Raw genomic sequence first — 72,089 nt, forward strand, 5'->3', positions numbered from 1 at the left:
CTCCCTGAAGTTGTAATGGAGCAGATCGAAGCCACTAACCTTATCTCCTTGAAGTTGCAGTGGAGCAGGTTGAGGTTACAAGTCTTAGCCCCCCCAAAACTGTAGTGGGGTAGACTGAAGATAGCAAATCTTATTTCCCTGAAGTTTCAATAGAATAGGTTAAAGCTACGAGTTACAAGCCCTATACATCTAAAGTCGCAGTGGGTCGGATCAAATCTATCATGGCGAATTTTATCTCCTTGAAGTTGCAATGGAGCAGATAAAGGCCATTAACCTTACCTCCCTGAAGTTGCAGTGGAGCAGGTTGAAGATGCAAGTCTTATCTCCCTAAAGTTACAGTGGAGTAGACTGAATATAGCAAATCTTATCTCTTTGAAATTGTAGTAGAGCAGATCAAAGCCACAAACCTTGTCCCCCTGAAATTGCAGTGGCAGGTTGAAGTTATGATTATTATCTCCCTGAAGTTGCAGTGGAGTGAATCAAAGCCACAATTCCTATACCCCTGAAGACACAATGGGATAGAATGAGGCTACTCGAAGAGCAGAAGCACCAAAGAAGTCAAGATTCGACAAGACTAGGCAAAATTGGCTCTTTTAAAGTCTTTGCTCCATTCTCGTTACACGATAATGAGCAAAGAGGGGCAGCTGTAATAGCCAATTTTGGCCCAAACAACTAAATCCCAAATAAACAAATTTAAAAGTCCAAAAAATAATAGTCCACTTACATATAAACCCAAACTCATACCCAAACTCAGACCTAATTACCAGGCCCAAAATAAACTAAACCCTAGCCTACTATTTTAAAAATTTTCAGCACACAAAAAAAAACCCTAGCCTTCTCTTCAGCCGCCGCTCCTCCCATGCGTGCCACACGCCACCACGCCTCCTCCACGCGTCTGACACCACCTGCAAAATAAAGATCCACACGCAACAGGACAAGAAGCAATAGATAACAACAAAGAAAACGACAAATGGAAGAAAACAAAACGAATATGGACAAAAACGGATCTTGTATTCGGTTATAAAGTTTCAAACATTAGCCTTGTATCTTTTTTATGCACACTAAAATCAAAAAAAGAAATAGAACCGAAGTTTAAAAGGTTTAGTTTTGTTCTTTTTCTCTTTTCTTTTTTGTTCTTCTTTCATTTTCAATTCATCTTGTTTTCTTTATTCATTGATTTTCCTTTTGAAAAATCTATTTTAACAAAAAAACGTAGACTAAAAAATAAAAGAGGCGTATCTGGGTTGCGCTCCTCCGCCGTACATGGCGGTCACTGCCATCGTCGACCCGCGGTTGTGTTGGACCACCGAACGGTCTTATAGGCCAGATGTGGGGGGAGTTTTGAGAGGAGAGGAGAGTGTTTTGGTTTTTTTTTTTCAATGTAAGGTTACAAATAATTTTTTTTAAAAAAAAATTTGGGCTTAAATAGCCCCCTGAAACGACGTAGTTTCAGACCCTCCCCACACGCCTCAAAACTGCGTCGTTTGGGGGAGGGAACCTGAATCTAACCCATACCCGGAGGGATCCGCGTGTTTCCCATTATTGGAATATTTATGCGCGAGGTCCCTCCGCCTTTGTGTGCGCTGCAATTTGGCCCTTTCATTCACTTTATCTATTTTTATAAATTTGACCGCATAGTTTATTTTTAATTTCATTTGAGTCCCTACTGAAATGATGCGCATAAAGGCTGGGATTATTTCCCAGCTAGTCCCTCGTCGTTTCAGCGTGATTCATTTTAGTCCTTGATGGCCTTCTTTTTATTATTTACAATTTCTACCTTAATTTTTAATTCAATTTCAGCCTAGTCCTAATCTATTTAATTAATTAATTTATTTATTATTTCAGTTTTTTAGGAAACTATTTTATTATTTATTGATTTTAAGCTTTTTTCTTATATTATTTATTTTAAAATCGTGTTATTATCATGTATTCTAAGTTTTACATATTTTAAACTATTATTCATTTTAATTTTCATATACATTATTTGTTTTAATTATTATGCATATTATTATTTTTAGATACCTTTTATTTTAAACTAATTTTTATATATTATCTGCTTAAAATTTTTATATGTTATTTAGATATATTATTCTATATGTTAATCATTTTAAATTCCTTTTATTATTATTTATTTTGAACTTTCTATATATTACTTATTTTAAAATTCTTTTATATACTCATCTGAAAACTTTTATATATATATATATATATATATATATATATTTTAAATTGTTTTATATATAATTTATTTTAAATTTCTCATTTACATATTATTTATTTTAAGTCCTTTTATATGTTATTTTAAAAGGTCCTTTTATTTTACTTTGTGTATTATTCATTTTAATTTATTTAACATATTATTTATTTGAAATTTGCTTTATATATTATTTTATTTCAAATTGTTTATATTTTATTTATGTTTAAACTTTTTCACATGTCGTTCATTTTGAACCATTCTTTGGTATTATGTTTTTAAATCTTAATTATTTCATTCGTTATCTATTTTAAACTTTTATCCTATTTACTTTAAATCGTCTTTTTGTATATTATTTTACTTCGTTTTTCTTTGATTATTGATTGGCATTAAAAAATAATATACATTGTGAATATGGCCATTACATACAGTAGAAATTACTTATTGACATCATCATTTTGTGATATTCATTAATATTGTATCTAATTCATGTTTCATTATTCCATGCTCTGTTTTACACGTTTGTTTTATCTAGTTCAAATCATATCGTGTATCAAGCTCCAAGCATTTGTTCAATATTTGTTTTATTCAAAGCAAAATGAACACGCATCTTCAAATGCTATACTTATTTCAAGACAAGGCAATTTTCATGTTTTGGGGATTCAAGAAATCGTACCCTAACTTATAGGGTTTCGATTTTCTTGTTAAATCTAAATAGTCAAATATTCTTTTAGATTTCAAAATATACCAAGTTTCGATAAAATTTTAAAAGCCAACTTATTCCCAAAGATTCGAACGTCGTATCCTAACTTACGGGATGTGGCATTTTGTTATCTCGGGACGAGTGGGCCTTTGATGCTCGTTTCAACGTAATTCAAGCGTTTTAAAATTAACATTCATAAAAAGGGATCGTATTTTAAAATTTCTTTTAAAATCTTTTCAACTTTCGATATTAAGACGTTAATTAATCGATTAGGTACCAATTTTGGGCGTGACGAGGGTGCTTATCCTTCCTCGCACGTAACCGACTCCCGAACTCGTTTTCTCAATTTTCGTAGACCAAAAATCATTTGTTTTAATAAATCAAAATATTTTATTAAAACGACCAAATTTCTAGGTGATCCGATCACACCTAAATAAAAAGGATTGGTGGCGACTCCCGTTTTAATTTTCATTTTCAAACTAAGTTGATTCCTGTTTTCAGAAAAATGGTTTCGACAGTAAGGCTTTGGTAAAAGGGAAAATGTTTTGTGACTTATGGAGAAAAATAATTAAAAGAGAATCGTATTGATAATGTGGTATAAAATAAATAGACAGAAAGTAAAAAACAAATAAAATGACAGAGTAAAAGAGAGCATATTTTATTGATCAATCGGAATATTTACAAAGCTTTTCCATAGTTTCTATTTATAGACATAAGAAGTATAATGAAGTAGAGATCTACTTCTAATGACTATTAGAATTGAAAGTATATCAAAACTTATCTTGATCTTGATGTACATCCACCTAATAAGATATTCATAATAATTTATAATTTTTTAATAATTTTAATTATTGTTGAATTGAATCATCTAATGGGTTTGAACGTAAATTTAGTTTTTATAACATTAATAATATATGCTAACATGTTTCCTCTTTTAAAGCATGCTTCAAATTTGTTTGTGAATCATATATACAAAAGGGAAAAAAAAACTTGAGGGACCTCAATATATCAATTCTTTATCATTTTCCATCATAAGTTTCTTCCAAATTTTTTTTTCAAAATACATTCTTTTTGGAAGGGTTACTTCGACATCCATGGATGTCGAGTTCTATTATTTATATTGAATGGTTATATGCAAATTTATTGTCCTATTATTTAGTAATGATGAAAATAATATTATCATAAACTCAACACCCAAGTTGACAACCCTTCAAAATTCTTCTTTTAAGAGTCATATACTTTGTAGTTATAGTCTTATAGATTGGGAGTTGACATGATGGTATAGTAACTTGACTCTCGTGTAGGGGTGTGTGCATTCGATGGTTCAGTTTTTATATATTAATAACTGGATAAACCAATTAATCTATCAAAATTGAATTAAACCAAATCAGTTGATTTTAATGTCAAAATAAAAATAATCGAATTGAACTGAACCAAAAGAATCGAAAAATTATCATTGTAATTGTCAAATTATAAAATCTATCATCATACAAATATTGACTGAATTATTTTATTATTTGAATTTTTCTAACATTCATACAATTCATATATATACTAAAATATTTATAAGAATTTTATTCATGCATGAAAAAATAATTTTATTGTTTTCATTGTTTCCACGAATTCTTTAATTAATATATTTTTAAATATTTTTTTATTTTTTCTCATTCGTGCTTTAACATCCTCATTATCGTTAGATTCATCGTAATGTACTTCATGTTGGATATGCATTTAATACCTAAAACTTAGATTTTCCTCAAAATCCTCCTTTTCATTTTGTCTAAGGAAGCATTACTCTTAAAGGTCGTGTCTGATTGGAATACGACTCCATCATCATTTAAATACATATATTTTTCAAAAGGATTTGTCTCAAGAATAAATTTGTCATTTTGAGACCACCAAACATTGCATTTCAAATATTACGAAAGAAACTTTATTGATTTCAACAATTCTTTACAACAAAGAATCCAAACAAATTATCAACTTACTATATACAATGACAAACATACACAATAACACGATTCCTTTAGAACATACATAGAACATATTCAACCAAAATAATAAGAATAATAACATCTCCATTGTAATGATTTCAACCATTCTTAATTAATAAAAAGAATATAACAAAATTAACACTATCTTATTACATTAATGGAAACCATATAAAATAACACAACTTTCTTGTACAGTCCATAGAACATATTCAACAATAGAAAAACAATAATAACTTAACATTACCTCCAAAAACACTTACAAATTTACTTTCAACATTTGATAAAAACACAATAACATAGTGTTAGCTATAAAAACTAATCACAACTATTATACCACTAATTTATGAATTATGAAAAAAAAACAATGAATAGATTAATTGAGTTGTAGAACCTTTGCATGTAGGGGAATGTTCGCGAGAGGATTACATAAAAGAGGACTTTGAGAGAGTTGTTTTTTGAATGATTTTTTTTTTAATGTTTCTTTTTCAATGATACCGAAAGACTTATAGAAGAGGGAAAGGAGATTGACGGGCTAAAGTTTGCTTTGAGATGACACCCACGGGTTTTGACTTCTTCATAAAAAAATAAAAAAATAAAAAATAAAAACCTAAATTCAACACACAAAAGAGTAGGGGTGAGCAAAAAAAAGTCAATTAATTGATTAAATCAAAATAAATCGATTTGGGCAATCGACTTTGACAATTTATCCAATCGATTTTTTATTTTGAATTGCCAAACTGAAAATATTGAAGCCAAAACTCATATCCATATAAAACACAAATAAATATTTAATATTCAAATATTGAATATTCATAAAATTCAACTAACTCAACTCCACCTATAAATCCAACTATCTAAATAAATACCCAATTACCAAATATAAAATTGTATTTAAAACAAAACTCTAACTAAATAAGGAAATGGATAAAACGAAAATCCCTCTCAGTGTGTGAATCCTGTAATATATATTAGCTTCAAGCTTTATATATGAGACATTGAAACTGCTTTGCAGTTTATTTGAAATGGTTATAAACGATTTATTTTACCACACCGTAAAAGAAAGCTAATTAACTGAAAATTGAAACTGCAGTGTATTAAAACATTTTTCATCGCAACCATTTTGACATGGCTGCATATTAACCTCAATATATATATATATATATATATATATAGTAATTTTTTCTCTTTTTTTTCTTTTATATTTAGGAATCGTCTAATTTATGTGTTCATAGGCCTCTTATATGTTGTATATTTTGGTTTTGCAATATTCAATTCATTCAATTATATTAGCAATCTTCCAATTATATGATCTACATCATTTATATTTTTTGGTTTAGAGAATTTCAATTCAGACGTTTATATGTTTACTCAATCAAATATTATGTTTTACATTAATTATTTATTTTATTTTATAAATATCAAATCATTTTATATATTAGTAATCAATTAGTTAAATGTTTATTCAATCAAATTATATGTTGTATATCAATTATATATTCAATTTTACAAATGTTAAATAATTTTTTATATTAGCAATCAATAGTTTGTATGCTTAATCAGTTCTTGTTTGTTTACTAATTGAATTGCATTAACCCAAAATAAAAAAAATACTTATACCATTCTCAAATTAAACAACAATTTTTTTACATTAATTGTTTTTAAAAAAATAAATACTAAACCCTCAATGTAGGCCCGAATCATCGACGTCTCCTAGAGTATGCTTCGTACAATGGTGGATATCGGTCGCGTTGTGGATTTCAACGAGATGGGACGTTGAGGGGATCTTTGGCTAGCTTTTTTTTATGAAGATTGGCCTTGGTTTGTAAGGGTTGTTGGGAGAGAAATCCAACAAGTTCGATGTCCATGTTGTATCAAAGCTCAACAATCTAGTTAAAGGAATTGACTGCGTAGTACCCTCATTTAATTTGTTTTAAGGACTGTTGCTGGTCGAGTAATACACAACATTAGGATGCGGATGAGGAATGACTAGAAGAGATATCGAGCTATGAATGAGGGGTCGATACAGGGGTGAAGCCAGTAGGCTCATCAACACTAGCCCCTGCTAGCCTCCTAGTTTCGCCACTGGGTCAATAGGCTCATCGACAATAGACTCAACCTCACGAGCTTGACCTTGTTGTTGATTACGACGACTAAAGCCAATAGGTGGGTCGGGTAAGGTTAGATGTGGGACGAGCTCAACATAAAATGTCGAACGTGCTTACGCTCGAGCTCGCTAATTCTAAATTTGGCAACTACTTGATGTCGGGTGTCCTTAGCATAACTGGATATTGGTCTTTGGGATAAAAGAATGGTAATCTATTAGCCCTAAACCAAATCATGTAAGGCAGATTCGTGTCGATCTGATACTCCTAGACTGGCCCTCAAGTGATGACAAATTCGTGATGCATGTGCCACTTTACGATCCACTATCGACGTTCATTGGCACAGTTTCTTTCCACCCACCCACCCTTAAGTCATCATCTTAAACATTCCTTATATCTTTTAGCTCCCTCGAGATTAGTTTCCAGATGCAAAATTGGGGTAAACTCGATCACTGTGTTGTTAATCGACTATGTGGAAGCATATAATGACTGTGTAGACCCTTCCTAATTTGCACATCTCTTCGACTATGTCCTTTAAAAGCAAGCCAAGGATGTTCTCAGCCAAGTATGATGTCCACTGAAACTAAAAATAATTATTTATGGTTAAAAATGATGATAACAATAAATTTAATAAATATTAAACATATTAACAATTAACCTCCCGAATTGCATATTTATCATTGTCAATTTAGATATAAGTAAGCTTTCGATAATAAATGGTGTGATCTAAAAGGGATTTAAATCTACAACAATATTAGAGATTTATTAGAAACATTACAAAAACTTAAAACTAGAAATACGTTCTAAATGTTATATATAAATACCTTTTTACCTTTTTGTTAGTGGAAAAGATAATGAATGAGAAGGGATCGACGCCATAAACTGCATCCGCATCCAGTCCCATACTTGCAGCAGGGTGCTGCAACCCTTCAATTCTTTTGTTTTTCAACTGGTCGTATTGCTAAGGGTTTGGTACAAGATTGCCAATATCGTGGACCCCTAGCTGTATGTGCAGACAAGAATGAGGTCCTCTAGCAACGACAAATACATTAAGTGCCAGAGACTCCTAGACTAATTTTCCATAATCAGTTAGCTAATGACGTACAATATGTTCGCTCTAACATACTGTTCAAATTGGCCGGTGGATGCTCGACCAATGGTTGAGCAAAAAAATCGACCAAATCGATAAATTGAGATAAACTAGCAATTCAATTTAGACGTTCAGGTTTTTTTTTATAGTTCGGTCTGATTTTAGTCAGATGATATCATTGAACCATATCAATTTAGTTCAGGTTTTTTTTTTATAGTTCGATCTGGTTTTAGTCAGATGATATCATTGAACTATATCAATTTAGTTTGATTTAAGTTTATTCCATTGGACATAAGAAAAGTCCAAAAAAAACGTTTAAAAATTAAAAAAAATCCTATATTTTCTGAACATATAAGCTCGATATGTAAACCCATTTAAAACCTAAAACATAACAAATTGCTTCTAAATTCTGAATAAAGCTTTTATTATGTTTTGCATATTCCATAATTAAATAAAAATAAACCATAAATCTAATTTCAATGTCACACTCTCACAAATTCATTGTTTATTTATTATTGTTGTTAAAACTTCCAAGAGTTCAAGTATCCATCTCTTTTTACTTATCATGTACTATGTTCTTTTTCTATTATTGTTGTTGTTAAAACTTCTAAAATTTTTGTTATCATTCTTAACCTTTCCAAGTTGGGTTTTTTTACTGTCATTACACATTAAGAGTTATAAAATAGAAATAACTTAACATTTGATTATGTTCAATGCATATTGAGAGTGATTAAATCTAGGTTTAATTAGGTTTTTAATAAACATTTATAATTATAGATTTTACAAATTATATTTTAGATAAATATATTAATTGAGATTTTATGTATAATTGAAAAAAAGGTTAAAATTGCCAAATAATATCCATAAAACAATGATAATTTTATCGAGTTAAAGTTGAAAAGTTCAAATCTAAAGATAATTGTGTCTAAATAAAGTCAAAAAGCTCAAAACCTCATAACAATATGGAATCTTGAAATGAACCGAATCAATTTAGTACGATTCGGTAATAATTGGTTTCTTATGTCCACCAATTTGGTTTTTGTTTAAAAAATAGAAAAATTGAATATCCCAATTTGGTTTAAAAATCGAAACATCTTATCTCACCACAGACCAATGTATGCTGCCATGTGAACTCCATTCAATTGCCCTTGAAATCATCCTTATTGACTAGTTAATATCTCATTAGCCTCCTTATTTCTAGCTCAAGGTCAAATTTAGCCACATTGGTGACAACTGCTCCTTCAAATTGGAAAGCCATGATTAGGGCTACATCTTACAACGTGATTATTGTTTCACCATAAGGGAAGTGGAAGATAAGAGTTTCTGGTCTCCACCTTTCCACCAAGGCTATAAGTAATGATGACAACATTAGAATATGAGGTCATCTTTCTTAAAAAAACCCTACCAAACAATCTCTAAGTCAAGTGTACTCTTCATTCGCCATAGAGTAATGTATGTTTGAACAAATCTAAGAATTTCATTCCTCAATCTAGTAAGTAAACAAAAACAAAAACAAATAAATATTTTAAATTAAATATAATAAAAATATAATAAATTAATTAAATACTAACAAAAATAATTACTTGCTTAACTAATAAGTTAATAAAATATTATCATATCAACAATTACTAGAGCTATGTGATTTGCTTCCTTCAATATAGTTATATTAGGGTTTAAAAGATTGATTTTAAGGTGAAAATATATGTTGTGCGGAAGCGTGTGAAAGAGTAAAATTATTGTACTAAAAAATCACACTAAGTTCAATTCCCAGGAAAGGGAGGTAGATCACGAGGATCACTTAAGTACCAAGTATTTCCTAGCCAGAATATCCCTCTATCGTAATTTAATAGCACAATAAATCACTACAATCACATTCACAAAATATGAACAATAAATAGTAAAGAACACTAGAATTTTAACGAGGTTCGGCAAATCTTGCTTGCGTCCTCGGGCACTACCAAATATATTTCACTCTAAAATATAAGTGAAACTTTACAAATAGAGAGAGAGAACAATGCCTTAAGTAGAGAATGGCAAATGTGGGATGATGAGAATGAGCAATGGTTGGCCTATTTATAGTTGAGGTTCAAGGGCCACCTTGCAAAGTCCCTATTCACTTAGGGACCAAAAATTGCTATTATCCCATGCCCAATACTAAATAAATATTTGGTGCCCATAACTTTGACCTTTCTAAGGTATGGGTAGGTATGGGAAAGGTATGGGCAAGGTATGGGCAAGGAATGGGGTATATTCTAATAATCTCTACCTTGAAGATTTGATTAGGATAATCTTATCTTCACACAATTCTTTCTGCCTTTGACAACAATACTTGATAGTGCCTTATTCAACTGTTAAACTTACAGGATATTGATCAAGTTCAAACAATGTTCGAACTTGGTTGCTGTTACTACCTTGGTCATCATATCTGCGGGATTATCTGCAGTCTTGATCTTCTGAAGACAAATTTTCTCTTCTTCAATAATTTCCCGCACAAAATGGAATCGTGCGTCGATATGCTTTGTACGTGCATGATAGACTTGATTCTTTGCTAAATGAATAACACTTTGACTATCACAATACACGTTAATATGCTCCTGAACCAACCCCAAGGTTTTAGCCATACCTTGTAACCAAATAGCCTCCTTTACAGCCTCTGTTACAGCCATGTACTCGGCTTCTGTGGTTGACAATGCAACTGTAGACTGTAATGTAGACTTCCAACTTATTGGTCCTCCAGCAAGTGTAAACACATAACCGGTGGTTGATCTTCGCTTGTCCAAATCACCGGCATAGTCAGAATCAACGTACCCAATAACACCTTTACCAAGTGTATTATCCTGTTTGAACAGTAATCCAACATCTACGGTCTTCTGAATATACCGTAGAATCCATTTCACAGCTTGCCAATGTCTTTTTCCAGGATTATGCATATACCTGCTCACTATACTAACTCCCTGTGAAATGTCGGGTCTTGTACACACCATTGCATACATCAAGTTACCCACTGCATTAGAATACAGAACTTGCAACATGTATTCTCGTTCCATATTCGTCGAAGGAGATAGTTGTGCAGAAAGCTTGAAATGAGAAGCCAACGGGGTACTTACAGGTTTTGTCTGCTCGTTCATGCCAAACTGCTGTAGTACCTTCTTCAAATACTGCTTCTGAGACAAGCTAACTCTATCATGAGCTCTATCTCTCCATATTTCCATGCCGAGAATCTTTTTAGCTTCTCCTAGATCTTTCATCTCAAACTCGAGATTGAGTTGAGTCTTCAATCTTTCAATCTCAACTCTGCTCTTAGATGCTATTAGTATATCATCAACATATAAGAGCAAGTATATGAAAGTTCCATCTTGTAGCTTCTGAAAATACACACAATGATCAAATTTACTTCTTGTGTACCTCTGCCCTTTCATGAACTGATCAAATCGCTTGTACCACTACCTCGGAGATTGCTTCAATCCATAAAGCAACTTTGTCAGTTTGCAAACCCAATTTTCTTTTCCAGCAACCTTGAATCCATCTGGCTGAGTCATATAGATTTCCTGTTCCAAATCACCGTGTAAAAACGCAGCCTTCACATCAAGCTGAACTAGGTCAAGATCATATTGTGCAACTAAGGCTAGCAAAATCTGAATAGACGAACGCTTCACAACTGGAGAAAACACTTCATTGTAGTCTATTCCTTCTTTCTAAGCATAACCCTTTGCTACCAATCTAGCCTTGTATCGAATTTCAATTTTACTAGGAAATCCTTCCTTCTTTGCATATACCCATTTGCATCCAATTGCTTTCTTTTCCTTGGGCAGTGTCACCAACTCTCAGGTCTTATTTTTATGAAGAGACTGCATTTCTTCATTCATTACTTGCTTCCACTTTACACCATCAGGGTTACTTATTGCTTCTGTGTAAGTAGAAGGAACATCATCATCTACAATTGGAAGTGCATAGGCCACTATATCATCAAAGCGAGCAGGCTTACGAATCTCTCTTCTTGGCCTCCTATATGCAATTGAATCTTGTTGCTGTAGAGGTTCTTGGGTAGGAACCTCTTCATCATTTGTCCCTCCAATATTAGCTGGATCATCGTTAACCTTTTCAAGCTCCACCTGCTGCAAAGTACTACTGGTTTTGTCATCCTTTTGTGAATCCTTGTACTTTAACATGGTTGATTCATCAAAAGTCACATCTCTACTGAAAATAATCTTCCTTGTATCAGGACACCAGAGATGGTATCCTTTTACTCCATCAGTTATACCCAAGAATAATGCTTTCTTTGCTCTTGGGTCTAACTTAAATTCTTTTATATGATAATATGCAGTGGAACTAAATACATGTAAAGAATCATAATCAGTAGCAGATTTACCAGTCCACATCTCCATAGGAGTTTTTCTATTTATTGCAGCTGATGGCAAACGGTTAATTAGATGGCACGCATATATAACTGCCTCAGCCCAAAATTCCTTACTGAATCCAGCATTGGACAACATACATCGAACTTTCTCGAGTATAGTTCGATTCATGCGTCCTGCCACCCCATTCAGTTGTGGTGTATCACGAACAGTGAAGTGTTGCACAATGCCCTCATCTTGGCATACTTGTAGAAATGGATCATTTTTGTACTCAGTACCATTATCTGATCGAAGTTGTTTGACCTTTTGACTAGTCTAAGTCTCCACCATCTTCTTCTATTTCAGAAATGCATCCAAAACTTCACTTTTTCTTTTCATTAGATACACCTATACTTTTCTTGAATAATCATCAACAAAAGTAACAAAATAGTGCATACCTCCCAAAGAAGCCACTTTGGTAGGTCCCCACACATCACTGTGAACGTAGTCCAGAATTCCTTTCGCATTGTGCATTGCTGGACCAAATTTTACCCTCTTCTGCTTGCCCAGAACACAATGTTCACAAAATTCCATTTTGTAAGAATTTGCACCTTTCAACAAGCCATGTTTCGCCAATGTCTGCAAAGCTTTTTCACCAGCATGTCCCAATCGCATATGCCATAATCTGGTAGCCTTTGAATCTACATCTTTTGTAGAAACTGTTGATGTTGATCCAATAATTGTACTTCCATTTAAAAAGTACAAGTTATTTCTTCTTGTGCCTTTTATCACCGTCAATTGCCCAGCTACTACCTTTAGTAATCCATCTCTCAAAGTGATTGTGAGCCATTTAGATTCTAGGGCCCCTAATGAGATGAGATTTTTCTTCAGGCTAGGTACGTAGCGAACATTTGTCAAGACTTGGATTGAGCCGTCGTGATTCTTAAATTGGACTGTACCCACTCCCATTGTCTTACAAGCATTATCATTGCCCATAAGAACAATTCCACCTTCTAGCTCTTTAAGACTAGATAACCAGTCCTTATTAGGACACATATGGTAAGTACATCCTGAATCCAAAATCCACTCATCCGTTTGACATGCCATTGCCATGCCAACCAAGCTAAAGTCTGACTCCTCATTATGCTCCGCTACACATGCATTAGAAATAGCCTTGCCCTTTTGTAGCTTAGGACAATTCTTTTTCCAATGCCCTTTTTCACGGCAAAAGGCACATTCATCTTTGGTGGGTCTCCCTTTGGACTTTCACCTTCTACCAGATTTGCTTCTGTGTGAACGACCTCTTACTGTTAAGACTTCTGCAGTTGTATCTCTGTGATCTCTTTTATCTTTCTTTCGAGTCTCAGATCTATACAACGCACTACAGACTGTATCAAATGTGATCGTGTCCTTCCCATGAAGCAATGTGGTGGTAAGATGATCATATTCATCAGGAAGGGAATTCAACAACAATAATGCATGGTCTTCATCTTCAAATTTCTCATCCAAATTTAGCAAGTCTGCTAAAATTTTATTGAATGAGTTCACATGGTCATTCATCAACATACGGGGTGCATACGTGAATCGATAAAGATTCTTTTTCATATAAAGCCTATTCTCAAGACTTTTCGTTAGAAACTTTTCTTCCAGTGTGTCCCATAACTTCTTCGCTGATGTCTCCCTCATGACAGAATACTTCTGCTCTTTGGCCAAACATAGGCGGATTGTACCACACGTCTGTCTATTGATCTTGGCCCACTCCTTGTCATCCATCTTGTCAGGTTTTTCTTCAAGGGCTATATCTAGCTCTTGCTGACATAAGACATCCAGGATCTCACATTGCCACATACCAAAATTATTGGTACCGTCAAATTTCTCTACTTCAAATTTTGCATTTGTCATAGTAGTCCTTGCTGATGACGATGCTGCTACCATTTTTCTCCTTAATCCCACCTACTGTATACGTGAACAGTGTCGTATACGTAAATAGTACTGTATACATGAATAGTGTCGTAAATGGTCGTATTCCCCAAGTACGAATCTGGCTCTGATACCAATTGTTGCGCGGAAGCGTGTGAAAGAGTAAAATTATTGTACAAAAAAATCACACTAAGTTCAATTCCCAGGAAAGAGAGGTGGATCACGAGGATCACTTAAGTACCAAGTCTTTCCTAGCCAGAATATCCCTCTATCGTAATTTAATAGCACAATAAATCACTACAATCAAATTCACAAAATATGAACAATAAATAGTAAAGAACACGAATTTTAACGAGGTTCTAGTAAATCTTGCCTACGCCCCTCGGGCACTACCAAATATATTTCACTCCAAAATAGAAGTGAAACTTTACAAATAGGGAGAGAGAACAATGCCTTAAGTAGAGAATGGCAAATGTGGGATGATGAGAATGAGCAATGGTTGGCCTATTTATAGTTGAGGTTCAAGGGCCACCTTGCAAAGTCCCTATTCACTTAGGGACCAAAAATTACTATTATCCCATGCCAACACTAAATAAATATTTGGTGCCCATAACTTTGACCTTTCCAAGGTATGGGTAGGTATGGGAAAGGTATGGGCAATGTATGGACAAGGAATGGGGTATATTCTAATAATATAAGATTTGGAGAGATTTAAGGCTTAAGATGTTGACAACGGTGGTGAAACAAATAAGGGGAGGGGGTGTTTATAGGCATGGTAAAAAATTATTTTTTGAAAGAAGTTAATGTCTACATTCATTTATGAGGGTTAGGTTTAGGTAAATGGTTAAAATTTAATAATAACTAAACTCAACATCCACATGTGTTAAGCTACTATTAAACTACTTATCAAGGTTACGTTTGAAATTTTACAAATTTTAGAAAACTAGGTTTATTAAGTGGTGAAAATACTAATTAAAGAGGATGTCGACAGCAGTAGTGTCAAAGTCCTTTTACATTTATTCAAGTTGAACTCTCAACAGGAAAAATTAATTTCATATATCTTATATGTTATAAGTAACTTGATACATTTAAGTGTTAAGATTAGATAATCAATGCATAATTTAATACTCTAATTTTATTGGGATTGTTTTATATTTTCACATAACGAACACGTGTAATAGTCCTCTACAAGTATATTTTGAGAAATAAAAAAATTGATATAAAAACCCTTAATGGAGTATTACTTAAGATTGTGTATATATGATGGATTTTAGTAAAAGAATTTGTATTTAAATTTAATTTTGGATTCAATTTTTATTTGAAATTTTAATTGGTGAGTTGATTGTTAAGAGGGAAAGGAAAGGTTTTTAAAATTGTAAGAATAATTTGAGCGGTTTAGGTTTTCACATATTGATTTAATTTTGAAGTATGGACATTGGGGCGTGGTCCTTACTCCTTGCCTAATTTGTGCTAGCTGTAGTCGCCTGACCAAACTTTATCAGTTCTACGTATAGCTTACCTTCATTTTCTTTTATTTTACTGGACTCCGCTAAATATTTACAACATACTCTACTTCTTATCATCTGAGGCGGTTTTTATAAGAGTTTGTGGAAATTTTACTTACGATTTCTTTTTCATGTTTTTTGTATTTATTTCAAATAAATTAATTTAATTAATGGAAAATGATTTATATATATATATTTAAAATATCAATAATTTATTTTAAAAAGTGATTATTTATAAATAACTTCATTTTTATATAAAATTAACTTAAATTGATAATAATATTATTATATTAATAACAAAATTTTAGTTTTAATTTTTAAAAATATTAAAAATATTTGTATCAAATATTATAAATTTTTATATTATTAATTATACATATTTAATTATTATTTTAATATGAAAATATAATAAATTGTTAATATAATTTATTATTTTAATAAATTATGTAATATTAATTAATAATAAATTTTAACATTAATAATAATTTACATATTTGTAATATTTTATTGAAAGCATTTATATTAAATTTTAATAATAAATATATATGTCGAAACTATTTTTATTTTTGAAAAAATAGGGATCGACTTTGAAACGAAATAAGGAGTCGTCACTAGTCCTTTTTGTTTAGGTGTGATCGGATCACCTTATAAAACATTTTGTTTTATTAAAAAAAATTTAATTTTGGCCTACGGTATTCAAGAAAACGGGTTCGGGAGTCAGTTACGTACGAGGAAGGATTAGCACCCTTGTAACGCCCAAAATTGGTACCAGATTGATTAACTAATGTCCTAATGTCGAAAGTTTGAAAAGTTTTAAAATACACTCCCTTTTAAAAAATGTTTGAATAACTCGAGTTGGAATTTAAGATTCACTCGTTCTCAATGAATAAAATATCATATCCAGTACGTTAGGATACGACATTTTAAGCCCCTTAAAAACCGAGATCCTCTCATGATTTCCAAAACATGCAATTAAAAGGATATTTAGTTATTTGGTCAAACGAAAGAACTGAAACCCAGCACGTTATGGCACGATTTCTCGAATTTCTAAACACGAAATATTGCCTTGTTTTTTAAACCCTTACCTCAAGATAACAAAATGTCGCATCCAGTGAGTTAGGACGCAACATCTCGAATTCCCGAGAATAAGCTTTTATTTGAAAATTTTATGTTTGGATTGAAGAAGGGTATTCAGTTATTTAAATTCAACGAGGAAAATTGGAACCCAGTAAGTTAGGGCACAATCTTTCCGAAGATTCCAAATACCGAGTATTGTCTTATTTTGAGAAGATTTCAAATAAAATCGACTTAAAATGCGTTTATTCAATTTGTTTGGGATAAAAATGAAATGACCAATACCGATCACGTATATTGGAATTTGGATCATTATGCGATAAAAAGAAACAAAAGTATAGTATCGAGCATAGAGTAATAATATATGAATATGCTACAAGTACATAATAATGGTATACAAAATGCGAAGATACAAATTGAAATACACACAATGGCAATAATCACTACACACATTATCTTAATATCTACATTAATAAAATGTAATAAGTAATATAAAATAATCTAAAATAAAATTAATTTAAAGTAATATATAAAGCAAATTTAAGTAAATAATTTATAAAACTATTTAAAATAACATATAATGCGTCAAAAGGAGTTTAAAATATATAATGTATGAAAATATTAAAGTAAATAATGTAGAAATTTGAAATGGAAGTTATATAAAAAGTTAAAATAAATAATAACAAAAATTTTAAGATAAACAATATATATAAAAAGATAAAGGAACAAATTGAAGTAAAAATAAAATCATGGATGTAATTTGGGACCACATATATAAACGAATAATAATAATAACAATAAAATGAATCTAAATTTTGAAATGTGTTCGAAAATAGTAAATAGATAGAATAAATAATGAAAAACACTATAAACAATAAACAAAAATTGGGAAAATGAAATACAAGGCAATTGAAAAGAAAATGGTTAAAGAAAACAATGAATACACAAAGAAGCTAAATGAATTCGGACTATATTGGAATTAAAAACAATTAAAGGGGTAAATCTAAACATAAAATAAAAAAGAATCGGGGGCTAAAATTAAAACAAGCGCAAAAATGAGGGACTGATAAGGAAAATATTCCCTACCATTATGCACTGCGTTTTATCGTGGGTCAAAATAAAACACGATAAAAATTTCAGGGCCAAATCAAAAGAAAAGCAAAATGATACAGGGCTCAATTGAATGGCGCAACAAAGAAAGAGGACTATGCACGGAAATTGACCTTTTAAGGTAAAAAGGCACAGATCCTGGCCACAAAACGGGTCAAAGCGTGGATCCCACATTCTTCCAAACGGCGTTGTTTCCTTTATGCATGAAAAATCAAAAAAAAAAAAAAACTTCCCCCAAAGTCATTTGTTCCAAAATCAAAAGGAACAAAAGGGTTTTCTCCCTTTTTCCTCTGCTAGGGCAAAAATGGATTAGCTCCTGCTGCTAAGCCGGCACAATCACTAATAACGACGGCCGGAGGAGCAACAACAAGGTACCTTCGACCCTTTTCGCTTTTTTAAATTTTTTTATTTAAAAAAAACACTTCAAACACTATTTCCATTTTAAAAACTCAAAATAAAATCCATGAAAAGAGAATCTGAATAGAAGCAAAAGAAATCTAAAAAGATAAGCCCAACCTTTGCTTTTTGATTTCTCTGAATTCTTTTCTGTACATTTGTTGATTTTTTGTATTTAGATCTGTATTCTATTTTCCTAAAAAATAAAAAAAGAGCCCCCTTTACATTTGATTCTATTCGGCTTTATAGCCGAAAAATAAAAATAAAAGAGAAAGAAAGAAAAAAAATACAAATTTCCTTGCTGTAATTTGCTGTTTATTGTGCTTTCTGTTGCTCATTAATCTTTGCTGTTATTCACTGTAAATCTATTATTCAATCTTCTAGCAGGTTCGGCCTTGTATGGAGATTGTAGACGTGGCCATGACGAGGCTGTGCGTGGGAAACTACTCGTGAAGGCCCGATTCCATAGCTAGCTGCAGTGCTAGCATGTTTCAGAAACCTCTAGGATTTCTTGTACTCTCGGATTGTTGGGCCCTTTTGGCTTTGGGCTATGATTGGGCCAAATTAGGTTTATTTTAGATGGGTTAAAAGTTTGGGATAAATTTGGATTTGTGTTAGGTTTAATGTTTGGATTTAGTTTGGTTTAGGCCTGGAAATTTGTAAATGGACATTGGACCCATAAATAATTTAGTTTATTATTTATTTCTGTTTGATTTTATTATTACTTTTTTTTTTGTTTTTGTATGGTTGTGGTATGGTATGGGCCCGGGCAGATTGGGCCTCTTACAATATATATATTAAAATTTACCAATATTTAATAATAAATATTTTATAGTATGAAATATGAATATTTTAGTAATATAAATAAGGATATTTGGCAAGCAAGTTTCGAGACAATCTTATTTTAAGCCTTGAGACATAAAAACATCAAAACTAATTAAGTTTTACACTATTCGAAGTCTCGAGACAAGAACCGCTTGTCTTGAGAAATTTGAACATTGAAGCTAAAATAGGAAAATAATGAAGGTTTGTCTTGAGACTTGGTCTCGAGACATAAGAGATCATGCCTTGAGACACAATTTCTAATGTATCGAGGCAATTTAACTTCAAAAGCAAAAACACCTAAATTAAAATGAGGCTTGTCTCAAGGCAAGAAGTCCTTTATCTCAAGAGATATCATTAAAATTTGATAGTTGAGTTTGAATTTAAGTCCTAACTCTAAATTTGAACTTGTATAACCTTGTAACATGATGAATTGAATTCCTAAACACTATGAATGAATATGTGTGTGTATGATTATGATCAAATTGGTTTGAATGATAATTATGATTTAAATTTTATGATTATGTAATGAGATAGCTTGAGTTGCTTCGACAACGTAATATGATATCACACATTCAAATTTGATGACTGGGTGGAATATGGGTGTTATAGTTTTCAATGTTTTTATAAGTATTTTCAATGTTTGTAGTGCATTTAATTTCAAAAAAAAATTGTATACTATTTGCAGGTAATATAGATTTGGGACGAAGATGTCAGTATATGAAACCATGAGATTAAATGCACTCATACTAAAGTTGTAACCTCCCCACCCCGGCCTAGATGTTAGGCCCGAATTCGGGAGATTACATCAGCCAGTAAGGTGGCCTAATAGCGATCAGGGTTTATAAAATAGACTATTTAAAATATTTGTTTATTTTAGAAGAAAACTTAGTCTATTTTTAAATAATCCATGAGTTAAAAAAAAAACAATTAGTTTAACATCTTTCTTGTAAAGAATGATTATTATTGAAAAACTTAGCTAATTTCTAGTTTATTTATTAGACAAAATTTATTTAAAATCTTGCAAAAAAAAGTGATTTTTAACTTAGTTTTAATAAAATCTATATTTCATGCATTAGATTATAATCCATAATTCAACATTTAAAAAAACAATTCAAAAGACATGCTTGCTAATTAAAACCAACTTAAGTCCCATGCCACAATTCAAAATAAAACGATATATTCCCCAAATAATAAAAATATCAAATAGTAATTTTAAAATATTCTTATGGTAGAACATCCAACTCGAGTTGAGCCCTCCGTATGCCGAGTCGACATCCTAACCTGGTGGGTTATTTGTAAAAATGGAAATAAAAAGGGGAGTAAGCTATGAAGCTCAATGTGAGTTCTATCACAAGAAAACCAGTACAAACAATAGACAAAACATATAAAATATCAATTTCAAAGGATAAACACAACTTGAATAGCAACTCAAAATTTCAATATTTCAATATTTCAATATTTGAGATTAACTCATTAACATAATATCTCGGTAATCACAACAATGCAAATGCGTATTAATGCAATGCAATTTCAATTTATCAAAAAAGATTCCTACTTCATCGCTACACACCATAGTAGGAGTTCCCCAAAACTCCTTTACCTTTACACCATGTTGTGGATAAAACCACACATCATTGTGGACAAACCACTCATTGTGGATAAACCACTAGTGATAGAAATGGTGGATGAACTACCAGGTTTTTTGTTAAAAAGTTTTTACAGACAAGCTGCTAGAAGGTTGTGGATGCACAACATGTTTGCATATTGAAGTCACTAATACAATGTGGTTAAACCACTCAAACAATGCAGATAAAAGTTGCTCAAAAGGTGTGGATAAACCACTAAACAGTGCAAATACATTGCTTAACGTCCTTCGTTAACATCATTCTACCCCATACAATGCAATATGACATGCTTAAAATGGATTAATACAGTAGCATTAAATATGTTTTTAACAAAACATTACGGTAGCAATCATTATACTTATAATAGTTTGATTCAGTGGCAATTATTATGCCTATAACATATTGATTCAATAGCAAAAGATAGGCTTATCTTGTATTCGGTTTAACGGTAACATAAGGAAAGTTGTACGTACAATCACAAGTACAAATTCAATAGATATATATATATATCATTGTCAATTCATGCAATTATATATAACATTAATTCAACCAATCAGATCATAGATTCTAACATTATTCATCTTATCAAGGACTTGATTGAAAAATAAAACACTAAAAATAGTTTGGGAACCATTCACAGACTAAACTAAACAAATCATAAAATTCTAGGTAAAACTGTAAAATAGGGGCTCATAGCCGTGTTGTTAGGCCATATGCAATGCCTTAAGTTATGTGGAGGGTTACCCGATCGTGTGCAGGGCTTTGGGCCGTGTGCGATTTGAAATTCCTAGGGTTTCAGGGGGAACGTAGACTTGTGGCTGCCCGTGTGACCCTATTCTGATGCACAGTTGGCTTCGATTTGCTTGTAAAAGAACACACACCTTTCACTGGAATTTTGAGCGACGTCCCTCATGTGCAAATATGATCCAAGATACCTAAAACAGGTCATTCAAATGACATTTATACACGAGTTAACTTTTGTTTTCAAGAATTAATCACGATTAATGGAGGATTTCAAGAAGAACTGTAAAAGATCTAAATCGAATTGAAATATTATAGTGGATTGATACTATTTCAAAATTTACGAGTTTTACTAATTGAAACGGATAAGCTTATCGAATTTTTGACGAATGTACGAAGACTACAGACAATGAGTTTGACAACCAGTAGGAAAATGTTTTAATCGAGATTGCTTTTGATTTGGGTAAGCAAAAAAAATCAGCAACAAAATAGTGTGAAATATGATGAAAAAGAAAAATGGGGAGAAAAAAAAAGATGAAGATATATATAGAGAATAGAGGGAGAAATTCTAATTGGAATGAAAGAAATAAATTAAAATCCTAATGTAATTAGGACAGCGGACTAAATAGCTAGGTTTTCAAACTTTTAAAGGGTTGTAGGTATTTTACCTTTTTTGCCGAAAATAAAAGAGAAATAAGATGATGTTGCCATGACTTAAACTTGGGAATCCAAGAGGGAAAGGAGAATGGTTAACCAATTGGGTTGATACCCATTCTTATTTATTTTTTACTCCATTTAACATTTATTCTAGTGTGGTTTTTATCCTAGGTTGCTGAAATTAAAAAGAAAGTAAAATAAGAGATATGGGGTTTGAACCTATGATCTCTAAGGAGTATACTAGCTACTTAATCATCAAGCTTAAGGCTTATTTCTTGGTTATTTATTTCATCTAACCCCCTATATCTTGGGGCATTACAAAAGTTGATCTAAGATGAAGAGTGATAGTCCAATGCTCAAAGATTCAAAATTTGTAATGTGAACACATTCAATTTTTCAATCATAACTGTTTTGGGTGTACTTTTTATCATCGAAAAGGGAATTTGAAACTCTATCTAAATATTAGAACATCAATATCAAAATACGTTAGGAAGAAATTCAAAAGTAAAGAGAAAGTTACAAGTTTCACAGTGATGGACAATTCTAACATATTTTCGTATTTGGACCATATCTCCTAATATACGTAGAGTCTAGAGTTGAAATTTCTACTAGTAAATGAACAAGAGGAATATCATTTATCAACTATTTTAGCCTTTCTCAATTGGAGATGTTGTCATAGTTCAAAGAACTCGTCAAGTTGTATGTGTACAATGATTCCAAAAAAAAAAAAAAGACAAAGAAGTGGCAATAGCAATTGGTTACTATCAAGACTATTCACTTTCATTTAGCTCTTCTTAAACCTCTATAAATTGCCTTTAGATTTATTATGTTTTAAGTTTTCCATGTTGAGGTGAAAGATTGAAAACTTTTGGAAAATACTAAGGTAAAGTCTATACCCATCTTTTGGGGTAAAATGGATTATCATTCACTTGTTATAATCGTACTTGAAAAGAATGATTCTTGATTTATTATTGATAATAGACAACACAATAAATGTTTGAATAAATTAACCTTGGTTTTTTGAATACATATAAAATAATTAAACCTTTCTATAAGTTTTGAAGTTATAAGTATAATACCATATGTTACATATTAGACGGAACTTAAACTGTTGAACTTTCATATTACATTATCCTTTGCTTATTGATCCATTTTCTAAACTTTTGAACTTGAATTTTTGAACAATCATATTTGACACTCCTTTGATGAACATACCATTGCTCATCGATTCATATGCCAAATTATTGAACTTAAATTGTTGGACTATATGACTAGAACCTCCGTTGTTTATGAATTCTAACTAAGTAATAAAATTGAGTATTAAAATTTAAACTTAGTATAACACTAAAAGTGGATCCTCTATCCTCAGCATCTTTCATTCTAGGTATTTATTTATTTTATTTGATTTATTTCTTCCAATTATTTTTATTTCTAGTTCTTCCTTCAGCCACCTTCATTTTCAATATTTCCACTCATTCCAAAACTAGGTGGTAAATATTTGTTTTAGAATAAAATTTTTAATCTTTTAAATTCTAATCAACTTCACTGTGGAAAAACCTTGGGTTCTCGAGATTTTATTACTTGAACATAATTTGTACTTGTGTTTGCGAACAAAGAAAGTGTCTGTCACTCCGCTAGTTAGGTACGACTTGTATGATTTGCATTGGAATCGATGAGATAAACATATGACAACGGCGAATTAGAGAAATATATCGCATGTACGCATCCATACTTAAGGAGTAAATTAATTTTTTCGAATTATTATTTAATTGATTGTAATTAAATAACTAGATTTTAAAGCAAAAATTAAATTAGTCAAGTCATCATAGTTTTATTAAATAAGATAACTGAACTAGTTGTCATGACTTTAATGGAATTAGAACTGAGTTGAGAAAATAATTTAATTAGAAAAAGTAATTAAATTTATTTTATTTAATTAAATAAATAATATTTTTGGAAATATAAATTTTTATTTGGTTAATTAAATTATATGAGTTGGTTAAAAGTCCAAACACATATAACTGTACCTAATATATGAGACAGACCTAATGTACCATCTTAAATAACTTGGGCGACAACCATAGCTCCTAGGGTAAGGGAGTGTCGTTGCATAAGTGTATTTTTATTAAAATGTTGTTATTTTATATCTTTTTGTTCAAGCAAGACTCTTGTAATTTTCTCTATAAATAGAGACCATGGGCTAGACCAAAATAACGATACTGAATGTGATGCTCTGTCAAAATTTAGTGAAATTTATTCTACAATTAATAAATTCTAACTTTGATAGAGTTTGCTATATCCCATTAAGACTTATTGATTCCCCCGAATATTAATTACATTTTCATTATTTTTATCGGTTCATGAACTAAAGCTCATAATCTAAGTAAGTCAATGTTCGAGAATAGAAAAGAATATTGTGTTGGTAGAAACCCGAGAAATGACTTAGACCACTTATTCCAAAGCACATGAAAGAATTTAGTAAATTATTTATTGTTATAAATAACACTATCTAGAGTGACTAATGGGGTAATTTACCCTTAAAAGAAATATAAAATACAAAAAAAATGATATAAAATTTAGAACCAATAAAATCTATAATCAAACTAGACCTGATCATGGGCCGGGCGGCCCGGCCCAGCCCGAAGGCCCTCCCGAAATTTGAGAGGGTTTGGGCAAAAATATAGGCCCAAAAAATGGGCTTGGGCAAAAAAATAAGGCCCATTTAAAAAATAAGCCGGGTCTCGAGTAAGGCATTTTTTCACCGAGCCTGGCCCGGCCCGGCCTGGCTCGATTACACTAAATTTTTTTTTCTTTTTTTAATATTATTTTTTTGTTGTTTTCTCCTTATTTTGCTGCCATTTTACTATTATGTTGCTCCTATTTTGTTGCTATTGTTTAGATATTGTATAAAATTTATTTTATTGCTAATTTTGTTATTATTTTAAAGACATTTGTTAATTTTGTTATTATTTTAGAGACATTTGATTGTTAAGTTGCATCTATCTTAGTGTTATTTAAATATATATATATATTTTAAAATTCATTTTCAATTTGTTGGAAAATATTTATTTTGATATTTTTAGTATTTTGATGCATTATATATATTTTAAATTATATAAAAATAATATAAAAATTAATATGTGCTGGCGAGTCGGGCTCGAGTTTTAGTATTTTTATCCGGGTCGGGCTTGGGCAAAATTTTAGGCCCATTTTTCAGGTTGAGCCGGGCCCGGGCTAGCAAACGGGCCTAAAATTTTAGTTGAGTCCGGCCCATGCTCACCTCTAAATCAAACTCTATTTAATGAATAAACAAGTAATTTAAAAATTCCTAAAACTAATTAAATAATTAATTTTACAAGAGTTATATAACGGAAACTCTAATTAAATAAATAAGTAAATATTTAATATCTTGAATAAACATGTAAATAAAATAAAACTCTAAAATTTAATTGTAAAGAATAACAATTGATGGCTAAAGAGACCTCCAAAATATGCCATTCACTAAAGTCCTATATCTTGTTGGACTCTTAGTTAATTCTCCCAAATTGATCCAAGGAGTTTTTAGATCATGGGTTCTTCAAAATGGTCAGAAATGAATTCTTGAACAAATGTGTTGGAGCTTTACTTCTATTAATAGGACCACTTGAAAGATTGATGTTTTTTTATGTTCTGCTTCTTAATTCCTTAGAGACATGGAGTTCATATCATTATCTATATGATACATTTTACTTCTTTTTATTTAAATACTCCCATAATTAACTGAATTCATCCTCACGAGCTCATAGCTCAAATCACAATACAAGCTTGTAATTTGTTTCTACGGTTCTTTCAGAACAAGTTCTCATTCACATATAATTGGTATTTAAGTTGTATAAAACCGATCTTGCTAATTCAACCATAAAATCCAATAACAATGCCATTAGAGAAGTTTCATAAAACCAATTTCCAACAGGTGAGTTGGTGGGTTAGAAGGGGATTTGATTTGTCTTCTTTTGCATCAATTATTGCTAATCTGATGCTTCTAATGAGAGGTGCTTCATAGATTCTTCTCATTGTGAATGGTTGCTTATCTTTGGTGTGATTTCGTTAATGGTGGAACTTGATGGTTCTGTTATAGTAATCATTTGAGGTGGTTGGATATGGAGGTCCGGGAGTGAACGGTGGAGAAATATCGTGATGATTTCCTTATTAATTGGGTTATGGTACTTAAGGTTTCTTTTATGTTTTCTCTATTGGCATACTAGTTTTGACGTCTCTTCAAACGGTGTAAGCAAACGACATGACAAATATTTGTTCCAATTGATATCATGATTGTAGCTACAAATTCATGTTGTTCAGAGCTTCGGCTAGGATGACATGGATTATTATTTTTTAAGCAGGTTCTATTGTTTGGTGCAAATTTATACGGTAGTGCGTGTGCTCCATGACGTTTTGTGAGGTTGTGCATTTCTGCCATGCGAATTGTGATACTGAACTTATGCAGTGCCTTTTGGGTTCATTTGGTCCTTGGAGAGTGATCTTCTAGTGTCTTGTCGTGGATTTTGGTGATCCTTTTGTCAAGAGTTTGTTATTGCATTGGATATATATAGAGAGAGAGAAGGTTTGGAGTATTTTTGCACTTGTGGGTATGGAGTAATTAATCAACATGACTATAAGATTCTTAGGGCACAATGAGGCAAGAAATATCAAAGAATAAAAAGAATGAATGAATTAATAAAGAAAGAGAAATTATTCTCATATCATGTAATAATGATATTGCTTCATGCAATGTAATTTCATCGAGACAATTTTAGTTTGAGGTTGATTAGATATCATAAAGATGTGTCTTTATCTTTTCCGTAAAAATAAATAAATAAAGGCAAAATATATTCTTCTTTTATTTTTCTATATAGCATAAACCAACACATGGTTTTGTTGAGCAGAATCTTTGTTCTTCAGTGGCAAATAATTGTGTCGAAGCTCTATAAAAAAAACGAGATCAAAATTGCCAATAGTTGGGGCTAAATTAATATATTTTTTCCTGGATGAGGTGCTGCTTAGCTGTGTTATACCAAACACATTTGGGATGAATTACAGCATTGTAATTTATGCAACCACTTTTATCAAAGATTTCACTAATAACATCATGAGTTTGACGATCTTTTATAGACTTCCAGATTTTTGTATTTGACTTGGTTCATAACTTTGTTTAGGTTTCTTAAATATGGATTATATAAATTTTGAAATTTATTAGTCATTTGTGCCATATATTATGAAAATATTTTTATGTCCTCTTCATGATGATCCAACATCTACTAAGAGACTCACCTAAAATGGCATTTGCTTATACAAAATTTCAACTTCCGCATAAAGTGATTTACTAAAAATAAATGGCTCTAAATGTACCATTCTACTTTAATTCATATGTTATTATTCTTTTAAAATCAAGGACAATTGATTATTATATTAATTTAATGGGTAAATTGTATAGTTAATCGCTCAACTTTCATAAGTTTTTATTTTGGTCACCAAAAGGGGCGAAGTTAGAAAATATTTTTAGGGGATTGAAATTAAATTGTAATTTTTATGATAGTAAAAATGTAATATCATCATTTTAATAGCATATATCTTTATAATTTTTAAATGATTAAATCAAATTTTTATTATTTTTTAGGGGGATAAAGTGTAATTTTGATCTTTACTAATTTAAAATCTTAAAATTTTTAGAGGACCTAATTGGAAAATTTTTTATTTTATGGGGGTCGAGGCCCCTGCCAGCCTCTAGTTATGGCCTTGGTCACCGAGAAAATTTGCATTTAGGCATTGCCATTACAAAATATTTTTATTTTAGTCAACCACCTTTAATTTAATGTTATTATACACTAATTTTAGTCGCCCAGCTTTAATACTTTTTCATTTTGGTCACTCATTTCCTTTTTCATAGTTGGGTGACCAAAAAAGAAATTTACTAATAATTGGATGGCTAGTGGTGTAATTTATCAATCTCAAAATTTAACATGAAATTTTGATTTAACCTAACTGAGGCAAACTATTAATACAATTATTGATATAACATCATTTCATATTTATATATGACATACATAAATAATTATATTTATCCAATATAAAATTAAGATGATATATTAATTTCTTTAAATGTGTAAATTAATTGAATTAAACTTAAAATTTCCTATAAATTAATATGTATAATTGTATCAAATCAAAATTTATATATCAATAATAATAACATGATTATGAAAATTGAAGTAGAAAAACCTAATCAAATGAGCCGAATTATAAATAAGCCAAAGTAATAAAATTTAAAAGCAGAAGTGGATTGTAGTCGAATGAAACCTAAAAATTACGTAAGGAAGCTCACCTTTACGTAGTCAACACGAGAAGAAAATGGACTGCTAAGTTAACTCCGTAAACTTTGCTCCATTTACAAACGAAAGTGATACAGCTTTTTAGATTTCACTCACGAAACAACTTAAACAAAGTTTTTAACAATATTCCTTAGTTGATAAAAAATTATACATTTTTCTTTTGGGTTTTTTACTCACCCTTTTCTGCATAACTATTAACCAACGCCAAAGCATTGCTCGTAAGCTTCTTCACTTCCACCGCCCTCTCGTACACCTCCGTTTTGAATGGCCCCTCCTTCACATCTTCGAACCCGTCTGTACATGTCTCTTCGTCCGTCAAAGCCGCGCTCATCCATGTCTGAACGTTCCCCATTTGGAACCTGAAAGACTCCAAACCCGGGGCTACCAGCCGTCGCATTTGCCTTAACGAACCATGGATTTTATCCACGGCATCGTCCATGTTGGAAAAACAGTCGTGTAAGGCGGCGCTGGCTTGTGGGTCAGCGCCGTAGGCTGTTTCACGGGTGAGGTTAGAGACATAAGATGCTATGTGACGGGCCTTGGAGAGGCTGACACCAATGGCGATGCGAGCTAGAGGAGCTGGGTCTTGCTGGACCGGATTGGCGTAACCAGATAGGGAAGTGTAGCAAAGGACAGGATACAATGTGGCAGAGCAGCTTGTACGGATGTAATCGGTGGGGCTGGTGTCGTAGCCGGTGGAACCAAGGGTTGGGATTGGGTGGAGAAAGAAGAAGAGGAGGGTTAGAAAGTGCATGGAGATGGAGGGGAGGGATTTCATGGCTAAGGTTTTAACGTTGTGCAGTGAAGAGGGGGAATTTTTTGGGAATTCGCGAGGTAGTCGGAAGGCGGTTTGCCTGCTTTAATAAATTCGTACCCTCCTGACTACTATTTTGGTCTTGTTTTATTTCAGATTTACAAGAATGCCAGATCTTGATTTGACCGCTGTTAATATATTATTTTCTCTAAGAGATGGCAATGGTATGTAATGTTTGTGGGACCTGAAAATATGGATTTCATTTCAAGCTATCCAAGCTTTCGGCCATTAAAATGGCTCTGCATCAACAGTTATTTGGCAAGAATGCGATGATTGCCGTATTGGATTCCGAAAATCCCACCACCTTAACTTGTAACTCTAATGGCGACGGAAATGACGGGGTGAAAAAACGAAGACAACAACAACAGTGTGTTTTATAAAAAATTAAAAGAGATGATAGTATTAATTATGATGCGTAGAAATAAGTTTTTTTTAAATAGGAATTATAAGATTAATCGAGGAAATCTGGAAAAATATAACCTGATTTAAAATTATGTCTTTTAAATATATATATTTTTATTTTCATTTTCATTTCAACATCTTCCTTATCAAACACGTCAATGAAAAACAACAATAGTCAAAACAATTTTATTTTATTTTAAGCTAACAAAGGGAAAAATGATTGCATATTACTTTCTAAATTTTATTTTATTTTGCAAATGTTTTAATTTAATTCAAAATTAAAATTAACAATTTCATAAATAAATATTTTCTAATAAACCATTAACAAAAAGTAAATTTCTTTAAAGTTATTCTACACATGGTCGGTTGGTGTTTTCTTTCAGTTTTAAAAATTAATATATAAACTTTTCATGAGAGCACCCACCACATTAGGACTAAAAGAATCTACTGCAATGGTTGGGGCAATATGCCCATTGAGATCTCTTAGTTTGGCTTAACCAAGCAATCATTAATAATCTTGTCTGCCTTTTGACACCTAGAGTATCAAATTTTCTTTCAACAACACATTCCTAACATTCTCTTCTTGCACATTTAATGCATTGTCCAACTCCAACCCAGACTCAAACAACTCGTCGCTTTCCTTCGAGGTCCCTCGATTCACCACTAATCATCTCTATCTGATGGTTGCAATATCATCGGAATCAGAAATAGCCTCTATCACCCTAACCAAATAGCTTCCCCCCCCCCCCAAAATTTGCATTTCAACTCATCTTCTAACTGATGAATCAAAATTAGCATCTTCCCGCAGTTGAAATCCTCAGCCCTCAAAGTATTGCCACATTTGAAAACATGCAGAGGGAGTCAATAAAAAATCCAAGTTGCTCCCTTTGCAGTCAAGTAGTCTTTAGACCATTCAACAATGGTGACAAACCAGTTCATGGTCTTCAACATCCTTCTCTTTTTGTCCTTTGCAAAGATGATTAGGATATACTTACCAAATTTTTTTTAGCATCAATATCAAAGACTCCTTCAATTTTAAAAATTTCCCTAACAACATTTGTCTCATAAAATCCCCTGCTATTTCCACAAAGCATTTTCTAGTTTTTGTAAGGACTCTAGCTCAACAAAAACTTGTATGAATCTCGCCTTTTTTTATTTTTAAATCTTGTTACAGTTCCATAATCTTGGATATCAACCATAGTCGGATTAGAAACATTTTTGTGTGATATGTCAGACCTCTGTATTTCACTCCTGTGAGATCCGATCGTTGCAAATGTTGAGAATGATTAGAAATCAATAGTTAGTAGCCAATGGAATTAGCCTTTTGTTTGTCCAGTTTGTTCCTATATTTTAACTAGGTGTTGTTAATAATATATCCACCATTATGCAGATTTTTAGCTCTTTCGGTTTTCCTTTTTTTAGCCACTTGTACAGCTTATAAAAGGTTGTGTTAAGTTCTTTTTCATGTATCAAAAAATAGTCAACTTCACTTTCTCTTCGCTTCTAGTTTTCAATCCAAGTTTTATTTTTATCTTCTTTTTAGCATATTTTATCTTTGTTTTTATCAATATGTTTTGATATCAAAGCTAAGTTTGTTTTATTAAGTGGGAGAGAGTGAAATAAAAGAGAAATTCAATGTGAGTGGTTCAGGCAAACCTAATGCTGATAGTCAGTGGTACTGTAACTTCATCGCAGCCTTTTATTCCTTTGTTCAAAAGAGAGAACTTCGAATTTTGGAGCATCAAGATATAAGGACTTCGTTTATGTCTCAAGAACTTTGGGAGCTGGTATAAAGTGAGTATAATGACCCCAGATGATCCACAAAGACTTCGAAAGAGCAGAAAGAAATACACACGACCTTTGTTCTTTCTTCAACAAGCAGGTACAAATGATATTTTCTCTCGGATTTTTACAGCAACTACTTCTCAAGACATATGACAGATCCTCAAAAAAGAGTTTCAAGGTTCAACAAAGGTAATTACTGTCAAACTTCAATCCCTTCGTAGAACCTTTAAAATGTTTCAGATGGGCATGTTTAAATCTATTCAAACTTTTATGTAAAGAGTTTCTTCAATTGTTTGTCAAAAATTTGTTTGGTATCATTATAGAAGCTTTTGGTATCCATATTATTCATCATTATGCTTTTCATGACTTATTTTGTTGTTATTAATTATATGAAAAAGAGAATGTTTTAAGAATACCATATAGTAATGGAGAGTACTAAAAATAGAAATTGCATACGACTTTATTGAATTATTTATAGCATGCAATTCTTTGATTTTAAGATTATGCCTCGGTTACAAAAAATTCTTGATAATAATTGGTGTCTTTGTATTTTTTTTTTTTGGCATGATTTCTTAGTGATATCTTCGTACAAGTAGGACTAAATTGTATGATTTTTTTGAACCTTGTATTATGTTATCTTTATAAATGAATTCTAAATATGCTATTTTTTGTCAATTCATCCTTCAATTGTCAAAATTTCGAGAAGCAAGTCAATAGCAAAACTTTGTTTCAAGAACTCCATGTCTAGAGACATGGCCTACCAATAGTCATATAATAACTATTTTTAGTTAAGGCCTACCAATAGTCAAATAATAACTATTTTTAGTTAAGTCTCGAGACATACATTACAGGAACCGTTTTTAGGCTCGAATTTAATACTTTTGATGGCTAAAATCTATCCCTAACGACCATAAACATTCACAAACTCATTCATTGGAATAAATACAATTCAGAGACAAGTCAAGACATAAGAGTTGAGCACATCCAAGCATAAAAGTCAAGAGAAAAGCTTCAAATTTTTTATTCTTTCATTTTCACTCTTACATATTTCTTGGAGCTTATTGTTAAATATTTTATCACTCTCATTTTTATTTCTATGAAAGCTTATTTTTGTAAACACACACTTTGTAAAGGTCTCTTTGTTTACTTTCTTTCATATCATCAATTGTAAATTTGGAAGGTTTTTAATTGAGCCATAAAAGCTATGGGGAAATGTTCTATCTATGCCTTAAGAAAAGATTGTAACAACCCTATTTCCGTGAAATTAGAATAGTGGTTTCGGGGCCACAAATCCGAATCCGAAAGAAAAATTATTTTAATATTATTGCATGGTCTGCATTATGGTAGAGAATTCATATGAAAATTTCGTTAAGAAAATTTTACCGATTTCATGTTTAATTAGGGGGAAAGGACTAAATTGCATAAAATGTGAAAGTTGAATTCTAGTAAATAGAAGGATCAAATAGCTATGGAATTCAAAATTTGAGATCCTTATAAGACAAATAGACCATTAAGAGAAGTTAAAAATGAATAAAGAAAAAGACTAAATTGGAAAATTGAAATAATTAAAAATGATAGTAAACTAATATCATCTTATTTCATCATCTTCCCCAAATTAAAATACATGGAAACCCTAGCTAAGAGAAAAGAGTTCAAGCAAGCTTAATTGGCTCAATTGGGTAAGCATTCTTGTCTGTTTTTAGTAATTTATATATTTCCGAGATCATAATAACCTAATCTAGCTATTTTGGGGATTAATTTGCAAAGTTATCAAAGTATCAAAATTTTTCCATGGATGTATGCTGAAATTTTAAAATTTATGGTAGAAAATGAAAGGTTGTTGATCGATAAATAACTTTGTAAAAGAAATTTTCATGAAATTGTGATTTAGGGACTAAATTGAAAAGATGTAAAATTTATGGAAAATTTCTGATCTTTGGAAAATACATGGGTTGTAAATGTTATATGAAAACTTTGGCTAGGCTTGGATTAAGGATTAAATTGCATGAATTTCATTTTCTAAGCCTAGGGATGAAATCGAAATTAATTAAAAGTATAGGGGCAAAATGGTACTTTTGCCTAAAATGTGAATTGAGTTGAATTAAATATGAATTGTATTAAATTGATTTAAATTTACTCATATAGATTCGGATAGACCTAGTACGAAGTTGGATCGACGAAAACAAAAAGTATCGGATTGGTATATTCTCGTATACAAACAAGTGTCGAGGTAAGTTCATGTAACTAAATTTTACATATTTACATGTTTGAATGAAATGTTGTATATGTGAATGTTGAATTGTGAAATTGATATGTTTATGAAATTAATCATAAGTACGAAAATTCCTAATAAATATGAAATCCCATTTGAATACATGAAAACTGGTTGGATACAGGGCTCCTGTATTTGTTGTGATCTTACATATGTTGTGGGCACACCATTGCTCAAAAGAGCATCCCGATAATTGGTTCACATGAGCTTTCAGTTAAAAGGTTCTAGTGAGCTTTCTGTTATAGCTCTTCGGAACGTCCCGATAGGTTGTGATCCTACATATGTTTTGGACACACCTTAGCTCTTATGAGCTTCCCGATTATGGCTCTTCATGAGCGTCTCGTTAATTTGCTCTTTGTGAGCTTCCCGATATGGCTTGAACTTCCCGATATATGGTTATCCGGAGCTTCCTGTTAATGGCTCTTCGGAGCTACCCGTTATTGGCTCGTATGAGCTTTCCGGCTATAGCTCTTATGAGCTTCCTGTTTTAGCCTGCATAAGCTTCACGTTTATGTGCTTTTATAAGCACTCCTGAATATTAGTTGACGGATTTACCGTATTGTACACTTTATGTGTATTGCCCATGTATCCATTGATATTTTAAATGATTCAACGGGTAAAGTTCTGATATGAGATAATATGAATTTTGAGATGAATTACTATGAGAAATACTTGAACTATAAAGATATAATATGTACATGATTATTGTATACTTTATCTGATAAATACATGTATGTGGAAATTGAATAAGGATGAGCTCATTCTTATCTCTTGAGACTTATGTGAATTACATAACTAACACGTTTGATGAGGATGTAAGTGTATTTAGATATTGATTTAATTGATTTGGATGCACTTGTATGATTATTTTAAAAGCAAATAAATGGTAAGTTTATTTCCCGTTATACGAACTTACAAAGCTTAAAAGCTTACTTTGTTTTATTTCCTCTGTTTTATAGTGCTTGGAAGCTCATAAAGGTTGGAATTGGCCAGAGCATCATCACACTATCCTTCAGTTCGTTTTGGTATAAATAGCAAACTTATTTTAGTATAATAGCATGTATGGGTTAAGTTGACCAATGATGTCATATATATATGGTTGGTTGTAACTAGCCATTGGAATGGCTAGTGATGGCTTGTTTGATGTAAATGTATGAGGGTACAATATGATTAATATAAATATGTGCTTAGTATGATTAGATTGAATTTTGGTAAATTTATATGTTTATACAAAAAGTAAGTTTGAATACATGTAATGATATATTATGCATAAGATTGGTTGTGGCTTGGTTTTAATGTATTGAATTGGTTGGTGAATGTATTCAAGTGTTATTGTAGGTCGAAGGCAAAATTGGGTGAGAAAAGTGACCTTAAAAATGGCCTATTTTTGTTTATACGGGCAGATACACAAGCGTGTGTCTGAGCCGTGTGTGACACACGGCTATGCGCATGGGCGTGTGGTTTAGCCATGTGTCCCCTACATCTTTAAATTGAGAAACAGAATGCTCAGGTATTTTCACAAGGGCAGAGACACGGGCATGTGTCTCAGCCGTGTGTCACGCATGGGCGTGTGACTTAGTCATGTGACCCCTGTACCTAATTAATGTAAAATAAATTGTTCACACGGCCTAGCACAAGGGCGTGTGGCTTGACCGTGTAACCCAAGTCAGTAGCTACCCTAATTTGCACACGGGTTGGGATACGGCAGTGTGCCTTACATTGAATGCCCACACGGTTTGGGACACGGGCGTGTCAATTGGCCGTGTGAGCCACACAGCCTGGCCACACGGACGTGTGTCCTCTGCACCTAAGAAAAATATTTAAATTTCGCAAAAAAAATTCTGAGTTCCCAGTTTAGTCCTGACTTGTTTTAAGTGCATAATTTGGGTCTCGAGAGCCCATATAAAAGACATTATAATTGAATATGATTGGTTTTGGATATAAATAGTAAATGTTACGAATTTACTATATTTGATCTGTAGACTCCGGTAATGCTCTGTAACCCTGTTTCGGCGACAGATATGGGTTAGGGGTGTTACAAAGATAGTGTTGTAAAAGTTATATCTTTTCCTTCAAAGGTATCAATTTAGTATCGAATTGAAAAATCCTTAGTGGTGAAATTATAAGGTGGTGAAGGTAGACAATTGCCATTTCAAATTCATTATGTAAATTTATTCTTTCTTCATATTTTCATTTCGAATAGTTTGTAAGAAATTTTCAAAATATCAATTTAGTCCCCTCTTAAAATTTTTGTATGACAACCCGGATTTTAATGGTGTCAAAAATTATAGTTTTGGGACCCCATTTTCGTAAAATGATTCCGTAAATATTAAATAAGGATCGTACACAGTTAGTCTATAGATGAATTGAAATTCGATTAAGTAATTTAGCAGAAAAAATGGTTAATTAAGGCTCAGGGGTTAAATTGAAAAATCTAATCGTTATAGATTTTTAATTAGAAAAAGGTTTGGAGACCTAGATAGAAATTATCCAATAAAATAAAATGATAAATAGACCAATAATAATTAATAACTAGTGGACAGTAACGATGAAATTCATTTTGTTTTAATTAAAAGATAAAATTTTATAATAAAACATAATTAATTAAATTAAATTTGATTGATAAAATGTTAATTATATATATATATATAAGAAATTAATGGAAGGAAAGATGATAACATCATCTTCCTCCACTGTCTAAATTAGAAGAAAAAGAATAAAGGAAGTCATGGTTAAAGGTTGAAGCTTACATTTGGCTAAGCTAAAACCTAAGGTAATTTAAGTCTTTTTCATATATTTTTTATTGCTTTAAGGTCATGAGAGCTTGATTTAGCTAGCTCATGTACCAAGTTGATAAATTTTTGAAAATTTGATCAGTTTCCATTGTTGAGAATTGGATGAATTAAGTGTGAAATTTATAGAAATTAAGTTTCGTTTATGAAAATGACTAAATTCTAAAGCTTAATTATTGATTTTGTATATTAAGGACCAAATTGAATAAAATGAAAAACTATTATGAAATTTAGGTAGGAATAGAAAGTAAAAGTTCCCTAATGAGTATATGTGAAATTAGACTTTAATCCGAAGCTTTAGATTGAAAGTTATGTTTTTCTCAAGTTTATGGGCTAAATTGAATAAACTAAAAAAATATGTTTGACTTGGTATTTGAATGTGATGTCTATGGAATTTGATATTGTGTCATTGTTGAATTATTATCCGTAGCTAAAGACGACGATGGGTCATTAAGAGGGAAAGGAAAGGTGAGAGCCGACGACGAGTGACACGAGCTATCAATTTATATTTCTATGATTCAAGATCAATTTAATTATTGCATATTCATGACATCTTGCATTATATAATGTTGAGGTGAGTTTTCAATGGTTATTTGAGTTGAATTGTTATGGTTGAGATTGAATATCGAGACAATGGCTATATTAAATAGAATAAAATTTTGTGAATTAGCTTATATATGATAATTGGTATGAAATTGAGTTGAAACATGTTATATTACATGATGAGCTGATGAATTGATGATGAACTGGATATTATAAAGTATGAATTGAATTGTGCAATGAAATTGGAAATTTGGTTACCCTATTAGTTGTTCGGGTATTAATTTAAAACCATTGTTGTCGGAAAACACGAGGTGTTTGATTGTACATATAAATTCATCGTTGACGAGCAATCTGGGGTAACAGAATATTCAGATTGTGAAAACCATCATTGTCGGGCAACCTGGGGTGACAGATTCGTGCATCCATTTTAAATTTTTGTTTGGTTAATAGGGTTATATAAACATGATTTGGCCATATGGTAAATTAAAATCAAATGTGATTGATTAGGTATAACTACACATATATTAAATGTGATATTTGATAGCATGTGAAAAGTCAAGCGAAATGAGTTAAAAATGAGTCTTAGGGGCTGATTGAATATGAATGAGCTATTAGGCTCTAAAATGGATTGAAATGATGAGATGAAATTGAATATATAGATTGATGAATGTATATGTATAAGTATATATTTATAAATGATGATATGAAGTGTTCAAGTATGCATGAAGTGAAATATATGGGAAACATAGTTATATATGGTATGCTATATGATGAAGAATTTGTATTTTAATGTTGAATGGCATGAATGATAAGTTAAGTGCCCATATTAGTGAATTGAAGTACAAACTACTACCTATAGATCTATATATGTATGTCATATGTTAATGGGAACTATTGACACATTTGGTATGTGTATTGATTAAAAATAATACTTGAATTGATTGTTTACATTTGATACTTGTGTTATATTGACTTGAATCATGAAAACACCATTGAGCTTTATTAATCAATGTACGGCTTGTTTTCTTTGTGCGCAAGTATAATTTAATATTGAGGTTACGAGAAGTGATTCCAAAATAAAGCCAGAGACCCTCGGATCAGCTATGTTTGTATGGTCCTGTTTTGTTTAAATATATGACATGTACCTAGGTTGAGTTGGTTTTTTATATAATATGTGGTCTTGTGAACTTTTAGAGTTAGAATTGGTAATTTGGAAGTGATTATATGTTTGGTTTGTGCAATTTAGATTGTCACGATATTTGGTAATGCATAAATTGTAGTATGCTATTAATTTATATGGTAATGTATGTATATATATGCATGTATACTTATGCTAAGTGGACTAATGGTTAGCATAATGAAATTGCTTAGGTGTTTGGATAAAAATGATGAAATGGATGGAATGTATATATGTTTGAAAGGTATTATGACTTATAATTGAATCCATTGGATATGTATGTTTTGCTAAAATTATGAAGGCAAATGTGTATTTGAAATGCTTAAGTGATTCAAAAAGATACCAAATTAGACCATTTAGAAACAAACGATCATGTCGCGAAGATACCAAATGATTAGGTGATTCAAGAAGATACAAAGTCAGTATGTTGCATCGCGACGAGGAATCCCCAAAGTTGTGACGTCAACTTGAGATTTTTAAAAATATTGCAGTTTAATCCTAATTTGACCTCGGGTTAGCAATAGAGCTTTCGTAAGCTCGTATAAGATCCGTGAAGCTTTGTTTATCATATAATATTCATATATTGCTTGTATTTAGATGTGTACTAATATATATTGATTATATTTGATCGTAGTTGCTCCGACAACGAATGTAGCATCTTGTAACTCGGACTCGACAGTTGAGTCGAGTATCGGGTGTTACATTTTGAGCTTAACAAAATAGTTTAAAAGTGGTTATTTAAATATATATATTTTAAACCTTTTGTTAATTTAATTAAATTTTGCTATATTATAAATATTGTTTTATTTAAAACATCTATTTTATTTTTAAAAATATGTGTTTTAAACTTAAAACATTTGGAATAATTATATAAAAACATTTGAATTATAAAATTTAAATTTTATATTATAATATTTAAAAATGGTTGAGTTACTTATGCGTCAATCAATTCATAACATTAAAGTTAATTAGAAAAATATTAAATTAACATAATTATTATAAATAAATTTTAACAAAAATAAATTATTAAAATTACATATTGCTTCATATTTATCATTAAGTATGATTTATATAAAAAATTTAATAATATATTAGTATCTTTTATACACCATATTTAATATTTGATTTACATTGTGTTTGATAAATTAAATAATTAAATGCTGAAAAATTAAGTATTAAATTTATTTTATTAAATTTATATTATAAAAATGTTTGATATATTAGTAAAATTAGCATTAAATATTTTTTTGTGTTTGATAATAGTAAATCTTGAATTTTGAAAATCTATTATTCCATAATTTTATTTTTATGAATATAATATTATTTTTTTATTTTGAATAGTTATGGATAAAATTTAAAGATAATAATTTGAATATTTTAATTTTAAATAAAACGAAGAAATAATTAATTTCAAAATTAACATTTTGAAAATAAAGTTAACTTAATATTTTTAATATTAAGTGATAAGTAAAAGTTAATAGGATTATCAAAGGCAATTAAAAAATAAATGTTAAATTTTGTTATTTTTAATAAAATGAATATTTTCAATGATTTATCAAATATATCCTTAGTTTAAGAATACAATTTATTAATTTTAATAATTTTAATATTGAAATATTATGTAAATTTTATTAAATAAATAATAATACATTTTAATATATTAATACATATAATCAATCCGTGTATTTCTCGGCAAAAACCAAATTATATTATTTTAGATTAAATTGTGTCTTAATGGTAGATACAAATTAACACGGTTTTAGCAATACGCAAAGGTTAAAATCTTGAGATCTTGAATGCTTAAATTTGAGTTCCACCACGTGTATTTATTTAGGTGTGGATTTTCAGTCTGAACTTAGGTCTGAATATATATTTTGGTTATTAATTCATTGGTTTTTTATTATAGTTATATAAATATATTAGTTAATTCTAAGTGTGTATGAAAAAATTTTGGATGAAAATATTAAAGGAAAATATAAAACCGGCGAAGATGCAGTAAATGTAAGACAATTTATTTTTCCTTGACAACAAAAGCTACCATACGAAACAAGGACCGATACTGAGATTCAGAAACATGCATATAGAGGGGAAAGTCAAAGACAGAAAGAAAATCAAATGAATGCAAATTCAACATCTCTTTATTCGAAATAAAGACTGGCAAATTCGGAACAGCCCCAAAACACAAGTAACTGCGAGCCACAGCCAATGTCCAACTCACCTCTTCATCCCTCCTTCGGTAACTGGGGCCATTGTTACACCTGGGTTTTGATTCCCTTTCCATCCTAAACACAATTCATGCCCAGCATAAAACCAAACAATTTGGATTTTATGTAATATATAATGAAATGGGAAGATTGATGAGAATGTATACTAACCGCGTTTCATGTCGAATCCTTGGTATTTGAGCTGTCGGTACTCTTGACACAAGGCACAGTAGTGACAGAAACAGTGGACGAGGAAATCATTGCAAGGGCTTTGTTTCAATCCATATTGGCCCCTCAGTCTCCTACGATGAATGCATCCATAGAATATTGATGGAAGAACTGCTGTTATATGATGTAATAAACAATACAGCAGACAGCTTTCTCCACATGCTGCAAACAAAGCTCCGAATACACACCACAAGCATTTAGTAACTCTCTACTTGTAATCCTTTATCCTATCTCATGCACCCCTATGTACCCAAAACAAAATGAAAAACCAATGAAGGAGACATATATGTATTACATATATACTTACATATACTTCCTTTGTTTATAATCTCAGCGCTCCCGCCGAAAGTAATACAGGGGCAGAAGATTGTCATGCAGCCTGTTAAACACACAAAAACGGAGGATTCATATATTAATATATATCCTATCCTATCATATTAAAAGAAGATTAATTATTAGTGATTTCATTGGAATGGAAGCCCAAAGGATGAAATATTTAAGAACACGTTACGAATAGACTGAAACATCAGAGCAGCAGTCGCAAAATCCAGTGGACCAAGGGGATTCTCCTTCATATTTGGAGTTTTCCATTCTCTTTCTGCGTATCCTTGCAGCAGCACAAGTGAGTGTCCCTGTGGCACGTTGAAAGCTTGTTTGCAATCAGAAGTGTGGAGGTGATATATATATAGAGACCCATGAAGGAGAAGTGCCACATATACTACTTAGTTATTTGGCACAATTCCTGCCGTTGAAAGGAGAGATTAGAGGGAACCCAAGTATAACATGGTCTGAAATCCTTATTATTGATCCATATTATCCTCATGCATAAGGATATTAGATTTGATTAAGCCTTTTTTCGTTCTAGTTTCGGATTATTGTTCCGTTGACATTATAGAACAGAAGTCATATAAAAATTTAAATTAAAATGATAGTTCCATTCACAAGGTTTCCATACAATTTCAACAAGTGGTCTTAATTTGCAGGAAACTTAATTATGCATGATTGAAACTTATTAATGGATTCCACTTCCCTTTCTCAATTATGCATGATTGAAGCTTATCAATTGATTCCACTTCCCTTTCTCAGTTATGCATGCGTAATTCGAATAATTCGGGTAATTCGATTAATTCAGTTAATTCGGTTTAATTTTATACTTATTTTAACCAAAAATTAAAAAACATATAATTTTCGGTTAATTCGGTTAACCGACCGAATTAACCGAAAAATTTTTGGTTCGGTCAATTTTTTTGAAAAAATTTCGGTTCAGTTAACGGTTAAAAATTTTGAAAGGTCGGTTAATTCGGTTAATGTTATTTCAGGTCGGTTAACCGATTGAACACCCTTACTCAGTTGTGTTTATTAGAAAATCTCCACATCTATCTTAGGAGAAAGTAGTTAGATAATGTTCACATGTGTCGAGTTTGGGTAGCACCTATGCCTAGTATTAATACCATAAATAGTAGCATAAACCCGTCCTAGCAAAAAATATGAGTTTTAAATTTTATTCTTACTTGTCTGTATTTGTAAAAGGTTAATCCAAGTTCATTTAAACTCTCCCATATTATTTTTTAATTTTTAAAAATATAATTATTTTTATTTAAATTTTATTAATTATATATCTTTTACTATCATTATATTTTTCGTTTATAAAATTTTAACATAAACAAACTAATATATTTCTTAATATTTTTCATTATAGTATAATATATTTAATTTTTCTTATGATATAAATTACATATTGTAAAATAAATGAAAAAATATATTATATTGTTGAAAATAGTTCAAATCGAGCCAAGCTTGAGATTTGAATATTTAAGCCTGCGTCTGACCCATATTTTAAACAGGCCTAATCTTATTACCCAAGTCCACTTTTAAGCTTAATATTTTTGTCCAAACACTCTCAAATTTTAGGTGGGTAACTCGACCCTCAACAAGTCTAATGTATTTGCATGTATTTATATATTAATACATGCATTTTATTAAGAACCTAAAAATTAGACTATGAAAGTATATACGAAAAATATCTGAAAATATTAATAAACCTGAAATGATATGCCGAAACATATCAATACCAATACACACAATACTGAAACAAAAACGACATGCCAACTCGTATAATACTAATAACCTTAGTAGAAATAGCTCATAAAACCTATTTTCATAGCCATCACAGTTTCATGCTTTTCAATAGACCATGAAATTTTGTTATAATGTTATTGTCCTCTTTTCTTAATACCTAAGTATTGGAGGAATCTTGAACATAGACGTTTCTTTCCACGTTAAAAACTTGGCCCTATATGTAGGGAAATATTGGGTTGAAAGGATGTCCAATAGATTCGAAAGATTTATTGATGTGTTTATCACAACTAAGAGAAATAGTAGATGTCACACCCTTATTAGGTGAACCGAATCGGTTGGGGAGAATTCGCCAACAGAGACCGCCTAAGTTGCGAAACTTAGACCGAATAAGGTTGATAACTTCGTGGTTGAGTGGTATGAAGAACTTCGCCAATTCTACGAAGTGCCAATCTTAGCAATAGGAAGGATATAGTTAGAGCAAGAACCTTATTAGGCGGACTTACCCGCTAATAAGATCGACACATGTGTTTTAGTGTCATTACTTAAGTAAGAATGATAGCTTATAGGATACGTTAAGTTCACCTGGCATATTAATGGAGGCAACGTGTCAATAATTAAGACAATTGTAGAGTCTCATGGGATGTGATTAATTAGTGGAAACATGTGAGAACAAGTAATGATTCGAGATAATCTTGATTGGGATTTGGATGTGGGGGTAGCTATAAACTAGATAACGTGATAGTGGAGAGAAGATTTTTCATTCTTCTTCTCCACCAGGCTTAATTATCATTGAAGAAACCATGAGAGATCTTCCTTACTAACAATTATGTTAACCATAAAATTTTAGAAGAACTTTGATCCTAATTGTCTATTGGTACATTCTTAGACCTTACTTTAAGTTTTGTTAAATAGATAGAGATTAACTTAAGAAAAGGTTAGTAGGATTTCTTTAAATCCTGGGTAGGAAGGAAACTCCTATCCAGAAACCATTTGCATGTCTATAGATTCTTGTTGTATTTTAAGATTTTGGTTATTTTCGATGGTTAAAGAAGTTGTTTTATTGGTTAGCTAAAGAAATGGGAGGAGGTCCAGTGCTAAAGGAAAAGAATTAGTAGAGTAGATAAATCTCTAAGTAAAGTATTCTGGTGAGTTCATTTGTACCTTGCGTCTAGTATCTGTGTTAATTTGTTTACTTATAAACTCTGTACAACCAGGTAAGTGGCTTAGTCATTTGTTTCTGATATTCATGTCTGAGAAGCCTCATTCAAAGAGTCAATGTATGCATGGTTAATTATGGTTAAAAAGGCCGAAAAACTTGATATTTATATAGTAAGAGTACTCCTTCTTTAGTGCATAAGCTCTATGTCCAGATAGGTGTAAGGAGGTATCGAAGGGATGCATTATAAAATGATAAAAAAAAGATACAAGATAATACGTTTGCCTCTAGTATGGTATTTTGCAAACAGTGATTGGTGAAAACTCGACCTTGCGAGAGGACAGTTATGTGTTCATAAAATAAGGGGAGTTAGGAGGATATGGAGTTGATGATGTTATATAGCTCAGATGAGCGAATGTAAAGATACAAGAAAATTTTGGTTCTACGAGAATCGAGGATCAAAAGCTAGCACAAGGAAATGAGTCATTAGAAAAATGGTGCATGCCGTATTACATGTTGCATGGGAACATTAGTAAGCTTGTCTGTCATAAATGATAACCTAGCCAAGTGGTGTATTCTTGGAGCATATGTGCCCGTGATTGTCACATATGAGTATAGAAACTAAATTTGATCACCAATAGGCCGAGTTGAGTAACGGTATTGTCTGCCAATTGGACTGCAAGCCAAAGTAATGTATTTGCCAATTATGGCAAACTAATCAAGTCCCTTTTTTTTTTTTTGAAATGTTTGTAGTAACCATGGTAGGATAGTCCTTCTTAAAAACTCACTAATTTCTTACGAACTTACCCAATTTCTTCATCATTTTCGGTTCTTAGGTTAAGCGTGGTGACTTAAGGGAGATAGCCAGACTTGTAGCGATTTGTGAGCCTTCTTAATGGTCAGGGTTAACATGTATTTACTGGGGTGCTAGGTCTCTTATTAGATGCCGCCACTTAGAAATTTTTAGTTTGTATTGAATGTTATTTTGAAAACATTGAATGTTGAGTGGAATCCTAGATGACATAACGATATTTAATATTTTTTAGGTATATTCAGTAGATGAAAAAAGGTAATCCAAGTATAATTAAGTCTTTAAATGTGGCGAACTGTTATACTAAAATTGTGCTTCCAAATAAAGGTGAACTTAGACTAAAGAAGTATCGCTCTAATGAAGGGGAAATCCTCCAAAATTGATAAGTTCTTTTCTAAGGAAAAGTAAATAGACATGTTGACGCTTCTTACCTGGATCCGAGGGTTGGGGCGGGCAAGGGGTGTCACATTAGAGGGTGCAAATTTTGATTTGTTAGATTTAATGAATTGGAACAAGCAATAAATGCATTTAGAGTTTTGAACAACCAATTCTTTAAATACTAACTTATGGTGAATATGGTAAATTTTATGTAAGACCTTGCATCCGATTTCGTTTGTAGATTCGGATACAAGATGTCGCATTCGTTGTAGAAGCAACTCAAATCAATATAAATCATAACATTTAAGTATGAACAAGTAAATGTGGAATATGAATAATAAGCAAATAAAACTTTATTGCATGTATAAGATGTTAACGGGCCCACATACCGAAGTCTAAGGTCAGTGTCAGTAAAAAAATAAGGCCAAGTTATGATTTATAGGTCAAAATACCAAAATACTAGGTTATGTTTTAGGACAGTTTGGCCATGTCTCCCCTATTTCACTATTTTAGCTTCAAAGTTTGTGGTATTGAGACAATGACACCATATCTTGAGACATTGACCTTCATATCTCAAGGCAAGCCTTGTCTCGAAACCTTAGACCAATTTTATCCTAATTAAGCTTTAATGTTTTATGTTTCAGACAAGGCTATTATGTTTCAAGACCATGCATCACATGATCAAGCCAAGTTTGACGTGTCTCGATACTACCATGTAACGTCCCTTACCCGAGACCGTTGCCGGAGTCGAGCACAAGGCACTACTAAACTTATTTGAGCACTTAACCAAATTTAGATAATTTATATAATACTTTTCAAACAAGCTGTCCAACTATGTCATAGTTGCTAAATAATTCATATCTCGAGTTATAAAACTCGAAATCCAAATCCGTAAATTTTCTCTAAATTTATACTCATATATCTACTTACCAATTTTTTTCTAGAATTTTTGGTCAAGCCAATTAGTACAGTTTATTATTTAAAATATCCCTTGTTTCAGGGTTTGACTACTCTGACCTTTGTGTATTACGAATCAGATATCTCTCTATACAGAGCTTCAATGACTATGCTGTTTGTCTCTAATAAAACTAGACTCAATAAGGAATCTGTACATATAAAGTATGACTTCTAATTATCTTTGTAAAATTTATGGTGAATTTCCAAAGTCAGAACAGGGGATCCAGAAATCGCTCTGGCCCTGTTTCACAAAAATTTAAACATCTCATAAAATATAGCTCATATACCTGTTTTGCTTTTTCCATATGAAAATAGACTCATCAAGATTCGATTCCATAATTTATTCATTATTTAATTTCATTTCTACTATTTTTAGTGATTTTTCAAAGTCAGACTACTGCTACTTACCGAAAACTGTTTTAGTACAAATATTGTTAACTAGTTTATAACATCTTTACTTCAATTCATTCAAACTCTATACATGTCATATAAATCTTTAAACATAAAACAAAAACTACCGAATTGATCTGAATAGTGTGCCTGTTGTGTTGATCCGATCTACCCACTTCACTTCAAGTCAATCTACATAAAAATATTAAACACACACAAGTAAGCTTATTGAAGCTTAGTAAGCTCATAGGCATATAAACACAAATCATATCAAATATCGTACACAATCATATATCTATTAGTTTAACTATTTCATCCTCCAAATCACAATTTCATTAATAACTCATTGGAATAATTTCCATATGGCAACTCACAATTTAACTCCCTTAGGCCCATTTCTCATTTACTTCATTGTCAAATTAGGGAACAATAAGGGAATTGAGTGCTTCATTATCACATTGCCATAGTAAACTATGGACTTTCACATTGATACGCATCACACACCGAAGCCATAGCCTTGCCATGGTCTTACACGGTTCACATATCATACCGAAGCCATATCCTGCACATGGTCTTATACGGAATCACATTATCACATTATACCGATGCCATAGCCCACTATGGTCTTATCTGAGTCACATTATCACATTGCACCGATGCCATAGCCCAGCTATGGTCTTAAACGGCGCAATTATCACATATTTTTCGTCAATTCATCGTGGTCACGAATAGAAGCACTCAAATCCATTGTTCCTACTAATTTGTACTTTTAGTTACACATTATTTATTAGTTAATGCAAATTGATAGTATTCATCAACAATAAAATACTTTAACAATCATAAGATTTTCATAACAAAACATTGAACTTTGCCATATGAACTTACCTGGACTAATTTGTAAAAGTCGTAGAAATTGTGGACTATTCTTGAATTTTCTCCTTTCTACGATTCAGTTCGTTTTCTTGATCTATAATTATAAAATCATTCCTTCATTAGCATCCATTTCAATTCTATTTCACTTCACAATTTATGCTGTTCAAATTTCAAAATTTGCACTTTTACCCCAAAATTTACAATTTTCACAATTTAGTCCCTTCTCAATTCACCCATCAATTGAACTAATTTTTCTCAATTAACACTTTATTTTATCATTATAAACTATTTCAAAACCTTTTATATTCTGAATTTCAACAGCAACCTTCAATTCACAACTTTTTCACAATTAGGTCCTAAATATCATTTCCTATCAAAATCACTTAATAAAACCACTTTAATATGAAATTAGAACTTAAATTTCATAATAATTCATCATAAAATTCCCTTATCCATCCAGGGTAACTTCCAATTTCACCCATAAAATCAAAAACTAATGAATTCTACAAGTGGACCTAATTGTAAAAGTCATAAAAACATAAAATTATCAAGAAAAGCAAGAATTAAACTCACGTGATGTAAAAATATGAAAAACCAGCTTTCTCCAGACCTTCTATGGCGTTTTGGCTGAGAAAATATGAAGAAATGTCTAGATTTTTCAATTACATCATTATTTAACTATTAACTTTTATCTATTTCCAATTTCGCCCTTGTTCACATTGTTTTCTTGCTTATTTCATACCCAAACCGTCCAGCCATTAACCTTTGGGTCTAATTGCTCTTTAAATCCATCTTTTTAAATACTTAAGCTATTTACTCACAATTTAACAAATTTTGTGCTATTTTCAATTTAGTCCTTTTTAATTAGTTAGCCATCCAAACGTTAAAATTTTCTAACGAAACTTTAATACTAACTCAATGACACTCCATAAATATTTATAAAAATATTTATAGCTCAATTTTCGACTTTGAGGTCTTGATACTTCATTTTGACCCGTTTGACCTAATAAATTCTTTTAATTCACTAATTTCACCATTTCACAAATTCTTCTAAATTCTTACTTGACTCATAAATATTAAATTACTATCTTGTTCAATCTTATTTGTCGAATTTAGTGATCTCAAATCACCATTTTCGACACCACTTGAAAATTAGTAGTTACAACTCTCCCCCCTTTAAAAATTTCGTCCTCGAAATTTGTTACCTGAAAATAGATTTGGATACTGTGATCTTATTGACTCCTCTGTTTCCCAGGTTGCCTCCTCCAATCCATGTCGATGCCATAACACTTTTACTAACGGTACTCGTTTATTCCGTAGTTCTTTAACTTCCCGAGCTAATACTTTCACTGGTTCCTCCGAATAAGTCATATCTGATTGTAGCTCTATCTCAGTATGAGGAATCACATGTGAAGGGTCTGATCTATATCGTCTCAACATAGATACATGAAATACATTATGGATCTTCTCAAGTTCGGAGGCAAGGCCAATCTATAAGCTACCGGACCGATCCTCTCAATGATTTCGTATGGTCCGATAAATCGTGGACTAAGCTTTCCTTTTCTACCAAACCTTAAAACTTTCTTCCACGGAGAAACTTTCAAGAACACACGATCACCCACATTGAACTCTATATCTCTTCTTTTCAAATCAGATACGACTTTTGACGATCGAAGCGACTTTCAAACTTTCGAATAATCTGAACTTTCTCTTTAGTTTCCGAATTAAATCCACTCGACTAATTTCGATTCACTTAATTCGACCAATACAACGGGTTCTGCACTTCCTTCCATACTGAGCTTCAAACGGTGCCATTTTGATACTAGCTTGATAACTGTTATTATAAGCAAATTCAATAAAGGTAAGTACCTTTCCCACCGTACCACTTGAACTCGAGTATACAACACCTTAACATATCTTCCAAAATCAATCACTCGCTCGATTGTCCATCCATGCGAGGGTGAAAAGTCGTACTAAATTTTAACTTAGTACCTAAAGCTTCCTGTAGTTTATTCCAAAATCTCAAGTAAACCTCGGATCTCGATCGAAATAATTGATGTCGGCACCCCATGTAATCTCACAATTTCTAACACATATAATTCCGCTAACCTATCAAGTGAAAAATGCATTACGACCGGAATAAAATGCTACCGATTTAGTTAATCATCTACTATCACCCAAATCGAATCTTTTTCTTTGGAGTCACCGGCAATCCGGATACAAAATCCATCGTCACATGTTCCCACTTCCATTCGGAATCATTACGGGTTGTAACAAACCTGTAGGCACTTGATGTTCACTTTTACTGTTGATGATTAAACATTTTACCACAAATTCACAAATTTCCGTTTCATACCGGGCCACCAATACATTTTTTCAAATCACAATACATCTTCGTACTACCGGATAAATCGAGTACATACTACTATGAGCCTCTGATAAGATATCCTTCTTCAATTCTAGATTATTCGGGACACAAATTCTATTACGATGGTGTAACATACCACTATTATCAATAGAGTAATCTAAGTTCAAATTATCCCGAACCATTTGTCGTTTCAACACCAACTTCGGATCTTCATCTTGCAATTCCGAATTCGTTGAAAGAATACTGGTTTTGTCTTTAATTCAACTAATATAGAACCATTTTCATTAATGAGACAAATGAGCATTTAACGCTCAAGAGCAAATAATGATGATTTCACTAAGTGCATCCGCCACTACATTTGCCTTACCCGGATGATAATCAATGATAAGATCGTAATCTTTCAACAGCTCTAACCATCGCCTCTCTCAAATTCAGCTCTTTCGAGACATTAAATATTTCAAACTTTTATGGTCTCAGATACACATACATTTCTCTCCATATAGGTAGTGTCTCCAAATTTTTAAAGCAAATACTATGGCATTAACTCAAGATCATGTGTAGGGTAGTTCCTCTCATGTGGTTTCAAGCTCGAGAAGCATATGCTACAACTTTTCTCGATCGCATCAATACACAACCTAAACCATTCGAGACGCATCACTATATACTACATATGGCACACTGATTCAGCCGAGTTAACACCGAGCCTCACAACATTTTCTTTAATTGATCAAAACTTTGTTGGCACTCATCGACCATACAAACTCAACATTCTTCGTAATAATTTAGTTATCGGTGAAGCAATCGGTGAAAAATCTTTCACAAATCGACGATAGTAACCAGCTAATCCAAGGAAACTTCGCACTTAGTAACATTCTTTGGAGTTTTCCAATTAATCACCACCGACACCTTACTCGGATCTACCCGTATACCATCAACTGACACAATGTGACCCAAGAATCCCACTTCATGAAGCCAAAATTCACATTTACTAAATTTTGCATATAACTGTTTTTCCTTAATATCGTAGTACAATTCTTAAGTCTTGAGCATGCTCGGATTACGTCTTTGAATAGATCAAGATATCGTCAATAAACACAACCACAAATCTATCTAGGTAAGATCGGAAAATTCGATTCATTAAATCCATAAAAGCAGCAGGAGCATTTGTCAAACCGAATGGCATAACTAAGAACTCATAATGACCATACCGAGATCTATTTTTGAAAACACTGTAGCATCCTTAAGCTGATCGAATAAATCATCAATACGAGGCAAAGGATATTTATTTTTAATTGTTACCTTATTCAGCTGCCTGTAATCTATGCACAGCCTCAATGAACCATCCTTCTTTTTCACAAATAAGACAGGTGCACCCCACGCGACATACTCGGTCCGATAAACCCTTTGTCTAACACTCTTGCAACCGCTTTTTAACTCTCTTAATTCTGCTGGAGCCATTCTATACGGTGTCACCGATATGGGAGTCGTTCAGGAAGCACATCTATCACGAACTCAACTTCTCTATCGGTGGTAACCACGGTAATTCTTCAGAAACACATCCATGAATTCATTTACAATAGATAGTTGCTCTAACTTTGATTCGAACTTGAGTATCAAGAATATAGGCTAAATAAGCCTCATTTCCTTTACGCAACAATTTACGAAAGGACATAAAGGAAATCATTCTAACCATGTCATCCAAATTTCTAGACTCAACCAAAATAATGTCTCCTGTTTGACATTTCAAACTAATTCGTTTTTCTCGACAATTCACTATTGCGTCATGTTTCATTAACGGTCCATGCCCAAGATAACATCAAATTCCGAAAGGGTAGCAAGATCAAATCGGTGGGAAATCACGGCCCTTAACTTTCAAAGGACGGTTATGACATATTAAATTAACTACCACACTTTGACCTAACGGTTTGTAACTTGTACATCATAATCGTGAGGCTCAACAATTAAGTTCTTTTCAGATGCTAACATAGTGCAAATATATGAATGAGTAGACCGGGGTCTATTAAAGCATACAGGAACATCATAAAGATAGAAAGTACCAGCAATTACATCCGAGTCTGTTGCTTCTTCTCTCGCTCGAATGGCATAAGTACGAGCAGAGCCCTAACTTCGATCGGCTAGTAGTATCTTTCATACCCGAACGAGTAGCCCTCAGTAGACCGCTTCTTCGACGGGCGTCTTCCTTTTGAGGAAGAATTTTCGGTTTCTCCTCTGCTCCACTTCTTCTACTTGTAATTGGGGACAATCACGAATAAAGTGATCGGTGGCCCCACATTTATAACAAGCCCCTAATTTACTTCTACATTCACCGGGTGACTTCTTCCACAATGTTGACACTTGGGCCTTTGGGTATTTTGTACACTACCCACACTAACAAAGAGTCTGTCGGATGCTTTGTAATCGATTGTCTTGGCCTACTTTTTCCTGATCTTTCGGTAATCAAGTGGCTCATTGAATTCCTCTTTAGATTTCTTCACCGGTAAAGCGAAAATGACTTAGATGCACTTCTTTGAAAGATTCTTTACTTCTTCTATCTCGTTGCATCTTTTTATTATATACTTCTTCAAGCTTCTGAGCACGATCTGATAGAACAACAAATTCTCGTATCTCAATGCCCCCTATCATCATTTTAATCTCATCATTAAGCCCTTCTTCAAATCTGATACACATTTCTTCTTCAGTGGGTACTATATCTCGAGCATATTTGCTCAGATAAACAAATTCTCTTTCATATTCAGCCACTGACTTGTTTCCCTGTCGCAAGTCGAGAAATTCTCTTTTCTTCTTATCCAGATATCTTCTACCGACATATTTCTTCTTAAATTCATTTTGAAAAAATTCCCAAGTGATCTTCTCAAATTTAATACAATGCCTTCTATTGTTTCCCACCGTTATAAGCTTCTTCTTTCAATAATGACACGGCACATATTAAGTAACCATCTGGTGAGCACGCCATTTGCTTAAAACCCTCATTATACTTTGTAACCAATATTCACTTTAACGGGTCATCGTCATTTCTTCCCCAAATTCTTCAGCCCCATGTTTTCTCGAGCTTTTCAAATGGAGAACGTTTGCGATTCGGTTGTCGGAGGAGGTGGAGGAGCAACCGGGTACTACAGATGTTAAGATAGGGGAGGAGGTTGCGAGTCCGATTTCTTTCTCGTACATTCTCATTATACCACCGATTCATGAATCCATAAATCATATTTTTGAGTTCTTGTTCTCGCATCAATGAAATCAGAGCTTCACTACTTGTTCCTTGTTCGAGATTTGTACTCTGCTATTAACTTCTTCTTGCTCGGTTTGTTCGGTCTATCGACATCTTTTCAAATCGAAGATAATCTATAATAAAAACAAGGATTAGATCGGATCATACACAAGACACTATCACAGATTTATATGGCATGTAATTCTAGACACTTTTCACATCATACATATTCGAGAATCGCTAAACCGAAGCTCGATACCAATAAATGTAACGCCTTACCCGAGACCGTTCGAGTCGAGCACAAGGCACTACTAAACTTATTTGAGCACTTAACCAAATTTAGATAATTTATATAATACTTTTCAGACAAGCTGTCCAACTGTGTCATAGTTGCTAAATAATTCATATCTCGAGTTATAAAACTCGAAATCCAAATCCGTAAATTTTATATGAATTTATACTCATATATCTACTTACCAATTGTTTTCTAGAATTTTTGATCAATCCAATTAGTACAGTTTATTATTTAAAATATCCCTTGTTTCAGGGTTTGACTACTCTGACCTTTGTGTATTACGAATTAGATATCTCTCTGTACAGAGCTTCAATGACTATGCCGTTTGTCTCTAATAAAACTAGACTCAATAAGGAATCTGTACATATAAAGTATGACTTCTAATTATCTTTGTAAAATTTATGGTGAATTTCCAAAGTCAGAACAGGGGATCCAGAAATCGCTCTGGCCCTGTTTCACAAAAATTTAAACATCTCATAAAATATAGCTCATATACCTGTTTTGCTTCTTCCATATGAAAATAGACTCATCAAGATTCGATTCCATAATTTATTAATTATTTAATTTCATTTCTACTATTTTTAGTGATTTTTCAAAGTCAAACTACTGCTACTTATCGAAAACTGTTTTAGTACAAATATTGTTAACTAGTTTATAACATCTTTACTTCAATTCATTCAAACTCTATACATGCCATATAAATCTTTAAACATAAAACAAAACTACCGAATTGATCTGAATAGTGTGCCCTGTTGTGTTGATCCGATCTACCCATTTCACTTCAAGTCAATCTACATAAAAATATTAAACACACACAAGTAAGCTTATTGAAGCTTAGTAATCTCATAGGCATATAAACACAAATCATATCAAATATCGTACACAATCATATATCTATTAGTTTAACTATTTCATCCTCCAAATCACAATTTCATTAATAACTCATTGGAATAATTTCCATATGGCAACTCACAATTTAACTCCCTTAGGCCCATTTCTCATTTACTTCATTGTCAAATTAGGGAACAATAAGGAATTGAGTGCTTCATTATCACATTGCCATAGTAAACTATGGACTTTCACATTGATACGCATCACACACCGAAGCCATAGCCTTGCCATGGTCTTAAACGGTTCACATATCATACCGAAGCCATATCCTAGACATGGTCTTATACGGAATCACATTATCACATTATATCGATGCCATAGCCCAACTATGGTCTTATCTGAGTCACATTATCACATTGCACCGATGCCATAGCCCAGCTATGGTCTTAAACGGCGCAATTATCACATATTTTCGTCAATTCATCGTGGTCACGAATAGAAGCACTCAAATCCATTGTTCCTACTAATTTGTACTTTTAGTTACACATTATTTATTAGTTAATGCAAATTGATAGTATTCATCAACAATAAAATACTTTAACAATCATAAGATTTTCATAACAAAACATTGAACTTTGCCATATGAACTTACTCGACTAATTTGTAAAAGTCGAGAAATTGTGGACTATTCTTGAATTTTCTCCTTTCCACGATTCATTCGTTTTCTTGATCTATAATTATAAAATCATTCCTTCATTAGCATCCATTTCAATTCTATTTCACTTCACAATTTATGCTGTTCAAATTTCGAAATTTGCACTTTTACCCCAAAATTTACAATTTTCACAATTTAGTCCTTCTCAATTCACCCATCAATTGAACTAATTTTTCTCAATTAACACTTTATTTTATCATTATAAACTATTTCAAAACCTTTTATATTCTGAATTTCAACAGCAACCTTCAATTCACAACTTTTTCACAATTAGGTCCTAAATATCATTTCCTATCAAAATCACTTAATAAAACCACTTTAATATGAAATTAGAACTTAAATTTCATAATAATTCATCATAAAATTCCTTATCCATCCAGGGTAACTTCCAATTTCACCCATAAAATCAAAAACTAATGAATTCTACAAGTGGACCTAATTGTAAAAGTCATAAAAACATAAAATTATCAAGAAAAAGCAAGAATTAAACTCAAATGATGTAAAAATATGAAAACCAGCTTTCTCCAGACCTTCTATGGCGTTTTGGCTGAGAAAATATGAAGAAATGTCTAGATTTTTCAATTACATCATTATTTAACTATTAACTTTTATCTATTTCCAATTTTGCCCTTGTTCACATTGTTTTCTTGCTTATTTCATACCCAAACCGTCCAGCCATTAACCTTTGGGTCTAATTGCTCTTTAAATCCATCTTTTTAAATACTTAAGCTATTTACTCACAATTTAACAAATTTTGTGCTATTTTCAATTTAGTCCTTTTTAATTAGTTAGCCATCCAAACGTTAAAATTTTCTAACGAAACTTTAATACTAACTCAATGACACTCCATAAATATTTATAAAAATATTTATAGCTCAATTTTCGACTTTGAGGTCTTGATACTTCATTTTTAACCCGTTTGACCTAATAAATTCTTTTAATTCACTAATTTCACCATTTCACAAATTCTTCTAAATTCTTACTTGACTCATAAATATTAAATTACTATCTTGTTCAATCTTATTTGTCGAATTTAGTGATCTCAAATCACCATTTTCGACACCACTGAAAATTAGGCCATTACATACCACTTGGAAATGCATAAAAATATTCTTAAGATCTCAAAAAAAGTTCTTGATGTCTCGAGATCTCAAGAAACAAGTGTAGAGTTATAGAAAAATGACATCTTATGGTATGCTATGAGACTTTTATAAGTACCTAAATGTATCTAACATGCTCTCAAACCATCACAAACACATTATACATGTTGAAACAAGTGTAAAACTTGCGAATGCTTAAAATATACCTAAAAACATCAAAATTTTAATAGGCATGTACTTGATGACACAAAACTTATGCATAATCCACATCAAAATTAATCACCAAAAGTCCAACATAAATGTAACCAGTTATCCTTAGAGTAATATAGCACAGGCTAAATACCAAAACCATTCAAAGACACCAAAATTCTTTATGGAAAAGCATGTCAAATATCCTAAAATCCTTGGTACATGTCTTTTATTACACAAGAAGTAAAATAAACATTACAAACACAATGATAAAATTGTGATATGAGACTTTTAGATGCTACGAACACATGAGACAACTTCGAAAGGAACTTCTAACTTGTGCACAAAAACAAACAAATCCATATGCTAAGTGATGAAACTCAATAGTGCTAACAAAATTCAAAATTCAAAATATAATAATATTAAATGAATAAGCATACAAAAATTAACATAACTTCGCAAATCATGTCATGAATTATCATTGAATCATTATGCATCCTTTCCCAAGCATATTTATACAAGCATGAAATAGTACCAAGATATCTTAAAATTTTACAAGATATAACTAACACATTTAATAAACATGTTCAACTTCATATAACAATTATTGTACCATTAAAACATATGTTCTCAATGAATTTGACAATGCCAATGTAACATCCCAAACCCGGCCTAGACATTATGGCCGAATCTAGCGAAGTCACATGACAATGTATTCAAAATCAAATTTACTCTAAACCGTTCCAATTATTGTCTTTCACCTAACTTAGAAAACGTGTACTGACTGATTTATTTGCTTGAAACCATTTCTTAATACGCGAAACTTAAAAACAAATAAAATTATCGTTATGCGTTGCAGTTTCAAAATCCAGAAACAGTAGATCAAAATCCCAAGTTAAAACATAAAAGTTCAATTTTAGAAATTACATAAAATCCCTTAAACATACCAGTTAAAACGGTACATTCAACTAAACCTTAAAACCAGAGTATATATGGCGGTGGTCACTGTCGAGCCCTCCTTTGCACTGATCCATCTTTTGCTGGGGATTACCTGACAAATAAAACGATAAAGGAGTGAGTTTTCGCAAACTTAGTGTGTACGTCCCCCCACAGTAAAGCATGCATGTAAACAGATAACAGTCAAGCGGTCATAAAACGAGCTTGAGCTCCTAACATAATCAGTGTAAGCTCTAGCCCACTCAAAACAGTATCAGATACATTCGGGCCTTAGTCCATACAGTTATACATGTATATCAAGCAGTACTGTGCATGCCCACCAACCCTGCACACCATCTCCGTCCACCCCTGCACACCATGTGGGGATAAAATCAACCCACTCAGCCCTACACACCAAGTATGAGGATAAATCAACCCATCCAACCCTACACACCATAAGGTACCGTGTAATGGCACATATCAATAACTGCAGCGAAGCTGCCAGATAAGCGGGTAAAGAGCCTTTCAGTCTTCCTTCTCTTCAATATCAAACCCAACCCAATGCAATGCAACATGAATAATTCATGGCATGCTTTCAACAGTAAACAACTTGTACGTACTGTAATACCCCCTACCCGTATTCATTGTCGGAATAGGGTACGAGGTAGTACTGGAGTTTACAAATAAATAATTTTTTTTCTTTTTTTCTTTTTTTTTTTAGGAAAAATCAATATAATCCCTTTACAGATATCTAACCTTCCCTTCAATATTATATCGAGACCAATCCAACTCAACCAATCCAATTCAACATATTTTCAAGATAGATTCATGCATTTTTATAAGATAACCTCATCACATAACTAAACCAAGATTTGTTAGCCATACCATTGGCTGACCTTACATTCATTTCATAGAATCATTTACTTTATTAGCTTATACATGCCATTGATTTCCAAAATAAAGTTTCTTTATATACCGAAGTCCTGAGGTTGATAGTATGATGTGTCTCCGACCAAATCCAGCCTCCGAGCTCTTAACACTACAAAACAGGGAAAAAGAAATGGGGTAAGCACTTTGCGCTTAGTAAGCTCATGTAACAAGAATTATACTTACCTAATATTTTCAATACAATACAATAAACATTCCTATATCCATTCAATGCATCATTACCCTAATATGCACAAACTCAACATTCAAGTTAGTACAATAATTTCCATGTACCAATAATATATACCATGATTGATGAGCTCATCAATACCATGATTTCCATTTCCTTGTTATTTTTCCATATTTATCGCGTTGAATTTATCGGAATTTCGATGGATTTTTCAGAGGTACACTTTTATTGTACAATTCCGGGTCCGTCAATTCATATTCATGTGCCCACATTTCCATTTCAGAGAGCACACTCCCGCAAACCTCAACCTTGCAGCGGGATTACCAGTCCAGGCTAAATCCCATGCAATATAAACTCATAGAGTATTGTCGGGATTACCGGTCGAGCTAAATCCCTACAACGACAATTACTCTAATGAGCTTGGATCTGAATTACCATCCAGGCTAAATTCAGACCCTAATTCGGATTACCCGTCCGGGCTAAATCCATTTTACACATATTCTTCGGGAGGGCTATATCAGGTTAGGATCACCCGTTTGGGCTAGATCCTTTTTACCGTCAATTCCTTTTCAGAGATCCATCGAATTTTCCTTTCATTCAACTGGGATTTCTTCCCCTTTTGTCAAATATATCAATGTTTCATAAATTTCCATATAATGAACATTCAAATCATATTCATATCAAAAACATACATTTCAAGCATTTAAGAATATAATTCAAGTTACATGAACTTACCTTGATACTTGTTTGTAAACAAAAAATCTACTAATCCCGAACTTTTTCCTTTCCCCAATCTAGCTTCGTATTTGAATCTTCTGGATCTAACTAAATAAATTTAATTATCAATTTAATACATTTCATGTTCATATGCAACATTCTCTATAATTCAACTATTATTTATAGTTCATTCAAAGCTATCTACTTGAGTCATAGTCACTAAATTATTTTTATCTTGAGATACAAAACTCCAAATTAGGATCCGATAATTTTATGTGAAACTAGACTCACATATATTATTACCATAAAATTTTTATAATTTTTGGTTTAGCCAATCAGTACAGTTTATTCTTTAAACTCACCCCTGTTCTGCTATCGATAGTTCTAACCCTTCTTCACTAAAAATTAATTATCTATTCATAAAGAATTCAAATTATGTTCTCATTTATTTCTATTAAAAATAGACTCATTAATAATTCTATACATATAAATTTAAGCCCCTAATTGTTTTTCTTCAATTTTTTATGATTTTTCAAATTCAGAACAGGGGAACCCGAATTCATTTTGACCTTGTCTCACAAAATTCATTATATCTCAAAATTTACAAATCCATTGCTTACACTATTTCTTCTATGAGAAACTAGACTCAATAATATTTAATTCTATATTTTTTCATCTTCTAATTCGATTTATACAATTTATGATGATTTTTCAAAGTTAGTCTACTGTTGTTGTCCAAATTATTTTTGTGCAAGCTGTTTATTACCAATTAGCCTCTCAATTGAACTGATTTTTCTCAATTAATATTTTATCATATCACCTTAAACTATTTTACAACCTTTAGGAATCAGAATTTCAGCAATAGACTTGAATTCCAAGCATTTTCACAATTAGGTCCTAAAAATCAATTTCTATTGAAATTACCTAATAAAATCATCTCATAAACAAATTAAAGCTTTAATTTCATTCTATTTAATCATAAACTTACAGAACTCAATCATGGTGACTTTAAATTTCATCCATGAAATCAAAAACTAATGAATTTAATAGTAGGACCTAGTTGCAAAAGTCTTAGAAACACAAAAATTACAAGAAAAAGGCAAGGATTAACTCACTTGGTGCAAAAATTATGAAATACCAGCTTAGAGAACCCTCCTATGGCATTTTTAGCTGCTGGAATTGAAGAGAAATGAAGAGAAATCTAGATATTTCCTATTTAGTCCTAGCTTTATTTAGTTAATTTTGCAATATTCCAATTTTACCCTTAATTTATCAATTTTTCTGCTGATTTCATACCCTTGCCGTCCAGCCCAAATAACTTTTGGGTCTAATTTCCTTTTAAATCCTTTCTCATTAGACTCTTAAACTATTTAATCATTCTAGCAACTTTTACACCTATTACAATTTAGTCCTTTTCATTTAATTGACTACCCAAACATTAAAATTTCCTAACGAAATTTTAATACCACATTAATAACATTTCATAAATATTTATAAAATAATTTCCGACTCGGTTTTACAAGATAGAAGTCTCGATACCTTGTTTTTACCCAATTTCTTCAATAATTTCTTTTTATAACTGACCACTAAATTGGTAAAATTTTTCTATCAATATTTTCATACGATTTTCCTATCATATCAATTTTCAAGAAAAAATATTGAAATAAATTTCTCTTTAAATCGGATTTGTGGTTACGAAACCACTGTTCCGATAATTTTGAATTTAGGCCATTACACGTACTATACTCAGATCAGATCAATATTTATACACATGCTAAGTATAACATGCTAGCATACATCTCAATATCATGTTACAGAACAGAGCCTAAGTAACGCTTACCAACCCCTTTAACAGGTCACAGTCGACTAGGGCGACCCGTGCAACCTTTCAAAACAAATCAGATTATTGGGCTCACACAGCCCAAATTGGCCTTGCCCGTGTGGATCACACTGCTTGGTCCAAATTCCCAAAAGCCCATGTGGTTCACCCGTGTGGGCCCACACGCTCGTGTGCCCCACAAGGCCCAATTGCTCTAGCCTATGCCTCGCACACGGCCTAGCCAGCCTCATGAATATTTTTCCAGAACCAAGACGTAAAACGAGGATCCCTATCGGAGATGATTGAAACAGGAACCCCATGCAACCTCACTATCTTTGAAATGGACATCTTAGCTAGCTTTTGCAATGAGAAGTCTATCCCAACCAGAATGAAATGTGCCGACTTGGTCAATCGATTTACGACGACCCAAACGGAATCCTTCTTAGTGGGTGTTAGAGGTAACCCACCAACGAAGTCCATCGTTACTCGCTCCCATTTCCACATGGATATCTTTACTGGCTGTAGCAAACTCGAATGTAACTGATGCTCAGCCTTAACCTACTGACAAGTCAAACAACGAGCAACATAGTCTGTCACCTCAGGTTTCAACCCTGGCCACAAATACAACTCTCGAAGATCTTTATACATCTTGTTTCCACCAGGATGCATAGCATAAGGACTACTATGCGCTTCCCTCAGAATCGACAGTCTCAAATCCTTATCATTAGGTACACAGATCCTACATCGGAAACACAGTACCCTTTCAATGTCAATCCCAAAATCAGTAGTAGTTCTAGACTCAATCTGATGAAATCGTAACTCAAGAGACTTATCTCCTAACTGCTTATCCTTAATCTGATCCAGCCACATCAGTCTAACATGTAACTCAGCCAGGAGACTTCCATCGTCATAAAGGCTCAGTCGAGCGAACATCGCTCTTAGATCGGTCATAGCCCTACGGCTTAATGCATCGGCCAACACATTGGCCTTACCAGGGTGATACTCGATTCTGCAGTCGTAATCCTTAAGCAGTTCAACCCATCGACGCTGCCTAAGATTTAACTCCTTCAGAGTGAGGAGATACTTGAGGCTCTTGTGATCAGTGTAGATGGTACACTTTTCACGTACAGATAATGTCTCTAGATCTTTAATGCAAAGACAACTGCAGCCAACTCTAAATTATGCGTCGGATAATTAGCCTCGTGAGTCTTGAGCTGACGAGATGCATAAGCAACTACCTTACCGTCTTCAATCAGGATGTAACCCAAACCCACATGTGACGCATCGTTGTACACTACGAAGTCCTTACTAGGTCAGGTTGTACCAGAACTGGAGCCTGAGTTAACACGGTTTTGAGCTTCTCAAAGCTCTTCTGCTGTGCATTAGTCCAAACAAAAGAAACTCCCTTATGCAGTAACTTAGTCAATGGCGCAACGATCAAAGAAAACCCTTCTACGAAACGTCAATAATATCCTGTCAGTCCCAGAAAACAATGGATCTCAGACATATTCTTCGACTGTTTCCAATCCAATACAGCCTCAATCTTATGAGGATCAACACGAATCCCCTCAGCAAACACCACATGTCCCAAAAAGGTTACTTCCTGAAGCCAAACTCACACTTAGAGAACTTCACATAGATTTGTTTCTCACGAAGGATTTGCAGAACAACCTTGAGATGCTCATCATGCTCGTCCTCAGACTTAGAGTATATTAAGATGTAATCAATGAAAACTACCACGAACTGGTCTAAATATACCTGAACCACACGATTCATCAAGTCTATAAATGTCGCTGGTGTATTTGTCAACCCGAAAGGCATAACTAGGAACTCATAATGCCCATAACGAGTCCTAAATGTCATCTTATGCACATTAGCCTCCTTGACCCTTAACTAATGATAGCCTGATCGCAGATCAATTTTTGAGAACACTGACGCCCCTCTGAACTAGTTGAACAAGTCGTCAATTCTTAGAAGTGGATATTTATTCTTGATCGTCAACCTATTCAACTAGCGGTAGTCGATACATATCCTCATCGTACCATATCTCTTCTTTCCGAATAGAACTTGCGCTACCCATAGAGACACAGTAGAATGAATACCAGGAATCAACTCGATACCAAATTCTACCCACGACTCGGAGGCAAACCTGATAACTCCTCTAGAAAAACATCTGGAAAGTCCCTCACTGTATAGATATCCTTAACCGAAGAGTCCACAGAATCAAAAACACTGATGTAGGACAAAAACGCCTCACATCCTTTCCTCACCAACTTCTCTGCCACTAACGCAGATATCACATTAGACAAATAATTCCGTCGTTCCCCAATCACGACTATCTCGTCATCCCCCTCGGTCCTTAAAACAACCCTCTTTTTAGTACAATCCAGACTTACACGATGCTTCATCAACCAGTCCATGCCCAGAATTAGGTCGAACTCCCCAAACGAAAGTTTCATCATATCAGCCAAAAATATCATCCCTTTGGCTTCCAACGGAACGTCTCTAAACAATTTATTAACCCTAATGGACTGCCCCAACGAACTCACCACCAAAATCTCACTAGAACTGCTCCCATATGGAATTCCCAAAGTTTCAAACACAGAACATGCAACATAGGAATATGTAGAGCCTATGTCTATCAATACAACATAAGGTACATCAAGAATTAAAATGTATGCATGGTGACGTCCGGAAATCTTCATCCTCACGACGTGCAGCATAGAACAATCAGAGGTCGCCTCGCCTCGACGACCAAAGACCTCTACACGGTGCTCTCTAGCCTCAACCCATACCGCTAACCTGTCTTCGGCCCCTAGGTGGCTGCTGAACAACCCTCAGCAGCTGTACAGTCTCAGCAGCTAGAGCTTGCATTTGATTAGTCCTCAATGGACAGTCTTTAACACGATGCTAAGTAGACTCGCATCTAAGACAGGCTCCAGTAGACCTCCAACACTCGCCTAGATGACGTCTATTACAGAGCTGACAAATTGCTACCCTAGTAGGTGCAATAGTAGGCCCAACTCTCACGGGCCTGTCAAATCTGGCATTTTTCTTAGGCCTCACCGCAGTATTCGAAGGCTCTACATCCCTCTTAGCCTTCCCTCGATCACAGTTCTAACACTCAGCGCACTTAACCTCTTCGACTATCTTGGCCTTCTCGACCAAGGCGGAGAAATCTCGCTACCTCTATGGAGCTATCAGAACCCGCAGACTATCACGGAGACCATCCTCAAATCGGACACAGCGCTCATACTCGGTCGCTACCATGCCCCTCGCATAACAGCTCAATCTAATGAACTCAGCCTCGTACTCAGCCACTGAACGGTCACCTTGATTAAGATTTAAGAACTCACGTCACCTAGCATCAGTGTAGCTGGCTCCCACGTACTTACCCTGATAAGTGGTCTTAAACAGATCCCAAGTCAGTTAATCGGGCTGAGTGCCCTCCTTAACGGTCAGCCACCACTGGTACTCCTCATCTTGCAGCAATGACACAGCCCCTTTGAGCTTCTGTTCATCAGAAAAGTCCAGATCGTCCATGATACGCTCCGTGGCCTCCATCTAGTACTCGGCCATACTCGGAGCAACTCTAGCAATGCCGCTGAATATCTCAGCCCCATTCGATCGGAGTCATTCCGTAATAGACCCATAGCCTACAAACCCAGTATTAGCCCCAGCAACCCTCTCCAGAATTCACAAGATGGCTCGACAAGGCGGTCGTCGTCCCATTGACAGCTTACGAGACTCAAGACACGATCTCGATAACGGTGACACCGGCATCTCGCTAGTGTCCAGATTAAGGATCGCATCAGATGCGAAGTACTCAGCTCGAATCCCTCTACGGCCTCCACCTCGGCCTCTAATACCCGTCCACGTGTATCACGTGTACTTATCGTAACTATCGAATTAATCTGTATGTAGAATTTTTATGCACATCAGTTTACAGTTTCTATAATTATTAGTAGATATCTTATGCAATAAAGTAATAAAGTTTCAGAGTCAGTTATCGCGAGAAGCAGTCTCACTACAGTTTCAGTCCACACTACCTATAGTGTTTCAGTAAAGTACTACCTACAGTAGTCGCATAACACACACAGTATTTCAGACAGAGTCAGACAACATTTCAGGATGAACATGCTGTCAGACAGTACATATCTGAATTTAAGAGAACTTACAGGATCAATGCTGAAGACTCGGTGTACCACATACTTGTCATCAAAATTATTTCAAATCATTTTACAAATTATTTTAAAAAAACCAAAATTTTTTTGAACCCCAAATACACAACCGAGTTTTACAACCTGACTCTGATACCACTAAATGTAACATCTTAAATTTGGCCTAGATGTTATGGCAGAATCTAGTGAAGTCACATGAGAATTTATTCAAAATTAAATTTACTCTAAACCGTTCTTATCTTTCACTTAACTCAGAAAACGTGTACTGTCTTATTTATTTGCTTGAAACCATTTCTTAATACGCGGAACTTAAAAACAAATAAAATTATCGTTATGCGTTGCAGTTTCAAAATCCATAAACAATAGTTCAAAATCCCAAGTTAAAACCAAAAAGTTCAATTTCAGAAATTACATAAAAGCCCTCAAATATACCAGTTAAAACGGTAAATTCAACTAAACCTTAAAACTAGAGTATATATGGCGGTGGTCACCGTCAAGCCCTCCTCTAAACCGATCCATCTACTGTTGGAGATTACCTAACAAATAAAATAATAAATGAGTGAGTTTTCACAAACTCAGTATATACGTCCCCCCACAGTAAAGCATGCATGTAAACAGATAACAGTCAAGCGGTCATAAATCAAGCCTGAGCTCCTAGCATAATCAGTGTAAACTCTAGCCCACTCAGAGTAGTATCAGATACATTCGGGCCTTAGCCTATACAGATATACATGCATATCAAGCAGTACTGTGCATGCCCACCAACCCTGCACACCATCTCTGTCCACCCCTACACACTATGTGGGGATAAAATCAACTCACCCAGCCCTACACACCAAGTATGGGGATAAATCAACCCATCCAACCCTACACACCATAAGGTACCGTATAACGGCACAAATCGATAACTGAGCGAAGCTGCCAGATAAGCGGCTAAAGAGCCTTTCAGTCTTTCTTCTCTTCAATATCAAACCCAACCCAATGAAATCCAACATAAATAATGTCATGGCATGCTTTCAACAGTAAAGAGATTGTACGTACTATACTCAGATCAGATCAATATTTATACACATGCTAAGTATAACATGCTACCATACATCTCAATATCATCTCACAGAACAAGGCCTAAGTAACACTTACCAACCCCTTTAACAGGTCACAGTCGACTAGGGCGACCGGTGCAACCTTTCAAAAAAATTAGATTACTGAGCTCACACGCCTATGTGGCCTGCTCGTGTGAGCCTACACGCCCGTGTGGCTCACACAACCTAAATTGGCCTTGCCCGTGTGGATTACACGACCTGGTCCAGATTCTCACACGCTCGTGTGGTTCACCCTTATGAGCCCACATGGCCTAATTGGTCTAGCCCATGCCTCGACATGGTCTAGCCAAGCTCACACATCCGTGTTCGTCGTGCCCGTGTGGCACGCACACGGCTTGACTCGTCAATCACACGGTCCTGTATCACCATACGGCCTCTACACGGGAAGTCTACACTCTCGTAGGGCATCGACAGTTTTAGTTTTAGCTTTTGTCAAAATCATTTTATGTGTAATCGAAGAACACACCTATTTTCGATTGAAGCCTAATGCAATCTCGAACACTCTAGAACCTTTAATGAATAACGACGATTACTCGCTGTTCAGAACCCCGATTAGTGATCCACAGAACCTTGATTGCCCCCTAAACAATAAATTAAATCCCTCTTAAATGATCTCCAAAAGAAACCACACAATTTAACAAAACCATGCTTACTAAATTGACGGAACCACTTGCAGCACTTCAAAACTAATCGAAAGAAAGAAAAACGAGCAGAGGGGTAAAAGAAGTAAAATTTCGGCAGCAAGGGTTTGGGAAAAGAAGAAAACGGCAAAGAGGGAAAAAAGAAAAAAGAGAACAAGTTAGGCAAACACCTGATAAACCCTACCTTCCCCTTTAGTGTTTTAGTCTAACTCAAACGTCCGCACGGCTTATCAGCAAAATAATGCCACACTCACGACTTAAACTCAGGACCTCAAACATAATCCCTTTCCATTTAACCACTAGACCAGCAGGCCCATTCTATTAAATTCCTACCAATATATTCTTATATGCCCATCAACCAAAAGTCAAGCTTAAGTTAAATAAAAACCAAAACTTAACCCAAGTTAAGGCTCGAACTTGGGTCCTCCCAAACACATCCTAGAGCACATAACCTCTTAAACCACATATATTTTATGCCAAAATGATTCAAAAAAAAGTCTCAATATTTCCAAGCTCAACAATCTCAAAAGTCGAAATTACAGAAATTTAGGGCGTTACAGCCTATTAACCGAATATGGATTCAACTACGAATACACGAACGAGACCTCTTAACATTCCATAATAACACCACAAGTACCAATGAGCGTGAATGCTCAAAACATGAGAACATGTTTGCTCCTACCACTTGTAACACCCCCAATCCTGTGGGTTGATTGGCGAATGATGATGTTACATAAAGAATGAAATCATCACACAAATCAAACACATGATGTTTCACTGATTAAACCATTGAAAATATAAATGTAAACATTTTTTAACTCTGCTTAGCGGGTTATGGTATTTATGACACATAAAAAAGGAAAAATAAGAGTGTGCCAAAAACATACACAACAAAAAGGTTTAAATTTTTGGCAAGGTGTTGTAAACGATCAGTTTATACGAAGTATTATCTGTAGGTATAAACTAATTTCACTATTTACAATTTTAAATAAAGAGTTTGGGACCACAAGCCACCCTGATATACATATGTTATAAAAAAAACAAACTGGTGATTCACAATTGAGTTCGCCTCCTAGTTGAATCCCTTCACCCCAATGCCAAAAATACCTGAAAATTGGATAAAGAAAACTAAGTAAGTTAAAAAAGAACTTAGCGAGTACCAAGAATAAACAAAACCATTTAAACTAAAAGTTCTTGGGATAATAAGAATTTTTGGACATATCAGGCGTACAAGGTCACAAATAATCATACAAACCTATGTATAACACTGTTACCTCGTCCAAGCTTGCAGACATGGCACGCCAAAGGGTATTAAAATGAATATCCATCATTAGGAGCAATAATACTCATATGTGAATATGACTCATAACCAAGTGTAACTCATTGGCGGATAAAACTGCGTCTACATACAATTCACAAGCAAACACATGTTTGACTAAGTTTAGTGCATGGGCGGGTATTATCCACGTTAAGTACATGTTCCAGTAAGTGTAATTCACTATCGTTTATTAATATATTCGAGTACAATTCACATGTAGTATTTTTATAGACATTTATACACCCTTCCTTGTTCTAGCTCTGGATCCTTTCAACGCTCCAAAGGACTAAAATTCCTATTTCACGATATTGCTCTGTAGAGCCAATGTTCGTTTATACCAACCGAACCTTCGTAAAGCTTCTTTGTTAATTTGAACACAGACATGTTCCCCCGCAAGGCCAGGGTCATTCACCAATCTCGATTTGCATTCACATGCCCTACCGAAGCCAAAAACGTATAACATATCATATTCTCCATTTACTCCTCCTATCACATTACATTTCAACAGACCTCTATTACCCCATTTTCCACCTTTTCGAATATTAAGCTTGTACGCCAAGGAAAAAGTGTCCATTTCAATTATTCATACATATTTATTTTGGTTTCGTATTTACAATTTGTTAATAGAAGAATGCACATGTAATTTCTTATATAATACTAATTTTACCTTGTAACGGCCCGAAAATCAGTGGTGTCTGGAATAGTGATTTTGGAACCTCATTCACCACTGATTAAGTTTGTGAATATTAGTTATAATATTATTTTTAATTTTGGTCTGACAAGTTTGTTAATTGGATAGCTAGTTAGGGTACAAGTGTAACAACCCAATTTTAATGGGACTAAAAATGGCAGTTTCGGAACCCCGTAATCAGATAATTGAATCTATAAATATAACAATATTTACGAGTCTATCATTAAATTAAATTTATTTTAGATATGATAAAATATCTAATTAGACAATTAGTTAAATACAAGTGGTTTGCCCCTAAAGTCAATAGTTTTGGAAATGTTAAATATAAATTTGGTACCTGAACTTTTCCACTTCTCCCAAATTGGCACTTCAGGTTTTTCCTGTCCAAGATTGATATATAAACATTTTTTTTCCATTAACTAGTTTGATACTTTTTTTAACACACTTAAGTCTGAGACAGGGGGCGGTACCAGACAACGACACATGTTATTAGTGACATTATGTTGATGTCATCATCTACAAATAAAATTTAAAATAATTAATAAATTTAAAAATGTATAAGAAAATACTAAAAATATAATGCTCGTTTCTTTTCTTTCTCTGACTTATTTTCTTTCATTTCCCCAATTTATCCCAATCCTCTTCTTTTCTCCTTCCTCTCTCAACCCTAGCCAGCACCTAGCCTACGCCACCATGATTGGCCATTTTCCTAGCCCGAAGTAGCACCTATTAGTTTCTCTCCATTCCCTCTTTTGATTGCTTTAATTAGGTTTCTTGGAGAATTTCCCAAAAGCTACAATAATACATTTAACTTGTTGACTTCTCTAAAGCTGATATGAAGAAATGACCATTGAACTATCTTGTAAGTTCAACCACAGGTTTTCCTTGGTATGATGAACTTATTCACCGCTCAGATATCTAAAATGGGTTTCACCGTTCAGATCTCTCAAATGCGTTGGTTGTTACAGTCATGGTGGTTGATATTTGGCCCTTTCCCAAATCATTTTTTGCAACCATAGGGTTTAAGGGTCTTGGTATTATAAAGGATTGAAGGGTTGGTTGTTGGGGTTAGGAGTCGATGGTCATGAGCACTAGCTTTCTTGGCTTGGGGGAATATTTACGTAAGTTACCCACTAATGTAATTCAATGTTTCATGCGTCAAAGGTCAACCAGTCGTCTCTTAAAGCCCATTATTGAGACATTCTTTCTTAGTCCCTTTGCCTTCTCCTTTTCAATACCACCTCTTATTTCCCCTTAGATGTCACTTGCTCTATCAAATCAAAGAGCAACTATTCACCATTAAGAAAGACAATAAGCTAAGGAAAGGAAGAATGCTAATAAACTTTTTGTAGAGTTGTGTTTTTTTTCACAATTTTAAATTTGAGTTTTTGTTCGATTTTGTTTCTTGATGTTCAAATTGTTTTTGTTGAATATCCATTTCAAGTATTCATTTAATTTTTTTTTTGTTTGCATGTCTGTTTGTTATCTTGAATCAAGGGTTATTGATGAATTTTTTTTTTAATTTTTCTTCAAACTTATTTGCAAAATCTCATAAATTCTGAGAACATACTCTCCTTTAACGTGAAAAAGAAACCCTCAGTGGAAATAAAATTAATAAAAACCCAAGTTGAACACATCCAACTAAAATAGAAACCAAATAATAAAAGCTCTAAGAAAGATTTTTTTTTCCAGAAAATCTGAGATATTCAAAAATAGACAAAGAATTGAAGCAGTGGATAGAAAGAAAATGCAAGCAAAGGGAAATGGAACAAATCTATGGAGATATTCGGAAAATTTAAGAAAGAATTTTTTTAAATTTATCACTTTTTATTTTTTAGATTTTTAATTTTTTAAAAATAAATTATGATTTTTATTTTTTTATTTTTTAATTATGACATCATAACAATGTCATTAATGACAGTTGTTGTCTAGTATTGGCATTTGTCCCAGACTTAACGGTGTTAAAAAAAAGTACCAAACTAGTTGACGGGAAAAAAGTTTGGGTACCAATCTAAGACAAAAAAAAAAAATAAGTACCAATCTAGGAGAACTAGACAAAATCATGTACCAATTTTATATTTCACCCTTTTGGAAAATGAGAAATCGGGACCTCATTTCCGTAAACTAAGCTCTTAAATATTTTTATTAAATATTTATGAAGTTTTTATATAGGTAAATTAAATTTTGGTCCAGAAATTTTAGTGATTGGATGGTTAATTAGGGTACAAAGACTAAATCGTAAAAATAATAAAAATTAATCACTATTAATTTTTATTAATTAAAATGACTAAAAAATAATTAATCAAAGTTTAAAGTGACAATAATTCCAATATGAATGCTAGTGGAAGGTTAAGTGATGTTTAGGTTGTGATTAATGTTAAAATTATTTTAATTATATTGCTATAAAAATTTATAAAGGATAAAATAACAAAACAAAGTTATCATCACCATCATTTTTACTTCTTTCATCGAAACCACAAAGAGAACAACCAAGGAGCCATTGTTTTCGCTTCAAGTTCTTTCGGCCATTGTATGGTAAGATTTTCAAAGTCAGTTTTTAGTAAATTTTATGTTTTTGATATCGTTGTAACTCAATCTAGCTAACTTGTGCCTTATTTCTCAAAACTATTAATGTTTCAAAATATTGTCATTGTTTTTTCTTGAAGCTTTTAATGTTAAATGGTTGATTGTTAACCCTAGAAATGAAAAAATGTCTATTTTGAAATTGATGTTTTTGTCAAAAGGACTAAAGTGTAAATATTTTAAAATTTGGTATAAAATTTCTATAATTATTGATAATAGAGGGGTTTAGAAGGATGAAATTGAGACCACTTTAAAAATCAAAGCTCAAATTTGAAAGATATAGCTATGTCGGTTTTAGGGACTAAATTGAATAAAATTAAAAACTTTAGGGGAGTTTTAAAAATGAAATTGAATTAATATTTGACTACAATGGGTTGTTTTAAGATGTTTGGAATTGATAAACTGAAATGAATTGTTAAATAGATTGAGATTTGAGCTAATTGGAAGATAATCGAGAAAAATGAGAAATTGCAAATTAGACATTAATTGCTTGTTGTTTTTCTAGGTAAGTTCATATAGAACTTATTTTATTAATTGATCATATATTTGTATTATATTGTTTTGCTTTATAGTTGAATTGTTATTATATAACATTTTTGGCATAAAAGGATTAAATAGAAAAATATGAAATATATAATAGATATGAGCAAATATATAGTATCGAGTGGTTATGTTGTGAGACTGTATTAGTACAAATTATACTTGTAGCCGTTAATATGGTTATGAAAATTTATATGTGAAATAGATATTAACAAGATAGCAA

The 72,089-nt window shown here is 32.8% G+C and overlaps 2 protein-coding genes and 2 long non-coding RNA genes across 5 annotated transcripts; 2 read left to right on the top strand and 2 right to left on the bottom strand.

Annotated features, from left to right (window-relative positions):
* Positions 1 to 18,088: 18,088 nt before the first annotated feature.
* Positions 18,089 to 19,124, top strand: LOC108478493 (uncharacterized). 2 transcript variants are annotated; one of them, XR_008276071.1, is made up of 2 exons: positions 18,089 to 18,397; positions 18,807 to 19,124. It is a non-coding gene; the product is annotated as an uncharacterized LOC108478493 (long non-coding RNA). The 2 variants fall into 2 exon arrangements; XR_001870308.2 differs by having other exon boundaries at positions 18,810 to 19,124.
* Positions 19,125 to 28,667: 9,543 nt separating this feature from the next.
* Positions 28,668 to 29,582, bottom strand: LOC108478973 (21 kDa protein-like). Its single transcript, XM_017781420.2, has one exon. The coding sequence runs from the start codon at positions 29,411 to 29,413 to the stop codon at positions 28,805 to 28,807; it is 609 nt and encodes a 202-aa protein (XP_017636909.1). The 5' UTR covers positions 29,414 to 29,582; the 3' UTR covers positions 28,668 to 28,804.
* Positions 29,583 to 31,800: 2,218 nt separating this feature from the next.
* Positions 31,801 to 35,157, top strand: LOC128285330 (uncharacterized). Its single transcript, XR_008275833.1, has 3 exons — positions 31,801 to 31,825; positions 33,782 to 33,866; positions 34,868 to 35,157. It is a non-coding gene; the product is annotated as an uncharacterized LOC128285330 (long non-coding RNA).
* Positions 35,158 to 40,416: 5,259 nt separating this feature from the next.
* On the bottom strand, positions 40,417 to 41,651 carry LOC128285731 (cell number regulator 2-like). The gene is made up of 3 exons (XM_053023636.1): positions 41,160 to 41,651; positions 40,796 to 41,014; positions 40,417 to 40,702 (listed from the first exon to the last, which is right to left on the bottom strand). Exons 1-3 carry the CDS (start codon positions 41,224 to 41,226, stop codon positions 40,635 to 40,637), a joined length of 354 nt encoding a protein of 117 aa, XP_052879596.1. The 5' UTR covers positions 41,227 to 41,651; the 3' UTR covers positions 40,417 to 40,634.
* Positions 41,652 to 72,089: the final 30,438 nt, after the last annotated feature.

This window comes from Gossypium arboreum, chromosome 12, assembly GCF_025698485.1.
Source record: "Gossypium arboreum isolate Shixiya-1 chromosome 12, ASM2569848v2, whole genome shotgun sequence".
NCBI classification, from domain to species: Eukaryota; Viridiplantae; Streptophyta; class Magnoliopsida; order Malvales; family Malvaceae; genus Gossypium; species Gossypium arboreum.

Coding starts and splice junctions, on each gene's coding strand:
- LOC108478973 (XM_017781420.2), bottom strand. CDS start 29,413: ATGAAATCCCTCCCCTCCATCTCCATGCACTTTCTAACCCTCCTCTTC.
- LOC128285731 (XM_053023636.1), bottom strand. CDS start 41,226: ATGACAATCTTCTGCCCCTGTATTACTTTCGGCGGGAGCGCTGAGATT. Junction 41,015..41,159: donor TATAAACAAAGGAAGTATAT/GTAAGTATATAT, acceptor CTTTGTTTGCAG/CATGTGGAGAAAGCTGTCTG. Junction 40,703..40,795: donor AGGATTCGACATGAAACGCG/GTTAGTATACAT, acceptor AATTGTGTTTAG/GATGGAAAGGGAATCAAAAC.